This window comes from Juglans regia, chromosome 2 (genome assembly GCF_001411555.2).
Source record: "Juglans regia cultivar Chandler chromosome 2, Walnut 2.0, whole genome shotgun sequence".
Classification (NCBI taxonomy): domain Eukaryota; kingdom Viridiplantae; phylum Streptophyta; class Magnoliopsida; order Fagales; family Juglandaceae; genus Juglans; species Juglans regia.
Window position 1 is genome coordinate 16,879,999 of NC_049902.1, and position 72,089 is coordinate 16,952,087.

Below are 72,089 nucleotides of genomic sequence, written 5' to 3' on the forward strand. Positions count from 1 at the left end.
ACATCTCAACACATCAAACACATATCTCAAATGCTCAATATGTTCATTTAAGTTCTTGCTGTACACTAAGATATCATCAAAGTATACAACCACAAACTTGCCTATGAATGCACGTAGGACATGGTTCATTAATCTCATGAAAGTACTGGGCGCATTTGTAAGTCCAAATGGCATAACCAACCATTCATAAAGCCCATACTTAGTCTTAAAAGCAGTTTTCCATTCATCACCCTCTTTCATTCTAATTTGATGGTACCAACTTTTAAGATTAATTTTACTGAAAATATATGAGCCATGCAATTCATCAAGCATATTATCCAATCTAGGAATGGAAAGGTGATACTTTACCGTGATATTGTTGACCGCCCTGCAATCAATGCACATCCTCCACGTCCCATCCTTCTTTGGCACTAGTAGCACTGATACTGCACAAGGGCTCATGCTCTCCCTCACGTACCCCTTGCTCATCAAATCCTCAACTTGCCTCTAAGGCTCCTTTGTCTTCTCTGGATTACTCCTATAGGCTGGTCAGTTTGGAATAGTAGCCCCGGGCACAAAATCAATCTGGTGCTCAATGCCTCTAATGGGTGACAACTCATTTGGCATCTCCTCCGGGAATACATCCTCAAACTCCTGCAACAAAGAAACAACCAAACTAAGAAGAGATTGGTTAGTTTCATCAAGAGTAAGATAAGACTCTTTCTTTATAGACAAGAAAAATCATAGGGCGATCTGCGAAGAAAGCCCTCTTAACCTCACTCTCTCTTGCATAGAAACTCACTTTTGCCTTTCCTTTTCTCTCGGCAGACTCTCTTTATTTTTTCTCTCGTGGCTCAACTCTTTTTTCTTTACTCTCAGCCACCTCTCTACTTTCTTTTTCACTCTTTCTTTTATGCTCATTTTCACTCTCACTCTTTCTTTTTTGCTCAATCTCTTTTTCACTGTTTCTTTTCGATGTTTTGGTCTCATTCTCTTTTTTCCTCTCACTCTCTTTGTTCTTTTCACTCTCTGTTTTTCTTTCACTCTCATCTTTTTTTGAACTCTCAGCCTCACAATTGTTTTTCAACTCATTCTCTCTTTTTCTTGAGGTTTCAGCCTCACCCAAATCATTTCCCTTTGGTGGTTCTGTCTTCCCATTTGTTACAACTTGATCATTTTTGTCCCACTTTGGTTTCCAAGGAGTACTAGAAACCGAAGTATACCTTGATGTACCCTTTCCTTTTAGCCGCCTCTCCACCTTCATAGCCATGTGCACCATATCCTCTACCTCCACATAATGTTGCAACTCAACTACATTGGCTATCTCCCAATTCAACCCACTCAAAAATCTTGTCATCGTGGCCTCCTGATCCTCCACTACATTAGCTCGAATCATAGCCACCTCCATCTCTTTATGGTAATCCTCCTCTACACTCATAGACCCCTGTGTAAGATTTTGTAGTTTTTGGTAGATGTCTCTATAGACTGCTAGGAACAAATCTCCGCCTCATGAGAGCCTTCAACTCTTCCCATGTCTCTATAGGCCTCTCATAATTCCTCCTCCTATCGGTCACTAATTGATCCCAACAAATAATAGCATAATCAGTGAATTCAATTACCGCCAATTCACTTTCTTCTCCTCAGAGTAATTGTGGCAATCAAACACTAACTCTATTTTTTTCTCCCACTCTAGATAAACCTCAGGGTCAGTACTACCTTGGAAATGTGGTATTTTCATTTTGATGCTACCAAGGTCTCTATCTACACCATCTCGACCCCTTAGATTCCCCTCAAATCCTCTTTCTTGCCTAACTCCTTTATTTCTACCCGACCCAACGTCAGATGCTAAGTCTTCGTCATCCTTACCACCGCCTTCATTCTCATACTGATTTTCAACTCTATGCTCACGTCGCCTCCTGTCCCTCCCACCTTGTAGATTTCTAATCGCTGCTTCTTGATGATCCATCCTATCCCTCACTTCACCCAACACCAAGTTCAACCGCTCAAACTGTTGTTGCATGGCTTGCAACACAAAGGATGAGTTATCTGCTCTCCCCCTTGGTGATGTGCTACTCCGATGAGACATTATCAGGTGCTACACAAAAGAATGTTAGTGGCAAAAAAAAGTAAACCTCACACACTCTCTTACGTGTTTACACTCGAATAATGACACTCTACTCGTGTTTCACTTTTAATTGGCTTTTTCTCAATAATAGTCTCACACTCTCTTGCCTTTTACCTCAAGAGTTTTCCTACTCAAGTTGTTTAAGAACTAATTGACTCAATCAAGACAAAGCAACCTTGTTTTAATCCCAACTAGTAATTAGGTCCAAGAAACAAGAACAAGAGAAACACGGAAGGAATGAAAAAAAATGGCACGTGAATCAAGGAAATTACACGAATGAAACAGTAACTCTAAGACAGATACCAACTAGAATCACCCCCTTTGATGATAAAGCTCAAGAAAAAATCTCGGAATTTTTTTTTTTTTTTTCATGATTTTTTTTTCTTTTCCTTTCACCAACTGATTTGATCACAATCAAGAATAAGCAATTGAGAAAACCTTAACAATAATTGAAAATCCCTAGGGCAAGTGATATACGGCAGCCCCTAGAACAAGGGATTTCAGCCAACACAAACCCTAGAACAATGAATTTCAGCAACCCTAACAATAGTGAAGAAATCTGCTAGCCACCACTATGTTTTTTTTTTTTTTTTTTGTACTCAATCCTAGAACAATGAAGCCCTAGAATTAAATATGCAAGAAATAAAAGATAGAATCAGATCTGATTGGAAACTTTGTTCTAAATTACCAAATGATATGAACCCGTGGGAATGAATTCCCCAAGAAAGTCAAAATTAAGTCAAAGATGGAAAATCTGGACCCGATGACAACTCGTTTCAAGATCCTAGATTATATTAAAATCTAGACCCGTTGAAGAACCCGTCTCAAGAACCCAGATTACAAAGGAGGAACACCACAAATGTTGTGATTTACCTTTGATAAAGTTCAAGAGTTCAATCAAAAACAAGAGGAGAAAACTCAACTCACAAATAAAATTCAATATTGGCTAACTCCTCAAATGAGGCTACAAAAAGTTTTTAAACTCAAACCTAATCAAAACCCTAGCCAAAATAATGCCCCTTTTACCCAAAATTACCCTTGATGAACAGTACTGGCTACAGTACGCGCGGATACAGTAACCCCTACAATAAATTGATGAAACCCTAGTTCCTAAAAAGTAACTTTCCAAATAAGCCATTGGTCAAAATACAAGGCCTTCCCAAAAACATAGCTCAAAGGTATATGTATGTACGACCCCTCCTTGGCAGCCCCTTTTTACGCATCCAAAGTATTAATTGTACGCATGTGAATGGATGACTATACGCAGTATCTATTGTATGTATTTTCTAAGAAAAGAAGAGACACGTTGAGGCCTGTGCCTCGAGCTTTAAACTGATGCTTTAACTGACGTGAAGAAAGTGTTTTAAATGGTTCCAATGAACTGATGTTTTAAGGATGTCATGAACTAATGCTTTAAGCGATGCCATGAAAGATGATGTTTAAGCCCATGCTCTCAAATGACGTTTTTCCATGAATGAACTATTAAATGAAAAGGACTGAAGGAAAGGAAAGGATTGAAATGAAAGGACTGAACTAAATGAAATGACTGAATGTTTAATGTATGAAAATACGTAATGGCCATATGAATGAATTAAAAGGATACCAATGAATGGGCAGATTGTAATGCCGGATAAGTAGTACTAAAAGTGCACCTAGTGCTGCCCTACATGAAAGTGATAAGAAATAATGGATGAATGCATGAATGCACGAACTATTTAAGAAATGAAGGCACTGACAGGAGACACATTTATGAAAAGAAAGCCCATTTTTAAAGAAAAATCCCGTCCAGTAATATTTTCAAACGAACGCACACATGCATGTACGTATAGTATGTATGGTATGATGAATGCATGAATGAAAACCTATGTTGTTATATTTTAACTGTATGAAGTAATGCTTACGAGTCATCGACTAATTTTAGTTTTTATGCATGCCCCTCCCTCCCACAGGGACCGAATGAGAAGTATGCGTCAGGAAGAACACCGCCCATGGGAAGAGCACGAAAGTCTAGGTATGAGTGTTTAAATGTATGAGAGGCCTTTTTATTGTTAAAATTGATGTTTTCCGCTGTAAACTTCTTTTATTTCAAAAGCACATTTTATTTTATAACGTAGAGTCTTGCACCCTAGGTATGGAAGTAAAATGTTTTAAATCGAACAGTAATTCCGTCGTCATTTCTAAAAACATTTTATAAAAAGTCTGACAACAAGGACGGGCGTTACAGTAAGGTTTTAGCACTTATGGACCTATGGAATGTGTCCCACAAAATTTGAGATTTTTTATTTTGCATATTTTAAGGAAATGGTTTTTATGACATTTGAGATTTTAGTTCCGGTAGGCATAATTCTATGGAATGGTTAAATGGGGGGTTTAGTTAATTTCAGATATACGATCACATAAGATACAATGTGCTTAGGACTATAAATTGTCATAGTGCGTAGCGGAAGCATGATTTTTGGTAATATGATGGTTTGAGAGTTCATTTTTTTCCCCTTAGTATGAAGTAATTATATTATGTGGAGAATTCGAAATTTATTATTAGGTCTTTAATTACATTGTTAAGGTTTATATTTTAGACTTGATTTAGACCTTTTGAGGTGTACGATAAGCAATACAATAAGTGTAATACCCTAGTCCAGCCAAGCCCATTTTACAAAATTTTTGAGTTTATAGGTAGGAAAAGCCCATGCATAAATCCCATATAAGATTCGAGACATGGGTCAAATTCTTTTTTAAGCTAAAGAGCCCAAGCCCATGAAAATGATTATAGAAACCACGACATGCATAGTTTCACATTTCCCCTCTTCATGCACGTCTCTCTTTCCCTCTCTAGGGTTTATCAGTTTTTTTTCTTCTATATATATGTTCGTTACACAGTATCGCACCCATAACCCGTAGCCATCCTCCACCTAAAGCTAGAGCTGCCGCTTCAGTTTAACCCTTTTCTCTCAATTTATTTACTGCCGCTGCACCACACCTTCAAGTAGCCACAACCCAGCCGCTGCCACTAGCGTCCATCTCGTAGCAGCAACCCTACAGATCAAACTCACGCTACATTGTTGCCCCTGCAAGCCACCGTTCAAGCCACTGTAGGTCCCCTGTTTTGACCCCCGAAACAGGGGAAGCCACAACTTGAGTCGCCACCTCTACATCTTGGGAGAGCCACGACGCCACTACCAGCAGCAACAGAGTACGCTGGAGAAGAAGTCTCCACAGTCGGAAGCTGTCTAGTTGACGTCCAGCACCACCTTTCAAGGCCGCCACGTTGCATGATATGTAAATCCCGCCACTGTCTCTATCTTACCGTCTAGTGAAGAAATTTGGCAGCCACCTCTTCTTTTTTTTTTTTTTTTTTTGTAATCCTAGAATAAAGAAGCCCTAGAACTAAATATAAAAATGCAAGAATTAAAAGATAGAATCAGACCTGATTGAAAACCTTACTCTGAATAACAAATTATGTGAACCCGTAGGAATGAAATCCTTTGAACCCACAATCAATTTCAAAACTTACCAATAAAAAGTTAAAATCAAGTCAATGTATGGAGAATCTAGACCCTATAAGAACTCGTTTATGGAATCTAGATTATATTAAAATCTAGACCCGTTGAAGAACCCGTCTCAAAAGCCCAGATTACAAGGAGCAACAACACAAAGGTTGTGAATTACCTTTGAGATGAGGCTATAAAGAGCATTTAAACAAAAACCTAATTAAAACTGATATGAACCCGCGGGAACGGAGTCTCTTGAACCCACAATCAATTTGAAAACACCCCAAGAAAGTCAAAATCAAGTCAATAGATGGAGAACCTAGACCCGATGAGAACTCGTTTCAAGAACCTAGATTATATTAAAATCTAGACCCGTTGAAGAACCCGTCTCAAGAACCCAGATTACAAAAGAGAAATGCCACAAAGGTTGTAATTTACTTTTGATAAGTTCAAAAGTTCAATTAAGAACAATAGGAGTAAAACTCAACTCACAATGAATAAATTCATCAAATTTCATAAACTTCTGAAAATGAGGCTACAAAGAGTATTTAAACCAAAACCTAATTAAAACTCTAGCTAAAATAAAGTCCCTTTTATCGAAAACGCCCCTGGATGAATAGTGCCGCATCTACAGTAACCTCTGGAAACCCTAGTTCAATAAAATAATAACTTTCCCAACATGCCTTTGCATAGGCCCCCTTAAGTGCTTCCCATAATAAACGCAATTATTCTAAACTAATAAAATAAGTTCTTTAAATGAATTAAATAAATTGAAAGCCTACAAGTGCCCAAAGCCTTTAAGTCATTTTGTTGCCCTTTCCATAGCTTATCAAATGAATCAAAACTGAATCTTCATCATTTAAAAGCCCTTGAACTTGTAATTGACTCAACTGCAAGTTGCAACATATTTTTAAGACTAGGCCCACCTTGGTTCCCATAAAAAACCCTAGGTAAAATAAAACTCATTTTACCCAAAAATGCCCCTGGATGAACAGTGTTGCGGCTACAGTAACGTGGCTACAATAATGCTGCACTAACGTCTTGAAACCCTAATTTCTAAAAATGTATATTTCTGAATAAGCACTTGGCCAAAATACAAGGCATTCTCGAAAACTCTAGTTGATAAGAAGTAAGACGGCCAAGCATTCTCAACCCACTTATTATATACTAATAAAATAAATCCTTTAGCGAATTTGGAAGCCTGCAATAACAATAACCCCTATCTCTAAGTCATTTGTTCCACAGCTTGAATCAAGTGGATCAAAATTGGTTCTCCTTCTTTCATCTTGCTAGCTTCATCCCAAGTAAATTGCACCAATCCTTCATTGATTCCTTGATCTTCTTAGCTCTTGATCTTGTAATTAGCCCATCTGAAACTTGCAAAGGATCTTTAAGAGTAGTAGACCCACCTTGGTTCCCATAAAAAACCTAATTAAAACCTGATTATGCCCAAAGAATAATGAGGTAGTTGTAGCACAGATTTGGGGTGTCGATTCCATAAAGAGACAAATTAAAAGAATAGTAGAAAGAACAAATAAACTAAAGAAAAATATTAAATGATTAATAGAGAACAATGAATAATTTTATATAGAAATTAAAGTGAAGTAAAGTGAATAACGGAAAAAGTACTCAAATTTGACGAACAGTGGAGCATCGGGAATCCCTTGCATAAATCCGGTATTTTAATTATTCTTAATTCATGGAATAACTCAATTGGGAACTCAATTCCCAAAATTTCCAATCAGAAGGTATAGATTTATAAACCAAAATTAAACAAAATGTAACCCTTCAAAAAATCATTCACCACTTTTAAAATACGTAAATTGTTATCACTATTGAGAAAATCCAACGCCGACAATATACTCAGGAAGTGATATTGCAGCAAAGAATTAAATCAATATAAATAAATAATTGATCCATACATAATCAAAGACCTAATCCATTCAATAGAAAAAGCATGACTGAATCTATAAATATAATAAGTTCTATGATTATTCAAAGAAGAAAACATCAACAATGAATTGTGAATGATAAAGCAGAAGAGTTTTAATAATTGAAAATCAAATACATCAATTAAAAATTGCCATCTAATGTGCAAGTTCATCCCGAGTCCTACTTGAAAATTTAGTTACCCATAAATATAATGGACAACAAAAATCTCAGGAGAAAAATAAAGCAAACGGCGGCCATGGAAATTAATTTCGTCTCTTCGTTCTTCAGTACTGAGCCGTCTCCCTTCTCTGCCCACCCCTAATTTCGTGGTAATGAAATGCTTATATAGGGTGGTAGGAAAGAAATCCTAATATCTTCATATTCCTGTATACAAAATCAAGGTTCTCAATCCTCTCCAAAACTCACATGAATAATTAAGTAAAAGAGTTCTATAGTTACATGTGTCAAACCACCATCTTACCACAAAGTTTGGATGAGTGCATTTGTGGTTCTGTGAATGCTTGAACAAAAAATGATTATGGTAGGTTTGGTGAATTCATGAAGATGACTATGAATGAGAATGAGTACACATGTGAAAATGATTCACAGAGTTCCAACAAGCATTTTAAATACTGAATTTGAACCACCACCCCCCAACTTAAATGAAACATTGTAACTAAAAAGAGTAAAATACAACTGATGAGTGACGTGAGTAGCTCGCGAAGCACCAAAGATGGTAACCTGAAATGAAAAAATAAAACTAACTTGATATGAACCCGTGGAAATGAATTCCCTTGAATCCACAATCAATTTGAAAACTCCCCAAGAAAGCCAAAAATCAAGTCAAGGATGGAGAATTTAGACCCGATGAGAACCCGTTTCAAGAACCTAGATTATATTAAAATCTAGACCCGTTGAAGAACCCGTCTCAAGAACCCAGATTACAAAGGAGGAACGCCACAAAGGTTGTGATTTACCTTTGATAAGTTCAAGAGTTCAATCAAGAACAAGAGAAGAAAACTCAACTCACAATGAATAAATTCATCAAATTTCATAAGCTTCATAAACTTCTGAAAATGAGGCTACAAAGAGTATTTAAACCAAAACCTAATTAAAACCCTAGATAAAACAAAACCCCATCTTCCAAAAATACCCCTGACTGAACAGTGACGCGGCTAAAGTATAGCACTACAGTAACTCGGCTACAGTAACCCTAACCCTAATTCAATAAAATAATAATTTTCCCAACATGCCCTTGCATAGGCATAAACCCAATTGTTCTAAGCAAATAAAATAGGTCCTTGAAATTAATTAAATAAGTTGAAAGCCTTCAAGTGTCCAAAACCTATAAGTCATGTTGTTGCCCTTTCCATAGCTTATGAAATGAATCAAAGCATAATCTTCATCGTTTAAGCCCTTGAACTTGTATTTGGCTCATCTGGAACTTGCAACATATCTTTAAGACTAGGCCCACCTTGGTTCCCATCATTCCCCCGCTCCTCAAAAGGATTCGACCTCGAATCTCCACCTGGATCAAAGGGAAAAATGTTAGTAACATTATCATTGATTTCATATGCATTGTCATTAATTTGTTCAAGAATTTGAGAACATCCATCTAAGCTACTCCTGTTGTCAACAGATAAAGACATTAAATCTAAAGGAGTAAATAGATTAAGTCTATAAACAATTTCAAAAGGAGAATATAAAGTGGTAGTATGCATGGTCCTGTTATATGCAAACTCTATAAATCCATCCATAACCCCAAAAATAGAATTTCTACTCCTTTCTTTCCTAGGCAGCCCCAAAACAAAGTCCATAGATATGTCTACACATGACTCACTAGGAATAGGTAAGGGCGTATCCAACCCATGTGGCAAAAGATATGTCTACACATGACTCACAAATAGCAATATTCAATTGTGAAAATCAAGCAATTGAATTCAAGCACGACTTCATAGAAGAGAATCAACGGAACGGCACTCCAAGCAACAGATAAACTTAGAGATGCAGGAAACCCTAGAATTCTGAAACCCTAGGTGATGCAAATTTCAGCCAAACCCAAAACCCCAAGAATTTCGGCAGCCTACTTTTTGTTTCTATTTTTTTTTTTTGGCAACCCTAGAACAATGAAGCCCTAGAATTAAATTAAAGGATGCTAAAATGAAAAGATAGAATCAGACCTGATTAGAAACCTTGCTCTGAATACCAAATGATATGAACCCGTGGGAATGAATTCCCTTGAACCCACAATCAATTTGAAAACTCCCCAAGAAAGCCAAAAATCAAGTCAAGGATGGAGAATCTAGACCCGATGAGAACCCGTTTCAAGAACCTAAATTATATTAAAATCTAGACCCGTTGAAGAACCCGTCTCAAGAACCCAGATTACAAAGGAGGAACGCCACAAAGGTTGTGATTTACCTTTGATAAGTTCAAGAGTTCAATCAAGAACAAGAGGAGAAAACTCAACTCACAATGAATAAATTCATCAAATTTCATAAACTTCATAAACTTCTGAAAGTGAGGCTACAAAGAGTATTTAAACCAAAACCTAATTAAAACCCTAGATAAAACAAAACCCCATCTTCCAAAAATACCCCCGAGTGAACAGTGCCGCTGCTACAGTATGGCGCTACAGTAATTCGGCTACAGTAACCCTAACCCTAGTTCAATAAAATAATAACTTTCCCAACATGCCCTTGCATTGGCATAAACCCAATTGTTCTAAGCAAATAAAATAGGTCCTTGAAATTAATTAAATAAGTTGAAAGCCTTCAAGTGTCCAAAGCCTATAAGTCATGTTGTTGCCCTTTCCATAGCTTATGAAATGAATCAAAGCATTAATCTTCATCGTTTAAGCCATTGAACTTGTATTTGGCTCATCTGGAACTTGCAACATATCTTTAAGACTAGGCCCACCTTGGTTCCCATAATAACTTGCAAACAAAAAAAAAAAGAAAACAACAACAAACAAAAAGGAAAAGAAAGAAAATAAGAGAAAACAAAATTAAAATAAAATAAATAAAGAAAAACATACCTGCGTGGTGTGGTCAAGGTTCATAGACGGGATCCACAAGTGAAATGTCTTCCACTTCCAGAACTTGGCTATCAATTAATACTTTAAGGAATTAATCATTTACTTTAAAGATCCGACCATCTCTAGGATCATTTACTTCTATCGCTCCATTTGTAAAAACATTCTTCACTATAAACGGGTCGGTCCACCTAGACCGAAGTTTTCCTGGGTTCTTATGGACTCTAGAATCATATAAGAACACTTGATCATTAGGCTTAAATGTTTCCCTCAAAAATATTTTTATCATGAAACGCTTTCATTTTAGCCTTATAGATTCTAGAGTTCTCATAAGCACTATTTCTCAACTCTTCTAACTCGGTCAACTAAAATTTTCTAAACTTACCTTCTTCTCCCATGTCGAAATTGAAATTCTTGATGGCCCAATAAGCTCAGTGCTCGAGCTGCACAGTTAAGTAGCAAGGCTTTCCAAAAACAAGCCTAGAAGGTGACTTGCGTATGGGAGTTCTGCAATGATCTTGTCTTGATTATCGGGATCAAGTTTCATCTTCATAACACAGCTGTTGAAGCCTCTTACAACATTATTTTTATTTTTAAAATTGGGGCTATAGTAAATTCGAGGGTTAAGAAAACACCTGCCGCATGTAATAGACTGTGAAGCTGTCTATCCCATCTAGAATCAATGATCCTGGTGAATGGACTGAATAAACTAACTTTGTTATTGCATCTTACTTTTATGTTCTCTTTGACTTTTTCCATTGCATCATACAAGTATCCCATTGCAGGCTTTTCATCCCCATCAACAAGTTGTAGAACACGAACCAAAGGCTCACTAACTTTAAAAATAAATTGACATTAAGTCCAAAATTCTTTATCTTCTAAAACGATCTCAGCTATCTCCTTCCCTATATTGCTCTAAGAATGACTTGATGCAATCTATTTATCACAAGTAAATATTTGTCTGAGTTCTTTCTTAAAAAGAGCAAGCATTGGATACTTAATTTGTCACAAACCTTGTAATTGTAGGACGACATAAATCATGACCTTTGGTAAAGTCCTTTCTCATCAATGCGAAAACCCAACCATGGTTATAAATGAGCTTTGTTATATATATATATATATTTTTTTTTTTTATTTTTTATAATATCATCAATAAGGGAAAAATATCTTGGATCACAAAAATTCTCCAACATTAAGTCTATACAATGAGCTGCACATGGGGACCAGTAGAAAGAGCCATACTTTTGTTGTAACTTTTTTCCTGCAGCTTTATAAATTGCATCATTGTCCGTTATGAATTGCATAAGATTCTCAGCTCCAATTTCTTGAACAACCTCATCAAAGATATTAAATAATGTTTCAGCATCTTTTCTAAGGACAGATGTATCAACAAACTTCAAGAACAATTTACCTTTCGGATAATAAACTAGAAAGTTGATTATTGATTGTTACTTCTGGTTTGTCCAACCATCTGCCATTAGTGAACAACCTGTCTCATTCCAAATCTTCTTAATTTGTTGCAAATAATCTTGAACCTCATCCATAGCCATCTTTAACAAATTTCCTCTCAACTCATATAAAGATGGGCCCTTGAATCCTGGCCCGATGGCAGTCATGGCATCAATAGCTGGTTGATAAAACTTGGATTGAGCTGCATTGAAAGGTAGATTAGCATCATACCACCAGCGTGCTACAACCATCATTGCTTTTACAATCATCTCATTTGAACACAGAACTCTTAATTGAAGGTTGGACCCCAGGAGTTGTTCTTAGATCAAAAAATCTACTCAATCCCCCCACTGACTTTCGACTTCCCCTTACCTTTTGAAAGCTGAGACTATCCCTCCAAACTATTAGTATCATCAAAATCAGCAAATGTTAACTTTTGAAAGCTGAGACTATCCCTCCAAACTATTAGTATCATCAAAATCAGCAAATGTTAAATCTATAGCGCCTCCAATCTTTGACCTTATTTTTCTTTTCTTCTCTTTGTTTTTTTTTCATTTCATCAAGCAACTCCTTCATTTGCCATTTTACATATTCATAGACCTTTTTACATGCTTCTACATAATCTGGAATCTCAGCTAGATGATTCTTCAACCGAGTGATCCCGCCACCTCTAATTACTTTATTATAATATAAACATTCAGTATTATTTTTTGCCCCTGGCATTGCAAGTGCATGGGCCCATGCTAGATCTTCTGATCTTATAGGAGCAAGTGTTGGAGTTGAAGTCATACCACCGGTTGATTGACAACTAGACATTTTTAACTATTAAAGTATAAAAATTAACACTTATAAGTAACCAAAATTAAAAAAAGTCAAAAAAGAAGTAAGAAACTTAGAAACTTAGAATTAGAATCAGAAAGAACCCACCAAATAAGACTGCTTCAGTAGAAAATTAGGAGTACAAGAAAGCATACTGACCAGAGCGTTCTTCCATACACCAAACTTGAAATAAAGATATTGGGTCTATGAAAACTCGATCAAAACCCGTAAATTTAACTAGAATAATTAACTTTCTCAATTTTCATATGCAAACATGAGTGGCTTTCAATATTAAAAAAAAAAAAAACAATAAACATTCATTGATGGGAGTGTCTCCAACTCCGGACTTATTCTCTCAAAATAATTATTTCAAAAACCGTATGCTTATAATTCATGTCATATGGCACTATATAATCATTTGGCATATATATATATATATATAATAAATATATATATGAACATATATACCTATTTACTTGAAATTCTGGGTTGCCCAATGTGCACACAGTTTCGGTCAAACCTCGACCAACTTGCACCCAAGCCAACACCACTTCTTGTTTATCGAATCTCTCATACTCAACATACATCTCATGATGGAACTTATTATAACTAGAAACTACAAAGGTCTAAATTTCTAATTCCGTCAAAGAAAAATAAAAGATAAAAAAATATTTATTTTACCAAATATTTTTAAGAAAATAAAAAACTTTATCAAGCTCCAAAGTTGAGGGAAAAAATTATCAAGCTCCAAACTTTATCAAGCTCCAAAGTTGAATAAGAAATGAACGCCTAATCACATCAATTTTTAGAGAAGTTAAATACTTAAAACTAGTTAAAATATAATAATTATGGAGGCAAAAGAGATTACCTTTGTGAGATATAGTTTTAGACAAGCTGCTTGAAATCGATATGAATTGGAATTTGGAAATCGTTGGGCTTGAGAGAGTTAGACGGCCATGAAGGCTAAAATGAGAAATCGATTCGGGCAAAAAACAAAAGTCAAAAGACTCAAAACCCTAAGTTATGAGAAAGTCCAAATTCTGAAATAGCTCCCAAGTGCTTAATGAGATTTCGAAACTGCCATCCAAAGTTCCAGAATCCAAATGGCAAATTGGCTGCAGAATTTCGTACCTGCTGAAATATGTGTTTCGGCCAGAAAAGCAAATACCGACCGGTACACCCGGTATTTTGGGCGGTATGAAATGAAGATATAAACTGTACTGGTTGGTACGGTACGGTATCAAAAACACTGGTTTTGAGAACTGTACAGTAGGCCCAAAGCGCATCAACTAGTCTCAAAGACCAATCTTTGCGATCTAGGTTAACCGTTTTTTCTAAAATTTGCTTAATTTCCCTGTTTGCAAGTTCTACACGTCCACTTGTCTGGGGGTGGTGCAGTAGAGATGTTATGTACAACCTAATATTTTTTCATCAAAACCTAAAAAAAACGGTTGCAAAAATGTGTACCCCGGTCCCTAATGATAGCACGTGGTGTACCAAATTGAGATAACACATTCTCTTTGAGAAATTTAATTACCGTCCTATTATTATTGCTCCTGCAAGTTGCCGCCTCTACTCATTTTGACACATAATCTAGTGTCACAATAATATATTAATATCCAAAAGAAGGAGGAATGGTCCCATAAAATCAATGCCCCAACAATAAAAAATTTCAATCACTAAAATTGGGTTTAAGGGCATCGTATTACGACGGGACATAACTCATAACTTTTGACACTTTTTAGATGAGCGACAATAAATGTTTGTATCCTTAAACTAGGTGGGACAATAAAATCCACACTGCAGAATTTTTAAAGCGATTTTCTTCATGGAAAAGTGGCCCCCACAAGCTTGGGAGTGACAAAATTCTAACATGCTAGCAATGTCCTCATCAGGGATGCAACGCATTAAAATCTGGTCAAGGTATAGTATTTGAAAAGAAAAGGGTCATCCCAATAGAACTTACGTACCTCAGTCATGAACTTCCCTCTTGTCCTAAGCACTCCAATCCACCAGTATCCCACCTACAGCCAAGTAATTCACAATGTGAGTAAACCATGATAGAGAAGTAATAGAAAGTAAATGCTCATCGGACAAATCATCCCTGATTGGCAGGTAATCAAAGCTGTTCTCAAATGTGGGCCTCGAGAGATGGTCAGCCACTACGTTCTCCACTCCTTTCTTGTCTTTGATGGTGATGTCAAATTCCTACAAAAGTAAAATCCACCGTATTAGTCATGCCTTAGCATCGTTCTTTGTAAGAAGGTACTTAAGGGCATGATTTGTGAAAATAATAATAGGAACCAATCATGACATGAACCCGCGGGAAAGGAATCACTTGAACCCATAGTCAATTTGAAAACTCACCCAAGAAAGTAAAAAATCAACTCAATAGATGGAGAACCTAGACTCGATGAGAACTCGTTTCAAGAACCTAGATTATATTAAAATCTAGACCCGTTGAAGAACCCGTCTCAAAAACTCAGATTACAAAGGAGGAACGCCACAAAGGTTGTGATTTACCTTTGATAAGTTCAAAAGTTCAATTAAGAACAAGAGTAGTAAAACTCAACTCACAATGAATAAATCATCAAATTTCATAAACTGATTAAAATGAGGCTACATAGAGTATTTAAAGCAAAACCTAATGAAACCCAAGTCAAAATAAACCCCCATCTTCCAAAAGTGCACCTGGATGAACAATGCGCGGCTACAGTGAAGCACTACAGTAACTCAGCTACAGTAACCCTAGCCCTAGTTCAATAAAATAATAATTTTCTCAACATGCTCTTGCATAGGCCCCCTTAAGTGTTTCCCTTAATAAACTCAATTTTTCTAAACTAATAAAAATAAATTCTTTAAATGAATTAAATAAGTTGAAACCCTTCAAGAGCCCAAAACCTTTAAGTCTTGTCGTTGCCCTCTTCCATAGCTGATCAAATTAATCAAAACTGGATCTTCATCATTCAAGCTCCATCTTGAATGTTTGGCTCTTGCTAAACTCGTCCTAAATGGATTGCATCAATCCTTGCATTGTCTCCATGATCTTTAAGACTAGGCCCATCTTGGTTCCCATCAAATCAAGTAAGCACGAAACTTATCCAAAGCAAACACTACAACTAGAAACTATTTTTCAATGGTGGAGTAATTCATCTGAGCACTATTTAGAATTCTCCTAGCATAGTAAATGACAAAAGGCTTCGCCCCCCTTCACTGTCCAAGAACAGCACGGTAAAGTCACTAGCATCACACATGATCTAAAAATGTAAAGTCCAATCAAGTAGCTGCATTATGGGTGTTGAGGTAAGGTTTCCAATTAGCATTTTAAAAGCCTCCTGACAAGTTTGTGTCCACTCAAATGGGGCATCTTTAGCTATAAGGTCACATAGTGGTCTAGATATAGTGGAAAAACTTTGTACGAACCTCCTATAAAAGCCCGCATAATCAAGAAAGGATCTCACATCCTTTACTGTCCTAGGTGTAGGCAACTTAGAGATTAATTCATTCTTAGATTGATCAACCTCTATCCCCCTAGAGGAAATAATATGCCCTAAGACAATACCTGAAGGTACCATAAAGTGGCATTTCTCCCAATTCAAAACCAATTCCTTCTCCTCACAACGAATCTACACTCTCTCTAAATTCAATAAGCATGCATCAAAAGAAGATCCAAAAATAGTCAAGTCATCCATAAAAACTTCCATGCAATTTTCAACCATATCACTAAAAATGCTCATCCAGCACCGTTGAAAAGTAGCTGGTGCATTATACAATCCAAATGGCATTCTACAAAAAGCATAAGTACCAAACGGACAAGTGAAAGTAGTTTTATGCTGGTCTTCTAATGCAATTTTAATTTGATAATAACCAAATAACCATCCAATAAACAATAGAAAGGTTGACCAGACACACGCTCAAGACTTAGATCAATAAAAGGGAGAGGAAAATGGTCTTTCTGGGTGGCAGAATTCAATTTTCTGTAAACAATGTACATCCACCACCAAGTCACAAGTTTTGTAGTGACTAACTCTCCCAAGATCATTCTTTACCACAGTAACACCTAACTTTTTAGGAACAACATGTGTAGGACTTACCCATTTACTATCAGCAATAGAATATATGATTCCTACATCTAATAGTTTCAACACTTCACTTGATAGGAACCAAGGTGGGCCTACTCTTAAAGATCCTTTGCAAGTTCCAAATGGGCCAATTACAAGATCAAGGGCCAAGAAGATCAAGGAAGCAATGCAAGGATTCGTGCAATCCACTATAGAAACTCCCCTATCCATGAGTGAGTCAATCATGTATGTTCGGTGGCTCTTGTCATCATCTTGTGGTTGTTTTGCAATATGGAAGATATTCACCTTAGGAGTCATGTTTCCAAAAGACAGCTTCATTAGCCCATTCCTGCAATTAGTAAGAGCATTAGCAGTGGCAAGGAAAGGCCTACCTAAAATCAAAGGAATTTTAGAAGAAGTATCAACAACAGAGCTAGTGTCAAGGATTAGGAAATCAACAGGATAATAAAATTTGTTAATTTGAATTAGAACATCCTCTACCACACCCCAGGTTGGTCTGAATTCTCCCAACCCCAAGTGCAAATAAATAGAATATGGCATTAGATTCATGCTAGCTCCTAAATCTAGTAAAGCTTGCCCAAACTCATGATTTCTAATGCTGCATGAAATGGTTGAACAACCAGGATCCTTGCACTTGGGAGAAATCTGCTGCTCAATTAGAGAACTAACTTGCTCTGTCAGGAACACTGTCTTTTTAACATGGTGCTTCCTCTTAACTGTACACAAATCCTTGAGAACTTTTGCATAAATAGGAACTTTTTTACTCACATGCACAAGAAAAAGATTGATTTTTACCTGCCTTAGATTCTCTAGGATTTCATTGTTATGATCCAGAATTCGCTTGTTTGATTTTAAAGTTTGAGGGAATGGTACCTTAGCAGGTGATATGAACCCGTGGGAATGAATTCCCTTGAACCCACAATCAATTTGAAAACTCTCCAATAAAGCTAAAAATCAAGTCAAGGATGGAGAATCTAGACCCGATGAGAACTCGTTTCAAGAACCTAGATTATATTAAAATCTAGACCCGTTGAAGAATCCGTCTCAAGAACCCAGATCACAAAGCAGGAACGCCACAAAGGTTGTGATTTACCTTTGATAAGTTCAAGAGTTCAATCAAGAACAAGAGGAGAAAACTCAACTCACAAATAAAATTCAAAGAGTTCTAATGGGTTGATTTTTGTATTCACTCATTTCTTCGGGACTAGATAAATTGTCAAATAAAGGATTCAAAAGGTTTGATTCTAACTCTACCACAGGCCTACAAGCAAATCTACCCAATGTTTCTCTCTATATATTTTTTTTATAGAAGAGTCGGAGGCCATATGTCCAATAGTGACCTCATTCTCAATTTTATTAATTGCCCTCACTTATGGCGGAGGAATACCATGGTAATAAAACCGACACTAGGGATTTATAGATAAAGCACTAAAACCGTCCCTTGTATCCAACCAAAATAAAAACAGAACTAACACAACTACTAAGCAGAACTACTAAACAGAATAAAATGACCATCTAAACAAGCCTATAAGAATAAAACCAAAGACCCTAGACAGGCCTATAAAAGATAAAACAATAAATCTAAAGAAGCCTAGAAAAACCAACATGAAAAGAAAGCTAATTGTAACGCCCGTCCTTGTGGTGAGGACTTTTTATAAAATATTTTTAGAAATGATGATAGGAATTACCGTTCGATTTAAAATTTTTTACTTGCATACCCAGGGTGCAAGACTCTACGTTTATAAAATAAAACGTGCTTTAGAATAAAAGAGGTTTATTGCGAAAAACATTAATCTTACAACAAAAAGGTCTCTCATACAATTAAAACTCATGCCTAGACTTCTGTGCTCTTCGCCATTGGCGGTGTCCGTCCTGATCATTCAGTTCCTGTGGGGGGAGGGACATGCATAAAAACTAAAATGAGTCGATGACTTGTAAGCATTACTTCATACAGTTAAAATATAACAACATAAGTTTTCATTCGTGCATTCATCACTCAATACATACTATACGTACATGCATACATGCATACGGGCGTTCTTTTGAAAACATCACTGGACGAAGTTTTTCATTAAAAATGGGCTTTTTTTCTTAAAACGTGTCTTCCGTCAGTGCCTTCATTTCTTCAAGAATTCATGTTGTTCATGGATACGTGCATTCGTGCATACATACATTCTTTCTTATCACTTTCATAGGCCAGTATACACTGTTATGCCCCATGTGTTAGGGTTACTGATCTTCCTTTGGACCTAGATCCCTCCCGTGGCCACGAGTTGGGAATCCCTTTTCAGTTAGAGGGCAGTACTGGGTGCACTACCAGTACTACTTACCCGGCATTGCAATCTGCCCATTCATTGGTACCCTTTCCATTCATTCATGTGGCTGTTACGTGTCTTCATACATTTCATGCTTTCAAGTCTTTCTTGTGCTTTTCATTCATTCATTCTTGTAAGTTCTAAAGAGCTGGAGCTTTCATTCAGTTCTTTCTTTCTTTTTACAGTCAATTCATGAGAAAACATTCCATTTCATAAGAAAAACATCGTTTGGGGCGTAGGCCCGAAAATTGTCTTTCCTTTTTCAATTCATTTAAGCTATATCCTTCGTTAATAGTTCGTTCATGGAAAACGTCATTTAAAAACATACATGGGCTTAAACGTCGTCTTTCATGGCATCCATAAGCATCACCTTGAACATTGTCTTTCATGGCATCCATATGCATCACCTTGAGCGTCGTCATTCATGGCATCCATAAGCATCACCTTGAGCGTCGTCATTCATGGCATCCATAAGCATCACCTCATGGCGCACATAAAAGCATCGGTTCGTAGGATCCATAAAAGCTTCCGTTTTCATGCCTTTCGTGCATTTTCATCAGTTCGTGGATTTTCTTAGAAAATACATACAATAGATAGAGCGCATAGTCATCCATTCACATGCTTACAATTAATACTTTTGTTGCAAAAAAGGGGGCTGCCAAGGAGGGCCGTACATACGTATGTATACCTTTGAACAATTAGCATTTTCTTCTATAAAACGTCTTTTACGGCTTTTCGTAAAGCATCGTGAGGAAAAAGCATTTCGTTTTCGTTTCTTTATATTTTAGAAAACTCTAGAAGAGTATGAATGTAACACTTACCTAGACTCCATGCTACTTTCATATCATGCCGTCCATTCATGTGCGTGTCAGATAACAACCTGATCTACACCCGCGGGAATGGAATCTCTTGAACCCACAATCAATTTGAAAACTCCCCAAGAAAGCCAAAATCAAGTCAACGGATGAAGAACTGATGGGAACCAAGGTGGGCCTAGTCTTAAAGATATGTTGCAAGTACCAGATGGGCCAAATACAAGTTCAAGGGCTTAAACGATGAAGATTATGCTTTGATTCATTTCATAAGCTATGGAAAGGGCAACAACATGACTTATAGGCTTTGGACACTTGAAGACTTTCAACTTATTTAATTAATTTCAAGGACCTATTTTATTTGCTTAGAATAATTGGGTTTATGCCTATGCAAGGGCATATTGGGAAAGTTATTATTTTATTGAACTAGGGTTAGGGTTACTGTAGCGAGTTACTGTAGCTCCGTACTGTAGCCGCGGCACTGTTCATCCAGGGGCACTTTTGGAAGATGGGGGGTTTATTTTGGCTAGGGTTTCATTATGTTTTGCTTTAAATACTCTATGTGGCCACATTTTAATCAGATTATGAAGTTTATGAAATTTGATGAATTTATTCATTGTGAGTTGAGTTTTACTCATCTTGTTCTTAATTGAACTTTTGAACTTATCAAAGGTAAATCACAACCTTTGTGGCGTTCCTCCTTTGTAATCTGGGTTCTTGAGACGGGTTCTTCAACGGGTCTAGATTTTAATATAATCTAGGTTCTTGAAACGAGTTCTCATCAGGTCTAGGTTCTCCATCCATTGACTTGATTTTGGCTTTCTTGGGGAGTTTTCAAATTGATTGTGGGTTCAAGGGATTTCATTCCCGCGGGTTCATATCATTTGGTATTCAGAGCAAGGTTTCCAATTAGGCCTAATTCTATCTTTTAATTCTAGCATCCTTGAATTTAATTCTAGGGCTTCATTGTTCTAGGGTTGCTAAAAAAAAAAAATAGAAACAAAAAGTACGCTGCCAAAATTCTTAGGGTTTTGGGTTTGGCTGAAATTTGCATCACCTAGGGTTTCAAAATTCTAGGGTTTCCTGCATCTCTAAGTTTGTCAATTGCTTGGAGTGTCGTTCCATTGATTCTCTTGTACTTCATTGTCCATGCTTGTGTGTTTGAATTCAATTGGTTGGTTTTCACAACTGAATATTGCTGTTTGTGGATGAATTAGAGAAAAGAAAAGAAAAATTCATATAAGAAAAGAAAAGAAAAGAAAGGAAAGGAAAAGAAAAGAACAGAAAAAAAAAATCGTGAAAAAAAAAAAAAAAAAAATTCGAGATTTTTTTTCTTGAGCCTTATCTTCAAAGGGGGTGATTCTAGTTGGTATCTTGTCTTATTGTTACTCTTTCATTCGTATAACTTCATTGATTCTCATGTCATTTTTTATTCCTTCATGTTTCTCTTGTTCTTGTTTCCTGGATCTAATTACTAGTTGGGATAATACAAGGTTGTATTGTCTTGATTTAGTTCAACTAGTTCTTAAAGAACTTGAGTGGGAAAACTCTTGAGGTAAAAGGCAAGAGAGTGTGAGATTATTATCGAGTAAAAAGCCAATTCAGAGTTACACACGAGTGGAGTGTCATTATTTGAGTGTAAACGCGTAAGGGAGTGTGTGAGGTTTTTCACTAACATTTTTTTTGTGCAGCACATTATGATGTCTCATAGGAGTGACTCATCACCAAAGGAGATGGTAGATAACACATCCTTTGTGTTGCAAGTCATGCAACAACAGTTTGAGAAGTTGAACTTAGTGTTGGGTGAAGTGAGGGATAGGATGGATCATCAAGATGTGGTAATTAGAAATCTTCATGGCAGGAGAGATAGGAGGCGTCCCGAGTTTAGTGTTGAAAATGGGTATGAGAATGAAGAGTATGGTGATTCTCTTGTTACCAGGCATGCACTCAATACAAAAATTAAGATGGATGATATAGAGCAGAAGAGTGAGAATATTTTTCATACTAGATGCCACATCAACAACAAGGTATGTAGTATGATCATTGATTTGAGGAGTTGTATTAATTTGGCTAGCACTACTTTAGTTAAGAAATTGAATTTACGTACCTTGAAACACCCTAGACCATACATGTTGCACTGGTTGAGTGATTGTGGGGAGGTTAGGGTAAATAAGCAAGTGCTAGTTTCTTTTTCAATTGGAAAATACCAGGATATGGTGCTTTGTGATGTGGTGCCTATGCATGCTAGTCATATTTTGTTGGGAAAGCCATGGCAGTATGATAGGAAGGTGATCCATGATGGGTTAAGGAACATGTACAGTTTTGAAAAAGATGGAAAAACAATCAAACTTGCTCCTTTAACTCCAAAACAGGTCCATGGGGATCAATTGAAGCTGAAATGTAAGGTTGCTCAAAACAGAAAGAGTGAAAATGAGAGTGATAAAAAAAGAAAGAGTAAAAGTGAGAGTGATCAAAAAAGAAAAAGTGAAAAGGAGATTGAGCAAACAAGGAAGAGTGAAAGTGAGAATGAGCTGAAAAGCAAGAGTGAAGGTGAGAGTGAAAGTGAAAGTGAGATTGAGCTGAAAAGCAAGAGTGAATGTGAGATTGAGAAGAAAAGAAATAGTGAGACCGAAATGGAGAAAGAGAGAAAAATGAGAGAGAAAAAAGAAGAGGGTGAGACTAAGACCTCAAGCAAAAGAGAGAATGAGTTGAAAAATAATTATGAGGTCGAGAGTACAAAAAAAGATGAAGAAAAAGAGAGTGACAGAAAAAAAGAGAGTGAAAAGAAAAAAGAGTGTGAAAGGGAAAAAGAGAGTGAAAAAGAAAAAGAGAGTGGAAAGAAAAGAGAGTGAAAAAGAAAAAGAGAGTGGAAAGAAAAGAGAGTGTGAAGAAAGTGAGAGAAAAACAAAGAGAAAAGTGAGTTTTTATGCTAAGGCAAGTCTTAATCCTAACGAACTTGACGTATGTTTGCCTAGTATTGTTGTCTCTTTGTTGCAGGGATATGAGGTCGTGTTTCCAAGTGGTGTATTTAGTGGATTGCCACCCATTAGGGAGATAGAGCACTACATTGATTTTGTGCCAGGTGCAACAATTCCTAACCGACCTTTCTTGGAAGAACATGAGTCATTGACACACTTAAAGGGAGAAGGTAAGTTGTTGACCATAATGCGTGCTAAGCGGGAGGATTCTATTGAGACTTTTGCTCATGTATTCAAATACACACAAGGTATGGAAACTTTTGTGGTTGATGCTTTAGCAAGAAGGTATGTACTTATCTTCATTTTAGATGCAAAATTGTTGAAACTTGAATATGATAAGGAATTGCATGCTAATGATGATGACTTTGCTATTGTATATGGAACATGTGAGAAAGCATCGTTTGGTAAGTTCTATAAACTAGATTGGTACTTGTTTATAAAGAATAGATTTTATGTACCTACTAGTTTTATATGTAAGTTGCTTGTGTGCGATGGACATGGTGGTTTGTTGGGTAACCATGGTGTAAGGAAGACTTTTGTTGTGTTGCATGAACGTTTGTGGGAATATCATTTGCCTTTCAATGACGTGTTGCATGAACATTTGTGGAAGTATCAATTGCCATTCATTGATGTGTTGCATGAACGTTTGTGGGACTATCATTTGCCCTTCATTGAGTTTGCATATATTTGGAGTAGTCATTCTGGTGTCAAGAAAATATTAGACATTTTGTATGAACATTTATGTTGGTCTAAGATGAAGAGAGATGTCAATTGTATTTGTGGTAGGTGCATTACATGCAGAAAGGCCAAATTTATACTTTTGCCACATGGGTTGCATACGCCCTTACCTATTCCTAGTGAGTCATGTGTAGACATATCTATGGACTTTGTTTTGGGGCTGCCTAGGAAAGAAAGGAGTAGAAATTCTATTTTTGTGGTTATGGATGGATTTATAGAGTTTGCATATAACAGGACCATGCATACTACCACTTTATATTCTCTTTTTGAAATTGTTTATAGACTTAATCTATTTACTCCTTTAGATTTAATATCTTTATCTGTTGACAACAGGAGTAGCTTAGATGGATGTTCTCAAATTCTTGAACAAATTAATGACAATGCATATGAAATCAATGATAATGTTACTAACATTTTTCCCTTTGATCCAGGTGGAGATTCGAGGTCGAATCCTTTTGAGGAGAGGGAGAATGATGGGAACCAAGGTGGGCCTAGTCTTAAAGATATGTTGCAAGTACCAGATGGGCCAAATACAAGTTCAAGGGCTTAAACGATGAAGATTATGCTTTGATTCATTTCATAAGCTATGGAAAGGGCAACAACATGACTTATAGGCTTTGGACACTTGAAGACTTTCAACTTATTTAATTAATTTCAAGGACCTATTTTATTTGCTTAGAATAATTGGGTTTATGCCTATGCAAGGGCATATTGGGAAAGTTATTATTTTATTGAACTAGGGTTAGGGTTACTGTAGCGAGTTACTGTAGCTCATACTGTAGCCGCGGCACTGTTCATCCAGGGGCACTTTTGGAAGATGGGGGTTTATTTTGGCTAGGGTTTCATTATGTTTTGCTTTAAATACTCTATGTGGCCACATTTTAATCAGATTATGAAGTTTATGAAATTTGATGAATTTATTCATTGTGAGTTGAGTTTTACTCCTCTTGTTCTTAATTGAACTTTTGAACTTATCAAAGGTAAATCACAACCTTTGTGGCGTTCCTTCTTTGTAATCTGGGTTCTTGAGACGGGTTCTTCAACGGGTCTAGATTTTAATATAATCTAAGTTCTTGAAACGAGTTCTCATTGGGTCTAGGTTCTCCATCCATTGACTTGATTTTGGCTTTCTTGGGGAGTTTTCAAATTGATTGTGGGTTCAAGGGATTTCATTCCCGCGGGTTCATATCAAGAACCTAGACCCGATGAGAACTCGTTTCAAGAACCTAGATTATATTAAAATCTAGACCCGTTGAAGAACCCGTCTCAAGAACCCAAATTACAAAGGAGGAACGCCACAAAGGATCAATTAAGAACAAGAGGAGTAAAACTCAACTTACAATGAATAAATTCATCAAATTTCATGATCTTCATAAACTGATTAGAATGAGGCTACATAGAGTATTTAAAGCAAAACCTAATGAAACCCTAGCCAAAATAAACCCCCATATTCCAAAAGTGCCCTTGGATGAACAGTGCAGAAGCTACAGTACCGCACTACAGTAACTTGGCTACAGTAACCCTAACCCTAGTTCAATAAAATAATAACTTTCCCAACATACCCTTGCATAGGCCCCCTTAAGTGCGTCCCATAATAAACTCAATTATTCTAAACTAATAACATAAGTTCTTTAAATGAATTAAATTAGTTGAAACCCTTCAAGAGCTCAAAGTCTTTACGTCTTGTCGTTGCCCTCTTCCGTAGCTAATCAAATGAATTAAAACTGGATCTTCATCCTTCAAGCCCCATCTTGAATGTTGGGCTCTTGCTAAACTTGTCCCAAGTAGATTGCATCAATCCTTGCATTGTCTCCTTGATCTTCTTGGCCCATCTGGAAGTTACAAATGATCTTTAAGACTAGGCTCATCTTGGTTCCCATCATTCCCCCTCTCCTCAAAAGGATTCGACCTCGAATCTCTACCTGGATCAAACGGAAAATGGTTAGTAACATTAAAAATAGTAGAAACATGATACTTACCTGGAAGATCCATTACATATGCATTTTCATTAATTTGTTCAAGAATTTGGAATTGTCCATCCAACTACTCCCATCATCAACTAGTAAAGACTTTAAATCTGAAGGAGGAAGTGGATTAAGTGTACAAACAATTTCAATTGGGAAAAATTTAGTAGAAGCATAAACACTTCAATTATATGTAAACTCAATGAGTGGCAAACAATACTCCCATAAATGTTCATGAAGCATATCTAAAGTCTTCCTCGAACCAAAATGATCGCTCCAATATGCAAACTCAATGAATGGCAAATGATACTCCCGCAAACGTTAATGCAACAAGTCAATGAATGGCAAATGATACTCCCATAAACGTTCATGCAACATGTCTGAAATCTTATTTTCACCAGATTGACTACTCCAATTATATGCAAATGATACTCCCGCAAACGTTCATGCAACACGTCAATGTATGGCAAATGATACTCCCACAAATGTTCGTGCAATACAGCAATAAATGACAAATGATACTTCCACAAACGTTCGTGCAACACGTCTTTGAATGGCAAATGATATTCCCACAAACAGTCATGCAACACAACAAAAGTCTTCCTTACACCAAGGTTACCCAACAAACCAGCATGTCCATCACACACAAGCAACTTACGCGTAAAACTAGTAGGCACACAAAATCTATTCTTTCTAAACAAGTACGAATCTAGTTTATAGAACTTACCAAAAGATGTTTTCTCACATGTCCCATACACACTAGGAAAGTCATCCTCATTAGCATGCAATTCCTTATCATATTCAAGTCTCAACAATTTTGCATCTAAAATGAAGACAAGGACATACCTTCTTGCTAAAACATCAACCACAAAATTTTTCATACCTTGTGTGTATTTGAATACATGAGGAAAAGTCTCAATAAAATCCTCCCACTTAGCATGCAATCTATTCAACAACTTACTTTGTCCCTTCAAATGTGTTAAGGACTCATGTTCTTCAAAGAAATGTCGGGTTGGGATTGTTGCACCTGACACAAAATCACTGTAGTGCTCTATCTCCCTAATAGGTGGCAATCCACTAAACACACAGCTAGGAATCACGACCTCATATCCCTGCAACAAAGAAACAACAACACTAGGCAAAGAATCGTTAAATTCATTAGTATAAAAGCTTGCCTTAGCATGAAAACTCAATTTTCTGTTTCTGTTTCTCTCTGCAATCTCTCTTTCTTTTTCCTCTTGTGGCTCCACTCTTTTTTCCTGACTCTCAGCCACCTCTCTATTTTCTTTTTCACTCACACTTTCTTTATTCTTTTCACTCTCTGTTTTTCTTTCAGTCTCATCTTTTTTTGAACTCTCGGCCTCACAATTGTTTTTCAACTCATTCTCTCTTTTTCTTAAGGTTTCAGCCTCACCCAAATATTTTCCCTTTGGTGGTTCGGTCTTCCCCTTTGCTACAACTTGATCATTTTTTTCCCACTTTGGTTTACAAGGAGTACTAGAAACCGAAGTATATCTTGATGTGCCCTTTCATTTTAGCCGTCTCTCCACCTTCATAGCCTTGTGCACCAAGTCCTCTACCTCCTCATAATGTTTCAACTCAACTACATTGGCTATCTCCTCATTCAAACCCCTCAAAAATCTTGTCATCGTGGCCTTCCAATCCTCCACTACATTAGCCCGAATCATAGGCACCTCCATCTCCTTATGGTAGTCCTCTACACTCCTAGAACCCTGTATAAGATTTTGTAATTTTTGGTAGAGGTCTCTATAGTAGTGGCTAGGTACAAATCTCCGCCTGATGATAGCTTTCAACTCTCTCCATGTTTCTACAGGCCTCTCAAGATTCCTCCTCGTATTGGTCACTAATTGATCCCACCAAACAATCACATAATCAGTGAACTCAATTACAACCAACTTCACCTTCTTCTCCTCAGAGTAATTATGACAATCAAACACCAACTCTATTCTTTTCTCCCACTCTAAATAAATTTCAGGGTCAGTTCTACCTTGGAATGATGGTATTTTCATTGTGATGCTCCCAAGGTTCTTATCTACTCATCTCGACCCCCAGAGTTTGCCCTAAGGCCTCTTCCATGCCTAACTCCTCTATGTCCACCCAATCCAACTTCAGATGTTAAGCCTTCCTCATCCTCACCAAACTCTCCATTCTTATACCCATTCTCAATTCTAGGCTCACGTCGCCTCCTATCTCTCTCACCTTGCATATTTCTAATCACTGCTTCTTGATTATCCATACTATCCCTCACTTCACCCAACACCAAGTTCAACTGCTCAAACTGTTGTTGCATGGCTTGCAACACAATGGATGAGTTATCTTCTCTCCCCCTTAGTGATGAGCTACTCCGATGAGACATTATAATGTGCTGCACAAAAAGAAAGTTAGTGGAAAACCTCACACACTCCCTTACGTGTTTGCACTCGAATAATGGCACTCCACTCGTGTTTCACTCTTAATTGGCCTTTTCCCAATAATAGTCTCACACTCTCTTGCCTTTTACCTCAATAGCTTTCCCACTCAAGTTCTTTCAGAACTAAATGAACTCAATCAAGACAAGGCAACCTTGTTTTATCCCAACTAGTAATTAGATCCAGGAAACAAGAACAAGAGAAACATGAAGGAATAAAAATGACACGAGAATCAATGAAGTTATACGAATGAAATAGTGACAATAAGACAAGATACCAACTTTAGTGATGTATGCAGCAGCCCCTTTGATGATAAGGTTTAATCAACAAATTTCTTTCTTTCTCTTTGTTGTAACTATGTAGCAACTTTGAATATGCTACCTTCTCTTTTCTTCATCTTCCATTCTTTTTTTTTTTTTTTTGAATTTTCTTTTCTTTTCTTTTCTTTTCTTTTCTTTTCTCTAATTCATCCACAAACAGCAATATTCAATTGTGAAAACCAACCAATTGAATTCAAACACACAAGCATGGACAATGAAGTAGAAGAGAATCAATGGAACGACACTCCAAGCAATTGACAAACTTAGAGATGCAGGAAACCCTATGTGATGCAAATTTCAGCCAAACCCAAAACCCTAAGAATTTTGGCAGCCTACTTTTTGTTTCTTTTTTTTTTTTTTGGCAACCCTAGAACAATGAAGCCCTAGAATTAAATTTGAGGATGCTAAAATTAAAAGATAGAATCAGACCTGATTGGAAACCTTGCTCTGAATACCAAATCATATGAACCCGCGGGAATGGAATCCCTTGAACCCACAGTCAATTTGAAAACTCCTCAAGAAAGCCAAAATCAAGTCAACGGATGGAGAACCTAGACCCGATGAGAACTCGTTTTAAGAATCTAAATTATATTAAAATCTAGACCAGTTGAAAGAACCCGTCTCAAGAACCCAGATTACAAAGGAGGAACACCACAAAGGTTGTGATTTACCTTTGATAAGTTCAAAAGTTCAATTAAGAACAAGAGGAGTAAAACTCAACTCACAATGAATAAATTCATCAAATTTCATGATCTTCATAAACTGATTAGAATGAGGTTACATAGAGTATGTAAAGCAAAACCTAATGAAACACTAACCAAAATAAACCCCAATCTTCCAAAAGTGCCCCTGGATGAACAAGGCCGTGGCTACAGTGCCGCGCTACAGTAACTAGGCTACAGTAACCCTAACCCTAGTTCAATAAAATAATAAATTTTCCAACATGCCCTTGCATAGGCCCCCTTAAGTGCTTCCCATAATAAACTCAATTATTCTAAACTAATAACATAAATTCTTTAAATTAATTAAATAAGTTGAAACCCTTCAAGAGCTCAAAGCCTTTAAGTCTTGTCGTTGCCCTCTTGCGTAGCTAATCAAATGAATTAAAACTGGATCTTCATCCTTCAAGCCCCATCTTAAATGTTGGGCTCTTTAAGACTAAGCCCATCTTGGTTTCCATCACAACCTGCATGCATACACATAACCTTAACGTCATTCTCTATCTAATGCATAAGCAACTTAAACTAGAGCTACACATAACTTGGAACACTCTCCTTCTATCCCATGCTCTTGTTCCCATCCATACAAGCCACACGGCTCTAAGCCAACACTGACGCTTAAGCATCGTGTAATTATGCTTAGGAAAGATTACCCATTACATATGGTGAATCCGTCTAGAACATGTGTCTCACCAGTTAACACATGTACCTTACCCCTTTATCACCTGAGACCAACATGTAACATGTTGATCACCTGCTAGTAAGGACAAGGACTATACTCCGATACCAACCTTCTCTTAACCCGGCTAGCATGACTCTTCATGCTACCCGTCCCTTTTGACAATTCATCCCAACACTTTAGATGACAAGACTCCGTTCACTACTACGCCTTATGTCATGTCATATAGCTCAAGATTGCTCCCAAACTACACCTTGACCTTGTCACATCACCTGACCTCCCGCTATGCCATTCTTATGCCAACTCTTAACTCATCATGAGTACAGTTCCTCACGTACTTCTATCACATCGTGACATCTCATCACGTTCCTACTACACCATTTATACACTAACTTCTCACCTATCACACGCATGACTACTAGTGTTCATGTCACTTCATGACATTCCCCAGTCATGCTTCTGCTGCGTACTCTTACACTTGTTCTACTACTTCACAAATACTCCTAGCCATAAGTCCATCACGGTGACACTTGTCACCTCAAACTACAGGCTGCGCCATAACTACTTTGGGACCCTGTTCCAAAGCTCCCAACACTACTCATCACGTTCCACGCCCATCAATCACACAACCATCCTTATCTCTGTGACACGCCATACGGAGTGTCGCTGATATCAATCCATGGGAATGAATTCCCTTGAACCCACAATCAATTTAAAAACTCCCCAAGAAAGCCAAAATCAAGTCATCGGATAGAGAACCTAGACCCGATGAGAACTTATTTCAAGAACCTAGATTATATCAAAATCTAGACCCGCTGAAGAACCCGTCTCAAGAACCTAGATTACAAAGGAGGAACGGCACAAAGGTTGTGATTTACCTTTGATAAGTTCAAGAGCTCAATCAAGAACAAGAGGAGAAAACTCAACTCACAAATAAAATTCAATATTGTCTCCATTATCTTTAAGACTAGGCTCATCTTGGTTCCCATCAGTCGCTGCCTCTTGGAGTACACTCCACGTATACTCTCTTCACATACGACATATCACCACTATGGCGTACATGTTATATGGTGCATCAATCCACCACGTGGAGTACATTCCACGTGTATTCCCTTCACACACGTTACGTCACATCACCACTACGGCATACTCGCCGTATGGTGCATCACTCCACCACATCATCATTATGGCATACCCGTCATATGGTGCATCATTTCACCTTCACACAAACTACGCCACATCACCATTATGACATACTCGCCATATGGTGCATCACTCAGTACATGGAGTACACTCCACGTGTACTCCCTTCACACGCACTACGCCACATCACTACTATGGCGTACACACCATATGGTGCATCAATCTACCGCATGGAATACGCTCCCCATGTACTCCCCTCATACACACCATGCCACATCACCATTATGGCTTATCTGCCATATGATGCATCACTCTACCACATGGAGTACACTCCACGTGTACTCATCCCGTTCCACAATACGCCAAGAGGGTATCTTACATATACTCTCCTTATCCCATACTACGCCACACACAAAGTACACTCAGCGTGTATTGTTCCCATTCCACATTACGCCAGGAGGATATATTTTACATATACTCTCCTTATCCCACTCTACGCCGCACACAGAGTACACTCAGCGTGTACTGTTTCCATTTCACATTACGCAAGGAGGGTATATTTTACATATACTCTCCTTATCCCACTCTATGCCACACATAGAGGTACACTCAACGTGTACTGTTCCCATTCCACAAGCCACGTCACCAATACAACACGTACTCCACAACCACACTACACAGCACACAGTCCACAACACTTCACAGCGCACTTCCCAACTACGCCCAACACTTCACAGCGTACTATACAGATATGCTCAACACTTCACATACACAGCACAACACAATACAGCAAACTCCACAATACTAACAGTACAGTCCACAACCTAATCAACTAATCAACATCTAACATAATAACGAGAGATAAAGGGTTATACCATCAACGGGATAACCCGTGCGTTGCTTGCTGATCGTCACAGCCAATGATGTCAGAAGGGTCGTATATGGCGGCTAACCCAGGTACAGTGCCTGTTTGGGCATTTGGATAGCTAAGTGTGGTCTTGGAAGGGGTCGTGTAGGCCTTGTGATGGTGGCGAGGGGCGGTACACAGCGTATCCAGCCGTGTACAGTGGCGATTAGCCACGTAGAGTGGATGTCTTGGCCATTAAAGGTGGCTACAGGTGCGGGTCGTGGTCCTGGAGTGGTGGTCTCGTGGTGGTGCCTAGGTGGCACACATCGGAGACATTGGAGACATCGTAGGTCTCTCAACATGGGAAAACAAAGGGAGGGCTTGGCTGGTCGTGGGCTTGGCCATGGAGGGGCTTTGGGGTTGCTGGTGGAGCTCGTGGTGGCACTGGGGTGGAGCCACGGTTGCCTATGGCACTAGATCGAGCTTGGGAAGTGGAGAGAAGCCGTGGGAGAGGGAGAGGGCTGGAGAGTTTGGCTGCCTTGGAGGAGCTCGGGGAGGAGCAATGGTGGCTAAGGGAGGCGCTTGGTGGAGCTAGAACCGGCACACGGCGGCGCTAGGGCCATCGGTGGCCTTGAAGCTGTGCGAAACCCATAAATGGGTTTCGTGCGTGCGTGCATGCGACGGAGGGGGAAGAGGGGCTTCCTGTGGCTTGGGTTCCATGGGAGCTGTTCGCCGGTGATGGCTTTGCCGGTGGGGGTTCACCAGTGTGAGAGGAGGTCGATGGTGATGGAGGTGAGACTCACCGGTGCATGGCGGCGTCGCGCTGAGCAGTGGAGCAGTTTGGCTAGGGAGAGCTGCATACGACGTACACTTGAGGGAGAGGGAGGAGAGAGAGAGGGCTGGGGGAAAAGTGAGGAAGAAAGAGAGGGTCTGAATATTTAATTCAGTCCCTTCATCTGGGGATCCTCAAAATGATCTAATGATGGAGGATTAAAATACTGATTTGAAAATGCATAAACATTAACTTAATTAAAAGCACTTAGAGAAATTAAGGTAGAATATTATTTAAACTAACTTTAGTTTATAAAATAATATTCCTTCATCATTAATAAATGATGGAGTCTTATTTAATATATTTAAATGGACAAAACCATTTAATTAATTAATGCTTTTAACATAATTTAAATCCCATAATATTTTAAATAGTTGAAATCATTTTAATAGTAATATTAAAATGATTTCTGACAATTATAGTATTTTTGGAGCTCTTCAAGAATATTATAATTGTCGTATTAAAAATTTCCAGCACTTTTTAAAACACTGGGCGTGCTTTAGAAGTCACAAGATATCTTTTGAAACACGCCTTCGAGGTTCGGCACGCATGACGAGGCTCACAGTCGTTAGAGAGAAGGAGTGGACGGTTACATAATTTCCATCCTCAGAATTTGCTTACGTCAGAAAGAAGGAACGTACGTCAGAAAGAAGAAGCGTACGTAAGAAAGAAGGAGCAGGGTATTACACCAATACAAAAACCCATAACCTGTAATAAGTAAAACTACATCCAACCAAAAAACAAAACATGCAAACGTAACTTTTGCACCAAGGTAAACTTACTAAACTCTACTCAAAGTCCCACGGTCCACCTCCACTTTAACACCCAGCACCATACCTCAGGCACCTAATTGATGGAAGACCCCATTTTTCTACTCTAATCAAGCCCCATAGCAGGGGAGGGAGCTCACTCATGGTTTTCCATTCCACATCTCCTTCACTTGTAGCCAATTTAGCTAACCAATCCGCAGCGGCATTTCCTTCCCTTTGAATGTGCAAAAACTTGAGGTTCCTCCCAATTACAGTATCACCTTTGAGTCTAGTTCAATTTCTACTGCTACTAAATCCAACCTTTTACATTGTCTAACTCCCTCCAACAGTGCTCACAATTCCGCATGCAAGGTAACAAAATACTAAAAGATTAAAATTACTATAAAAAGATAGAAAAAGAAAAAATGCAGCAAGCTAAAAGAATGAACGAAATTACCGCCTTTACCAATTGCTAGAAAGAAAAATTATCTAACAATTCTTCTAGAGTCTTCCTGGCAACGGCTCCAAAATTTGATTATGCTCAAAGAATAATGTGGTAGTTGTAGTACAATTTTGGGGTGTCAATTCCTCAGAGAGACAAATTAAAAGAATAGTAGAAGGAACAAAGCCTATAAACCCAATTATTCTAAGCAAATAAAATCGGTCCTTGAAATTAATTAAATAAGTTGAAAGCCTTCAAGTGTCCAAAGCCTATAAGTTATGTTGTTGCCCTTTCCATAGCTTATGAAATGAATCAAAGCATAATCTTCATCGTTTAAGCCCTTGAACTTGTATTTGGCCCATCTGGAACTTGCAACATATCCTTAAGACTAGGCCCACCTTGGTTCCCATCATTCCCCCTCTCCTCAAAAGGATTCGACCTCGAATCTCCACCTGGATCAAAGGGAAAATGGTTAGTAACATTGAAAATAGTAAAAACAAGATAGTTACCTGAAAGATCCATTAGACTTGCATTTTCATTAATTTGTTCAAGAGTTTGGAAAAGACCATCCAAGCTACTCCTGTCATCAACAGGTAAAGGTGTTAAATCTAAAGGAGTAAATCGATCAAGTCTATAAACAATTTCAAATGGTGAAAATTTAGTAGTAGCATGAACACTCCAATTATATGTAAACTCAATGAATGGTAAACAATACTCCCACAAATGTTCATGAAGCACATCTAAAGTCTTCCTCGAACCAAAATGACCACTCCAATATGCAAACTCAATGAATGGCAAATGATACTCCCGGAAAAGTCCATGTAACAATTCAATGAATGGCAAATGATACTCCCACAAACGTTCAAGAAACAAACCTAAATCTTTCCTTACACCAAGGTCACCCAACAAACCAGCATGTCTATCACATCCAAGCAACTTACGCAAAAAACTAGTAGGCACACAAAATCTATTCCCTCTAAACAAGTACCAATCTAGTTTATTGAACTTACCGAACGATACTTTCTCACTTGTTCCATACACACTAGCAAAGTCATCATCATTAGCATGCAATTCCATATCATATTCAAGTCCCAACAATCTTGCATCTAAAATGAAAACAAGAACATACTTTCCTGCTAAAGCATCAATCACAAAATTTTCCTTACCTTGTGTGTATTTGAATACACGAGGAAAAGTCTCAATACAGTCCTGCCACTTAGCATGCATTCTACTCAACAACTTACCTTGTTCCTTTAAGTGTGTCAGGAACTCATGTTCTTCAAATAAAGGTCGGTTAGGAATTGTCGCACCTGGCACAAGATCAACGTAGTGCTCTATCTCCCTAATAGGTGACAATCCCCTAAACACACCTCTAGGAATCACGACCTCATATCCCTGCAACAAAGAAACAACAACACTAGGCAAATAGTCGTTAAATTCGTTAGCATAAAAGCTGGCCTTAGCATAAAAACTCACTTTTGTCTTTTTATTTCTCTCTACAATCTCTCTTTCTTTTTCCTCTTGTGTCTCCACTCTTTTTTCTTGACTCTCAACCACCTCTCTATTTTCTTTTTCTCTCTCTCTTTCTTTTGATGTTTCGGCCTCATTCTCTTTTTTCCTCTCACTCTCTTTGTTCTTTTCACTCTCTGTTTTTCTTTCACTCTCCTCTTTTTTTGAACTCTTGGCCTCACAATTGTTTTCAACTCATTCTCTCTTTTTCTTGAGGTTTCAGCCTCACCCAAATCTTTTCCCTTTGATGGTTCGGTCTTCCCCTTTGCTACAACTAGATCATTTTTGTCCCACTTTGGTTTCCAAGGAGTACTAGAAACCGAAGTATACCTTGATGTACCCTTTCCTTTTAGCCTTCTCTCCACCGTCATAGCCATGTGCACCATGTCCTCTACCTCCTCATAATGTTGCAACTCAACTACATTGGCTATCTTCCTATTAAACCCCCTCAAAAATCTTGTCATCGTGGCCTCCCGATCCTCCACTACATTAGCCCGAATAATAGCCACCTCCATCTCCTTATGGTAGTCCTCTACACTCCTAGACCCCTGTATAAGATTTTCTAATTTTTGGTAGAGGTCTCTATAGTAGTGGCTAGGTACAAATCTCCGCCTCATGATAGCTTTCAACTCTCTCCATGTTTCTACAGGTCTCTCAAGATTCCTCCTCCTATTGGTCACTAATTGATCCCACCAAATAGTCGCATAATCAGTGAACTCAATTACAGCCAACTTTACATTCTTCTCCTCAGAGTAATTATGACAATCAAACACCAACTCTATTCTTTTCTCCCACTCTAAATAAACTTCAGGGTCAGTTCTGCCTTGGAATGATGGTATTTTCATTTTGATGCTCCCAAGATTCTTATCTACTCTATCTCGACCCCCTGAGTTTGCCCTAAGGTCTCTTCCATGCCTAACTCCTCTATGTCCACCCAATCCAACTTCAGATGTTAAGCCTTCCTCATCCTCACCAAACTCTCCATTCTTATACCCATTCCCAATTCTAGACTCACGTCGTCTCCTATCTCTCTCACCTTGCAAATTTCTAATAATTGCTTCTTGATTATCCATACTATCCCTCACTTCACCCAACACCAAGTTCAACCGCTCAAACTGTTGTTGCATGGCTTGCAACACAAAGGATGAGTTATCTGCTCTCCCCCTTGATGATGCGCTACTCCGATGAGACATTATCAGGCGCTACACAAGAGAATGTTAGTGGCAAAAAAAAAAGTAAACCTCACACACTCCCTCACGTGTTTACACTCAAGAATAATGACACTCCACTCGTGTTTCACTCTTAATTGGCTTTTTTCGATAATAGTCTCACACTCTCTTTGCCTTTTACCTCAAGAGTTTTCCCACTCAAGTTCTTTAAGAACTAATTGACTCAATCAAGACAAAGCAACCTTGTTTTATCCCAACTAGTAATTAGGTCCAAGAAACAAGAACAAGAGAAACACGGAATGAATGAAAAACAAATGGCACGTGAATCAAGAAAATTACACGAATGAAACAGTAACAATAAGACAAGATACCAACTAGAATCACCCCCTTTGATGATAAGGCTCAAGAGATTTTTTCTTTTTTTTTCTTTTCACGATTTTTTTTTTTCACGATTTTTTTTTTTCCTTTTCCTTTCTTTTCTTTTCTTTTTCTTCTCTTTTCTTTTCCTTTCTTTTCTTTTCCTTTCCTTTCTTTTCTTTTCTTTTCTTTTCAACAACTGATTTGATCACAACCAAGAATAAGCAGTAGAGAAAACCCTAACAATAACTCAAAAATCCTAGGGCAAGTGATATACGACAACCCTTAGAACAAGAGATTTCAGCCAACACAAACCCTAGAACAATGAATTTCAGCAACCCCAACATAGTAAAGAAATCTGCTAGCCACCACTTTTTTTTTTTTTTTTGTAATCAATCCTAGAACAATGAAGCCCTAGAATTAAATATGCTAGAAATAAAAGATAGAATCAGACCTGATTGGAAACCTTGCTCTGAATACCAAATGATATGAACCCGCGGGAAAGGAATTCCCTTGAACCCACAATCAATTTGAAAACACCCCAGGAAAGCCAAAATCAAGTCAATAGATGGAGAATCTAGACCCGATGAGAACTCGTTTCAAGAACCTAGATTATATTAAAATCTAGACCCGTTGAAGAACCCGTCTCAATAACCCAGATTACAAAGGAGGAACGCCACAAAGGTTGTGATTTACCTTTGATAAGTTCAAAAGTTCAATTAAGAACAAGAGGAGTAAAACTCAACTCACAATTAATAAATTCATTAAATTTCATAAACTTCATAAACTAATTATAATGAGGCTACATAGAGTATTTAAAGCAAAACCTATTGAAACCCTAGCCAAAATAAACCCCCATCTTCCAAAAGTGCCCCTGGATGAATAGTGCCGCGGCTACAGTGCCGCGCTACAGTGACTTGGCTACAGTAACACTAACCCTAGTTCAATAAAATAACAACTTTCCCAACATGCCCTTACATAGGTATAAACCCAATTATTCTAAGCAAATAAAATCGGTCCTTGAAATTAATTAAATAAGTTGAAAGCCTTCAAGTGTCCAAAGCCTATAAGTTATGTTGTTGCCCTTTCCACAGCTTATGAAATGAATCAAAGCATAATCTTCATCGTTTAAGCCCTTGAACTTGTATTTGGCCCATCTGGAACTTGCAACATATCCTTAAGACTAGGCCCACCTTGGGTCCCATCATTCAATTCTCAAAATTCACAATCGGAAGGTATAGATTTATAAAGCAAAATTAAACAAAATGTAACCATTCGAAAAATCATTCACCACTTTTAAAATACGTAAATTATTATTACTATTGAGAAAATTCAATGATGACAATATACTCAGGGATCGATATTGCGGCAAACAATTAAATCAATATAGATAAATAATTAATCCAAACATAATCAAACACCTAATCCATTCAATCTAAAAAGCATGACTGAATCCGTAAACAGAATAAATTCTATGATTATTCAGAGAAGAAAAAATCAACAATGAATTGAGAATGATAAAACAAAAGAGTTTTAATAATTGAAAATCAAATACATAAATTAAAAAATTCCATCTAATGTGCAAGTTCATCCTTAGCTGATGGGAACCAAGGTGGAGATTCGAGGTTGAATCCTTTTGAGGAGAGGGGGAATGATGGGAACCATGATGGGCCTAGTCTTAAAGATCACGGAGACAATGCAAGGATTGATGCAATCCACTTGGGACGAGTTTAGCAAGAGCCCAACATTCAAGATGAGGCTTGAAGGATGAAGATCCAATTTTGATTCATTTGATCAGCTATGGAAGATGGCAAGAACAAGACTTAAAGGCTTTGGGCTCTTGAAGGTTACAACTTATTTAATTCATTTAAAAAACTTATTTTATTAGTTTAGAATAATTGAGTTTATTATGGGAAGCACTTAAGGGGGCCTATGCAAGGGTATGTTGGGAAAGTTATTATTTTATTGAACTAGGGTTAGGGTTACTGTAGCCGAGTTACTGTAGCACCATACTGTAGCCGCGGCACTGTTCACTCAGGGGTATTTTTGGAAGATGGGGTTTTATTTTATCTAGGGTTTTAATTAGGTTTTGCTTTAAATACTCTATGTAGCCTCATTCTAATCAGTTTATGAAGTTTATTAAATTTGATGAATTTATTCATTGTGAGTTGAGTTTTACTCCTCTTGTTCTTAATTGAACTTTTGAACTTATCAAAGGTAAATCACAACTTTTGTGGCGTTCCTCCTTTGTAATCTGGGTTCTTGAGACGGGTTCTTCAACAGGTCTAGATTTTAATATAATCTAGGTTCTTGAAACGAGTTCTCATCGGGTCTAGATTCTCCATCCATAGACTTGATTTTGGCTTTCTTGGGAAGTTTTCAAATTGACTGTGGTTTCAAGGGATTCCTTTCCCGCGGGTTCATATCATTTGGTATTCAGAGCAAGGTTTCCAATCAGGTCTGATTCTATCTTTTAATTCTAGCATCCTCGAATTTAATTCTAGGGCTTCATTGTTCTAGGCTTGCCAAAAAAAAAAAAAAAATAGAAACAAAAAGTAGGCTGCCGAAATTCTTAGGATTTTGGGTTTGGCTGAAATTTGCATCACCTAGGGTTTCAATATTCTAGGGTTTCCTATATCTCTTAGTCTGTCAATTGCTTGGAGTGTCGTTCCATTGATTCTCTTCTACTTCATTGTCCATGCTTGTGTGTTTGAATTCAATTGGTTGGTTTTCACAACTGACTATTGCTGTTTGTGGATGAATTAGAGAAAAGAAAAGAAAGGAAAAGAAAAGAAAAGAAAAGAAAGGAAAGGAAAAGAAAATTTGAAAAAAAAGAAAAGAAAATTCGAAAAAAAAAATGAAAAAAAAGAAGAAGGGGATGAAGAAAAGAGAAGGTAGCATATTCAAAGTTGCTACATAGTTACAACAAAGAGAAAGAAAGAAATTTGTTGATTAAACCTTATGATCAAAGGGGCTGCTGCATACATCACTCAAGTTGGTATATTGTCTTATTGTTAGTCTTTCATTCGTATAACTTCATTGATTCTCGTGTCATTTTTATTCCTTCATGTTTCTCTTGTTCTTGTTTCCTGGATCTAATTACTAGTTGGGATAATACAAGGTTGTATTGTCTTGATTTAGTTCAACTAGTTCTTAATGAACTTGAGTGGGAAAACTCTTGAGGTAAAAGGCAAGAGAGTGTGAGATTATTATCGAGTAAAAAGCCAATTCAGAGTTACACACGAGTGGAGTGTCATTATTTGAGTGTAAACACGTAAGGGAGTGTGTGAGGTTTTTCACTAACATTCTTTTTGTGCAGCACATTATGATGTCTCATAGGAGTGACTCATCACCAAAGGAGATGGTAGATAACACATCCTTTGTGTTGCAAGTCATGCAACAACAGTTTGAGAAGTTGAACTTAGTGTTGGGTGAAGTGAGGGATAGGATGGATCATCAAGATGTGGTAATTAGAAATCTTCATGGCAGGAGAGATAGGAGGCGTCCCGAGTTTAGTGTTGAAAATGGGTATGAGAATGAAGAGTATGGTGATTCTCTTGTTACTAGGCATGCACTCAATACAAAAATTAAGATGGATGATATAGAGCAGAAGAGTGAGAATATTTTTCATACTAGATGCCACATCAACAACAAGGTATGTAGTATGATCATTGATTTGAGGAGTTGTATTAATTTAGCTAGCACTACTTTAGTTGAGAAATTGAATTTACGTACCTTGAAACACCCTAGACTATACATGTTGCACTGGTTGAGTGATTGTGGGGAGGTTAGGGTAAATAAGCAAATGCTAGTTTCTTTTTCAATTGGGAAATACCAGGATATGGTGCTTTGTGAAGTAGTGCCTATGCATGCTAGTCATATTTTGTTGGGGAAGCCATGGCAGTATGATAGGAACGTGATCCATGATGGGTTAAGGAACATGTACAGTTTTGAAAAAGATAGAAAAACAATCAAACTTGCTCCTTTAACTCCAACACAGGTCCATGGGGATCAATTGAAGCTGAAATGTGAGGTTGCTCAAAACAGAAAGAGTGAAAATGAGAGTGATAAAAAAAGAAAGAGTAAAAGTGAGAGTGATCAAAAAAGAAAAAGTGAAAAGGAGATTGAGCAAACAAGGAAGAGTGAAAGTGAGAATGAGCTGAAAAGCAAGAGTGAAGGTGAGAGTGAAAGTGAAAGTGAGATTGAGCTGAAAAGCAAGAGTGAATGTGAGATTGAGAAGAAAAGAAATAGTGAGACCGAAATGGAGAAAGAGAGAAAAATGAGAGAGAAAAAAGAAGAGGGTGAGACTAAGACCTCAAGCAAAAGAGAGAATGAGTTGAAAAATAATTATGAGGTCGAGAGTACAAAAAAAGATCAAGAAAAGGAGAGTGACAGAAAAAAAGAGAGTGAAAATAAAAAAGAGTGTGAAAGGGAAAAAGAGAGTGAAAATAAAAAAGATAGTGGAAAGAAAAGAGAGTGTGAAGAAAGTGAGAGAAAAACAAAGAGAAAAGCGAGTTTTTATGCTAAGGCGAGTCTTAATCCTAACGTACTTGACGTATGTTTGCCTAGTATTGTTGTCTCTTTGTTGCAGGGATATGAGGTCGTGTTTCCAAGTGGTGTATTTAGTGGATTGCCACCTAATAGGGAGATAGAGCACTACATCTATTTTGTGCCAAGTGCGACAATTCCAAACCGACCTTTCTTGGAAAAACATGAGTCATTGACACATTTAAAGGGACAAGGTAAGTTGTTGACTAGAATGCATGCTAAGCGGGAGGATTGTGTTCAGACTTTTCCTCATGTATTCAAATACACACAAGGTATGAAAAATTTTGTGGTTGATACTTTAGCAATAAGGTATGTCCTTGTCTTCATTTTAGATGCAAAATTGTTGAGATTTGAATATGATAAGGGATTGCATGCTAATGATGATGACTTTGCTAGTGTGTATGGGACATGTGAGAAATCATCTTTTGGTAAGTTCTATAAACTAGATTGGTACTTGTTTAGAAATATTAGATTTTGTGTACCTACTAGTTTTATGCATAAGTTGTTTGTGTGTGATAGACATGCTGGTTTGTTGGGTAACCTTGGTTTAAGGAAGACTTTTGTTGTGTTGCATGAACATTTGTGGGAATATCATTTGCCTTTCAATGACGTGTTGCATGAACATTTGTGGGAATATCATTTGCCTTTCAATGGCATGTTGCATGAACGTTTGTGGAAGTATCAATTGTCATTCATCGATGTGTTACATGAATGTTTGTGGGAGTATCATTTGCCTTTCATTGACGTGTTACATGAACGTTTGTGGAAGTATCATTTGTCATTCATTAACATGTTGCATGAACGTTTGTGGGAGTATCATTTGCCATACATTGACTTGTTGCATGAACGTTTACAGGAGTATCATTTGCGTTTCAATGAGTTTGCATATATGGACTCTGTTTTGGGGCTGCCTAGGAAAGAAAGAAGTAGAGCTTCTATTTATATGGTTGTGGATAGATTTATAGAGTTTGCATATAATAGGACCATGCATACTACCACTTTATATTTTCCTTTCGCAATTGTTTATAGCCCTAATCCATTTACTCCTTTTGATTTAATGCCTTTACCTGTTGACGACATGAGTAGCTTGGATGGATATTTTCAAATTCTTGAACAAATTAATGATATTGCATATGAAATTAATGATAATATTACTAACGTTTTTCCCTTTGATCCAGGTGGAGATTCAAGGTTGAATCCTTTTGAGGAAAGGGGGATTGATGGGAACCAAGGTGGAGATTCGAGGTCGAATCCTTTTGAGGAGAGGGGGAATGATGGGAACCATGATGGGCCTAGTCTTAAAGATCACGGAGACAATGCAAGGATTGATGCAATCCACTTGGGACGAGTTTAGCAAGAGCCCAACATTCAAGATGGGGCTTGAAGGATGAAGATCCAGTTTTAATTCATTTGATCAGCTATGGAAGATGGCAACGACAAGACTTAAAGGCTTGGGCTCTTGAAGGGTTTCAACTTATTTAATTCATTTAAAGAACTTATTTTATTAGTTTAGAATAATTGAGCTTATTATGGGAAGCACTTAAGGGGGCCTATGCAAGGGCATGTTGGGAAAGTTATTATTTTATTGAACTAGGGTTAGGGTTACTGTAGCCGAGTTACTGTAGCGCCATACTGTAGCCGCGGCATTGTTCACTCAGGGGTATTTTTGGAAGATGGGGTTTTTATTTTATCTAGGGTTTTAATTAGGTTTTGCTTTAAATACTCTTTGTAGCCTCATTTTCAGAAGTTTATGAAGTTTATGAAATTTGATGAATTTATTCATTGTGAGTTGAGTTTTACTCCTCTTGTTCTTAATTGAACATTTGAACTTATCAAAGGTAAATCACAACCTTTGTGGCGCTCCTCCTTTGTAATCTGGGTTCTTGAGACGGGTTCTTCAACGGGTCTAGATTTTAATATAATCTAGGTTCTTGAAACGAGTTCTCATCGGGTCTAGATTCTCCATCCATAGACTTGATTTTGGCTTTCTTGGGAAGTTTTCAAATTGACTGTGGGTTCAAGGGATTCCTTTCCCGCGGGTTCATATCACTTGCTCCTTTAACTCCAAGTGATATGAACCCGCGGGAATGAAATCCCTTGAACCTACAGTCAATTTGAAAACTTCCCAAGAAAGCCAAAATCAAGTCTATGGATGGAGAATCTAGACCCGATGAGAACTCGTTTCAAGAACCTAGATTATATTAAAATCTAGACCCATTGAAGAACCCGTCTCAAGAACCCAAATTACAAAGGAGGAACGCCACAAAGGTTGTGATTTACCTTTGATAAGTTCAAAAGTTCAATTAAGAACAAGATGAGTAAAACTCAACTCACAATGAATAAATTCATCAAATTTCATAAATTGATTAAACTGATTAAAATGAGGCTACATAGAGTATTTAAAGCAAAACCTAATGAAACCCTAGCCAAAATAAAACCCCATCTTCCAAAAGTGCCCCTGGATGAACAGTGTCGTGGCTACAGTGCACGTTACAGTAACTCGGCTACAGTAACCCTAACCCTAGTTCAATAAAATAATAATTTTCCCAACATGCCCTTGCATAGGCCCCCTTAAGTGCTTCCCATAATAAACTCAATTATTCTAAACTAATAAAATAAGTTCTTTAAATGAATTAAATAAGTTGTAACCCTTCAAGAGCCCAAAGCCTTTAAGTCTTGTTGTTGCCATCTTCCATAACTGATCAAATGAATCAAAATTGGATCTTCATCCTTCAAGCCCCATCTTGAATGTTGGGCTCTTGCTAAACTCGTCCCAAGTGGATTGCATCAATCCTTGCATTGTCTTCGTGATCTTTAAGACTAGGCCCATCATGGTTCCCATCATTCCCCCCTCTCCTCAAAAGGATTCGACCTCGAATCTCCATCTTGGTTCCCATCATTCCCACTCTCTTCAAAAGGATTCAACCTCGAATCTCCACCTGGATCAAAGGGAAAAAGGTTAGGAACATTATCATTAATTTCATATGCAATATCATTAATTTGTTCAAGTAACACTTCATGCAACATGTTAATGAATGACAAATGATACTTCCACAAACGTTCATGTAACACTTCAATGAAAGGCAAATGATACTCCGGCAATTGTTCATGCAACACGTCAATGTATGGCAAATGATACTCCCACAAATGTTCATGCAATACATCAATGAATGACAAATGATAGTTCCACAAACGTTCGTGCAACAAGTCTTTGAATGGCAAATGATATTCCCACAAACATTCATGTAACACAACAAAAGTCTTCCTTACACCAAGGTTACCCAACAAATCACCATATCCATCATACACAAGCAACTTACGCATAAAACTAGTAGGCACACAAAATCTATTCTTTCTAAACAAGTACCAATCTGGTTTATAAAACTTACCAAAAGATGCTTTCTCACATGTTCTATACACACTAGCAAAGTCATCATCATTAGCATGCAATCCTTATCATATTCAAGTCTCAACAATTTTGCATCTAAAATGAAGACAATGACATACCTTCTTGCTAAAGCATCAACCAGAAAATTTTTCATACCTTGTGTGTATTTGAATACATGAAGAAAAGTCTCAATACAATCATCCCGCTTAGCATGCATTCTACTCAACAACGTACCTTGTCCCCTTAAGTGTGTCAAGGACTCATGTTCTTCAAATAAAGGTCGATTAAGAATTGTCGCACCTGGCACAAGATCAATGTAGTGCTCTATCTCCCAAATAGGTGATAATCCACTAAACACACCGCTAGGAATCACGACCTCGTATCCCTGCAAGAAAGAAACAACAACACTAGGCAAAGAGTCGTTAAATTCGTTAGCATAAAAGCTTGCCTTAGCATAAAAAATCACTTTTGTCTTTTTATTTCTCTTCACAATCTCTCTTTCTTTTTCCTCTTGTGGCTCCACTCTTTTTTCTTGACTGTCAACCACCTCTTTATTTTCATTTTCTCTCACTCTTTCTTTTGATGTTTCGGCCTCATTCTCTTTTTTCCTCTCACTCTCTGTTTTTCTTTCAGTCTCCTCTTTTTTTGAACTCTCGGCCTCACAATTGTTTTTCAACTCATTCTCTCTTTTTCTTGAGATTTCAGCCTCACCCAAATCTTTTCCCTTTGGTGGTTCGGTCTTCCCCTTTGCTACAACTTGATCATTTTTGTCCCACTTAGATTTCCAAGGAGTACTAGAAACCGAAGTATACCTTGATGTACCCTTTCCTTTTAGCCGTCGCTCCACCTTCATAGCCATGTGCACTATGTCCTCTACCTCCTCATAATGCTGCAATTCAATTACATTGGCTATGTCCCTATTCAACCCACGCAAAAATCAAGCCATGGTGGCCTCTCGGTCCTCCTCTACAGGCCTCTCAAGATTCCTCCTCGTATTGGTCACTAATTGATCCCACCAAACAATCGCATAATCAGTGAACTCAATTACAACCAACTTCACCTTCTTCTCCTCAGAGTAATTATGACAATCAAACACCAGCTCTATTCTTTTCTCCCACTCTAAATAAATTTCAGGGTCAGTTCTACCTTGGAATGATGGTATTTTCACTTTGATACTCCCAAGGTTCTTATCTACTCCATCTCGACCCCCTGAGTTTGCCCTAAGGCCTCTTCCATGCCTAACTCCTCTATGTCCACCCAATCCAACTTCAGATGTTAAGCCTTCCTCATCCTCACCAAACTGTCCATTCTTATACCCATTCTCAATTTTAGGCTCACGTCACCTCCTATCTCGCTCACCTTGTAGATTTCTAATCATTGCTTCTTGATTATCCATATTATCCCTCACTTCACCTAAGACCAAGTTCAACCGCTCAAACTGTTGTTGCATGGCTTGCAACATAAAGGATGAGTTATCTGCTCTCCCCCTTGGTGATGAGCTACTCCGATGAGACATTATAAAGTTCAGCACAAAAGAATGTTAGTTGTAAAAAAGAAAACCTTACACACTCTCTTACGTGTTTACACTCGAATAATGGCACTCCACTCGTGTTTCACTCTTAATGGCTTTTTCCCGATAATAGTCTCACACCCTCTTGCCTTTTACCTCAATAGTTTTCCCGCTCAAGTTCTTTAAGAACTAGTTGAATTAAATCAAGATAATACAACCTTGTATTATTCCAACCAGTAATATAGATCAAAGAAACAAGGAATGAAGCAAATGACACGAGACTCAAGGAATTTATACGAGGGAAAGAGTAATTATAAAACAAGATACCAACTAGAAAGATGTATTCAGCTCTTATGATGATAAAAACTCAATCGACAAATACTTTCTTTCTCTTTGTTGTAACTATGTAGCAACGTTGAATACGTCACCTTCTCTTTTCTTCTTCTTCTTCTTTCTGGTTTTTTTTTTTTCGAATTTTCTTTTCCTTTCCTTTCTTTTCTTTTCTTTTCACCAACTGATTTGATCACAACCAAGAATAAGCAGTAGAGAAAAACCCTAACAATAAGTCAAAAACCCTAGGGCAAGTGATATACGACAACCCCTAGAATAAGAGATTTCAGCCAACACAAACCCTAGAACAATGAATTTCAGCAACCCCAACATAGTAAAGAAATCTGCTAGCCACCACTTTTTTTTTTGTAATCAATCCTAGAACAATGAAGCCCTAGAATTAAATATGCTAGAAATAAAAGATAGAATCAGACCTGATTGGAAACCTTGCTCTGAATACCAAATGATATGAACCCGCGGGAATGAAATCCCTTGAACCCACAGTCAATTTGAAAACTTCCCAAGAAAGCCAAAATCAAGTCTATGGATGGAGAATCTAGACCCGATGAGAACTCGTTTCAAGAATCTAGATTATATTAAAATCTAGACCCATTGAAGAACCCATCTCAAGAATCCAAATTACAAAGGAGGAACGCCACAAAGGTTGTGATTTACCTTTGATAAGTTCAAAAGTTCAATTAAGAACAAGAGAAGTAAAACTCAACTCACAATGAATAAATTCATCAAATTTCATAAACTTCATAAACTGATTAAAATGAGGCTACATATAGTATTTAAAGCAAAACCTAATGAAACCCTAGCCAAAATAAACCCCCATCTTCCAAAAGTGCCCCTGGATGAACAGTGCCTCGGCTACAGTTCCGCGCTACAGTAACTCGGATACAGTAACCCTAACCCTAGTTCAATAAAATAATAACTTTCCCAATGTGCCCTTGCATAGGCCCCCTTAAGTGCTTCCCATAATAAACTCAATTATTCTAAACTAATAAAATAAGTTCTTTAAATGAATTAAATAAGTTGTAACCCTTCAAGAGCCCAAAGCCTTTAAGTCTTGTTGTTGCCATCTTCCATAACTGATCAAATGAATCAAAATTGGATCTTCATCCTTCAAGCCCCATCTTGAATGTTGGGCTCTTGCTAAACTCGTCCCAAGTGGATTGCATCAATCCTTGCATTGTCTTCGTGATCTTTAAGACTAGGCCCATCATGGTTCCCATCACCAAGCCTATGAGGACCAACTGAAATTGAAAATTGAGGTTGCTCAAAAAAGAAAGAGTGAAAATGAGAGTGATCAAAATAGAAAGAGTGAAAATGAGAGTGATCAAAAAAGAAATTGTGAAAAAGTGATTGAGCCAAAAAGAAAGAGTGTGAGTGAAAATGAGCATGAAAGAAAGAGTGAAAAAGAAAGTAGAGGGTGGCTGAGAGTAAAGAAAAAAGAGTGGAGCCACGAGAGAAAAAAGAAAGAGAGTCTGCCGAGAGAAAAGGAAAGGCAAAAGTGAGTTTCTATGCAAGAGAGAGTGAGGTTAAGAGGGCTTTTTTCGCAGATCGCCCTATGATTTTTCTTGTCCATAAAGAGTCTTATCTTACTCTTGATGAAACTAACCAGTCTCTTGCTAGTTTGGCTGTTTCTTTGTTGTAGGAGTTTGAGGATGTATTCCTGGAGGAGATTCCGAATGAGTTGTGATATGAACCCATGGGAATGAATTCCCTAGAACCCACAATCAATTTGAAAACTCCCCAAGAAAGCCAAAAATTAAGTCAAGGATGGAGAATCTAGACCCGATTAGAACCCGTTTCAAGAACCTAGATTATATTAAAATCTAGACCCGTTGAAGAACCCGTCTCAAGAACCCAGATTACAAAGGAGGAACGCCACAAAGGTTGTGATTTACCTTTGATAAGTTCAAGAGTTCAATCAAGAACAAGAAGAGAAGACTCAACTCACAAATAAAATTCAATATTGTCTAACTCTCAAATGAGGCCACAAAGAGTTTTTAAAGCCAAACCTAATCAAAACCCTAGCCAAAATAATGCTCCTTTTACCCAAAATTAGCCATGATGAACAGTATCAGCTACAGTACGCGCGGCTACAGTAACACCTACAATAAATTGATGAAACCCTAGTTCCTAAAATGTAACTTTCCAAATAAGCCCTTGGCCAAAATACAAGGCCTTCCCAAAAACATAGTTCAAAAGAAATAAGACATGTGAGCCAAGCATCTTCAAGCCCACTTATTCTAAACTAAAAAATAAATCATGTAACCAAATTAGAAGCCTCCAATAACAATAGGCCGTATCTCTAAGTCATGTCTTCCACAGCTTGAATAAAGTGGATCAAAGCTGGTTCTTCTTCTTTCAGACCCATCTTCAGTGTTGGGCTCTTGCTGGCTTCATCCCAAGTGGATTGCACCAATCCTTGCATTGCTTCCTTGATCTTCTTGGCCCTTGATCTTGTAATTGGCCCATCTGGAACTTGCAAAGGATCTTTAAGAGTAGGCCCACCTTGGTTCCTATCAAGTTGCCACCCATTAGAGGCATTGAGCACCAGATTGATTTTGTGCCCGGGGCTGCTATTCCAAACCAACCAGCCTATAGGAGTAATCCAGAGGAGACAAAGGAGCTTCAGAGGCAAGTTGAGGATTTGATGAGCAAGGGGTATGTGAGGGAGAGCATGAGCCCTTGTGCAGTACCAGTGCTACTAGTGCCAAAAAAGGATGGGATGTGGAGGATGTGTGTTGATTGCAGGGTGGTCAATAATATCACGGTAAAGTATCGCCATCCCATTCCTAGATTGGATGATATGCTTGATGAATTGCATGGCTCATGCATTTTCAGTAAAATTGATCTTAAAAGTGGGTACCATCAAATTAGAATGAAAGAGGGTGATGAATGGAAAACTGCTTTTAAGACTAAGTATGGGCTTTATGAATGGTTGGTTATGCCATTTGGACTTACAAATACGCCCAGTACTTTCATGAGATTTATGAACCATGTCTTACGTGCATTCATTTGTGATTGTGTACTTTGATGATATCTTAGTGTACAACAAGAACTTAAATGAACATATTGAGCATTTGAGATATGTGTTTGATGTGTTGAGATGTGAAAAGTTGTATGCTAATTTCAAGAAATGTGCCTTTTGCATGGAAAAAGTTGTTTTTCTTGGTTATGTTGTTAGTACAAAGGGTATTGAGGTGGATGAAGAAAAAGTCAAGGCCATCAAGGAGTGGCCAACGCCAAAAAGCATCACTGAGGTAAGAAGCATTCATGGCTTAGCTAGCTTTTATCGACGTTTTGTTAAAGACTTCAACACCATTGCTGCACCACTCACTGAGGTAATTAAAAAGAATGTTGGGTTTCATTGGGGGGCTAATCAAGAGAATGCTTTTGCCACTATTAAAGAACGGTTGTGCTCTGCACCTGTGTTAGCATTACCTGATTTTAACAAAACTTTTGAGATCGAATGTGATGTCTCAGGAATAGGAATTGAAGCCGTTTTGATGCAGGATAGGCGGCCCATAGCCTTCTTCAGTGAAAAGTTAAGTGGGGCATCCCTGAAGTACCCTACTTATGACAAAGAGCTTTATGCTCTTGTTTGTGCATTAGAGACTTGGCAGCACTACCTATGGCCAAGGGAATTTGTCATCCACACCGATCATGAATCATTGAAGCATCTCAAGGGTCAAGGTAAGTTGAATAAAAGGCATGCTAGATGGATGGAGTACATTGAAACCTTTCCCTATGTCATCCGTTGACTTGATTTTGGCTTTCTTGGGAAATTTTCAAATTGATTGTGGGTTCAAGAGAATTCATTCCTGCGGGTTCATATCACACGGTCATGGTAGTACCATAGAATGCCCGTGAGCTAAAAAAGCCGACCTCTTAACTTGGCCACTTTGCCATCAATTGGTTTTCTACCAAGGAAGGTTAAGTTGTAAAAATAAGAGGTGCTCCGATTGGCTCAGGGGTGGGGCATACAAACCATAAGGTCATGGAAGTACCATTGGAAGCTCGCGAGCTAAGAACTCCGACCTCTTAACTTTGCCACTTTGCCATCAATTGGTTTTCTACTAAGGAAGGGCAAAGTGGTAAAAATAAGATGTGCTCCGATTGGCCCGGGGTTGGGGCATACATACTATAAGGTCATGGTAGTACCATTGGAAGCCTGCTGATGGGAAGCAAATGCTTAAAGATATGTTGCAAGTTCCAGATAGGGCAAATACAAGTTCAAGGGCTTAAATGATGAAAATTCAGTTTTGATACATTTGATAAGCTATGGAAAGGGACAACCTGACTTAAAGGCTTCGGGCACTTGATATGAACCCGTGGGAATGAATTCCCTTGTACCCACAATCAATTTGAAAACTCTCCAAGAAAGCCAAAATCATGTCAACGGATGGAGAATCTAGACTCGATGAGAACTTGTTTCAAGAACCTAGATTATATAAAAATCTCGACCCGTTGAAGAACCCGTCTCAAGAACCCAGATTACACAGGAGGAACGCCACAAAAATTGTGATTTACCTTTGATAAATTCAACAGTTCAATCAAGAACAAGAGGAGAAAACTCAACTCACAAATAAAATTCAAATATTGTCTAATCTCTCAAATGAGGCTACAAAGAGTTTTTAAACCCAAACCTAATAAAAACCCTAGCCAAAATAAAGCCCATTTTACCCAAAATTAGCCAGGATGAACAGTACCGGCTACAGTACGCGCGGCTACAGTAACCCCAACAATAGATTGATGAAACCTTAGTTCCTAAAAAGTAACTTTCCAAATAAGCCCTTGGCCAAAATACAAGGCCTTCCCAAAAACATAATTCATAAGAAATAAGACATGTGAGCCAAGAATCTTCAAGCCCACTTATTTTAAACTAATAAAATAAATCATTTAACCAAATTGGAAGCCTCCAATAACAATAGGCCGTATTTATAAGTCATGTCTTCCACAGCTTGAATCAAGTGGATCAAAGCTGGTTCTTCTTCTTTCAGACTCATCTTCAGTGTTGGGCTCTTGCTAGCTTCATCCCAAGTGGACTGCACCAATCCTTGCATTGCTTTCTTGATCTTCTTGGCCCTTGATCTTGTAATTGGCCTATTTGGAACTTGCAAATGATCTTTAAGAGTAGGCCCACCTTGGTTCCTATCAGCACTTGAAGGCTTTCAATTTATATAATTCATTTAAAAGACTTATTTTATTAATTTAGAATAATTTGGTTTATTATATGGGAAGCACTTAAGGGGGCCTATGCAAGGGCATGTTGGGGAAAGTTATTATTTTATTGAACTAAGGTTAGGGTTACTGTAGCCGAGTTACTGTAGAATCATATTGTAGCTGCGACACTGTTCACTAAGGGGTATTTTGGAAGATAGGGTATTATTTTGGCTAGGGATTTAATTAGGTTTTGGTTTAAATACTCTTGTTCTTAATTGATCTTTTGAACTTATCAAAGGTAAATCACAACCTTTGTGGAATTCATCATTTGTAATCTGGGTTCTTGGGACGGGTTCTTCAACGGGTCTAGATTTTAATATAATCTAGGTTGCTGAAACGAGTTCTCATCGGGTCTAGATTTCAAATTGATTGTTGGTTTAAGGGGATTCCATTCTCGCGGGTTCATATCATTTGGTATTCAGAGCAAGGTTTCTAATCAGGTCTTGATAGGAACCAAGGTGGGCCTACTCTTAAAGATCCTTTGCAAGTTCCAGATGGGCCAATTACAAGATCAAGGGTGAAGAAGATCAAGGAAGCAATGCAAGGATTGGTGCAATCCACTTGGGATGAAGCCAGCAAGAGCCCAACACTGAAGATGGGTCTGAAAGAAGAAGAACCAGCTTTGATCCACTTTATTCAAGCTGTGGAAGACAGGATTTAGAGATACGGCCTATTGTTATTGGAGGCTTCCAATTTGGTTAAATGATTTATTTTATTAGTTTAGAATAAGTGGGCTTGAAGATGCTTGGCTCACATGTCTTATTTCTTTTAAACTATGTTTTTGGGAAGGCCTTGTATTTTGGCCAAGGGCTTATTTGGAAAGTTACATTTTAGGAACTAGGGTTTCATCAATTTATTGTAGGGGGTTACTGTAGCCGCGTGTACTGTAACACCCAGTTCCTTCTTCTTACGTACGCTTCTCTCTTTCTAATGTATGTTTCATCTTGATGACGTAAGCAAACCCTAAAGGCAGAGATTATGTGATCATCTGCCTTTCTCACTACCGACTGCGAGTCACGTTATGCGTGTCGAACCATGATAGCGTGTCTCGAAAGATATCGTGTGACTTCTAGGGCACGTCCAGTGTTTTAAATATGCTGGAAATATTTATAAGGAGTATTTCCATCATTTTTGAATTAATATTTGATCTTAAATACGACAATCATAATATTATTGAAGAGCTCCAAAAATATTATAATTGCCGGAAATCATTTTAATATTATTATTAAAATGATTTCAATTATTTAAGATATTATGGGATTTAAATTATGTTGAGAACTTTTATTAATTAAATGGTTTAACCCTTTTAAATATGTTAAGTGAGACTTCATCATTTATTAATGATGAAGAATATTATTTTACAAACTAAAGTTAGTTTAAAATAATATCTACCCTAATTCCTCTAAGTGCTTTTAATTAAGTTAATGTTTTACGCATCTTCAAAGCAGTATTTCAATTCCTCGTCGTTAGATCATCATGTAGACCCCCAGACGAAAGGACTGGGTTAAATACCCAGACCCCTCTCTTTTCCCTCTCATTTCCCCGTAACCCTCTCTCTCCTCCCTCTCTCCTTCGGCGTACGCAGTACGCAGATCACCTCACGCCGAACGGCTTAAGGCCTCAGCCCGGCGACGCACGCCACACCGCCGACACCATCGGCTGCTCCTCACGCCGGCGAGTCCATCCATGCCGACTTCTCCCCCTCACGCTCTCCCTTTCTCCATTTCGGAAGTACACAGCCCGAACGGGCTTAGCGCGCGTGCGCCGCCCAATGGCTCCACCGCTCCCACGGCGAGCTCCTCTCCCACCGGCCATCATCCTCCACCGAAGCCAGCCCCTATGAAGCAGTCCTCCCCCTCCTTCCACGGCAAGTACCCGAAATGGGTCTCTAGCCCATTTCCCACCGTGCGCCGCCGTACGCGGCCACCCACGACCACCCATGGCCACCATGGACCTCCTCTCCCTTTCCCCGAGCTCCTCCATGTGACCCATGGCCAGAAGCTCTCCCTCCACCTCACGGCTCCTCACTCACGCACGCACGGGTTGCACGCCGTGCACCACCGTGCACCGCCACCCATGGCTGATGACCGCCATGTCCAGCCTCCTCAGGCCGCCACCAAGCCAACCCGACCTCCATTGGCCCCGATCTGCCACCCACGAGAGCACACTCTCTCTCACTCTCCCACGGCTTCTCCTCCATGGAATGGCCAGATCTGCCACCGTGAGCCACCGTGGCGCCACCTCGACGCCACCACGAGATTCACCACACCTCCTTTAGCCAAGCCCTAGGTCTAAACCATCACTTTATGTGATGGGTAATCACTGCACGTGATGGACAGTCACTGCGTGTGATTGACCGCCACTGTACATGGCTAGATCCGCCATGTTATGCTCTTTACCATCATCACAAGGCCATCACGAGCCTTTCCAAGACCACACCTAGCTATCCAAACACCTAAACAGTCACCGTACGTGAGTTAGCCGCCACGTACGACTCTTCCGTCGATGGTATAACCCTCTATCTCTTATTAATTATGTTGGATATTGATTAGTTAACTAGGTTGTGGACTGTGCTGTTAATAGTTGTGGAGTTGAGGCATTGTGATGAAGTGTTGGGCATTTTGTGTAGTGAAGAGTTGGGCCTATCTGTATTGGATGGAGGTGCATTGTGCCGTGTAGTGTACTGTGATGTGTTGGGCGTAATTGGGAAGTGTGCTGTGTAGTGTGATTGGGAATATGTGCTGTAATGGTGACATGGTGTATGTGGAATGGATACAGTGCACACTGAGTGTACTCTGTGTGCCTGTGGCGTGTTGTATATGTAGGGAGTACATGTGGGATGTACTCCATGTGATGGTGAGATGCACCATATGGCGGGTACGCCATAGTGGTGACATGCCGTAATATGTATGAAGGGAGTGTACGATGGGTGTACTCTGTGTGGGGTATAGTATATGTGAGGAGTACACGTGGAGTGTACTCTATGTGGTGGAGTAATGCACCATGTGGCGAATATGCCATAATGGTGATGTGGCATATGGGATGGGAATAGTACACGCTGTGTGTACTTTATGTGTGGTGTAATGCGAGACAAGGAGAGTATATGTAAAATATACCCTCTTGGCGTGTCGTGGAACGGGATGAGTACAAGTGGAGTGTACTTGGTGGCGTAATGCGTGTAGGAGGAGTACATGTAGAACGTACTCTATATGGTGGACGATGCACCATATGGCGTGTGTGCCATATTGGTGATATGGTATGATTGTGGAAAGTACATGTGGGATGTACTCCATGAGATGGTGAGATACACCATATGGCGTGTATGCCATAGTGGTGATATGGTGTGTATGAATGGAGTGCAGGTGAAATGTACTCCATATGATGGGTGATACACCACATGGCAAGGATGCCATAATGGTGATGTGTCGTAGTGTACGAAGGGAGTACACGGGGAGTGTACTCCATGTGATGTAATAATGTACCATATGGCGGATATGCCATAGTGGTGATATGGTGAGTACGGATGGAGTGCATGTGGAATGTACTCCATATGATTGGGGATGCACCATATGGCATGTAGGCCATAATGGTGATGGAGCGTATGTAAAGGGAGTACGAGTGGAACGTACTCCATGTGACGAAGTGATGTACCATATGGTAGGTATGCCATAATGGTGATGTGGTGTGTATGAAGGGAGTATACGTGGAGTGTACTCCACGTAGCAGCGACACTCCGTGTGGCGTGCCGTAGAGATAAGGATGATTATGTGATTGATGGGCGTGGAACGTGATGGATAGTGTCGGGAACTGTGAAACAGTGTCCCGAAGTAGCTATGGCGTAGCCTGTAGTCTGAGGTGACAAGTGTCACTATGATGGACTTATGGCCAGAAGTATGCGCAAAGTAGCGGAACAAGTATAAGAGTGCGCAGCGGAAGCATGACTGGGCAACGTCACGAAGTGACGTGGTTATTGGAAGTCATGCTTATGATGGGTGAAGTGTTAAAGTGTAGAAATGGCATAATGGGAACGTGACGAGATGTCACGATGTGACGGGAGTACGTGAGGAACCGTACTCGTGATGAGTCAGGAGTGATGTAGTAGAATGTTAGGTAACACGACAAGGTCACGGTGTAGCACTGGAACAATCTCGGGCTATATAACGTGACATGAAACTTAGTTATAGATGGAGTCTTGTCGTGTTAAGTGTTGGGATGAACTGTCAAAAGGGACGGGTAGCGTGAAGTGTCATGCTAGCCGGGTCAAGAGAAGATTGGTATCGGAATATGGCCCTTGTCCCTACGAACAGGTGATCGTTGATCTTAGGTGATAAAGGAGTAAGGTACCTGTGTAACATGGTGAGAGACACGTGCCGGACGGATTCACCATATGTAATGGGTAATCTGTCATGAGCATAGTTGCACGGTACTAAGCCTCAGAGTTGGCTTAGAGCCATGTGTCTTGCTGGATGGGAATGAGGATTTAGTGTGGGCCAAGATGCATGAAGATAGTGACGGATGCATCGTTAGGATTGAGATGTGTGATTCTATCGGTCGGAATCATGCGTCGAATGTGGTTGTAAGAAGAGTAAGACGAATGTCCTAGTGTCTTAATCCTAAGGTGAATAAGGGGTTCACTTTAGTGGATGAGCACTCGAGGCAAGACTTTGAGTTGGAAGTTGTGGTGACCATAAGTGGTCCCCGAAGGGTCTAACATAGTGAAGGGCACGTAAGTGCATGGGATAGAAGGAGAGTGTTCTAAGTATAGCGTAGTTCTATTTATAGTTTAAGTTACTTATGCATTAGATAGAGAATGATGCTAAGGTTATGTGTATGCATGTAGGTTGCCATCTGACAAGCACGTGAATGGACTGAATGACATGCAAGTAGCATGGAGTCCAGGTAAGTGTTACGTTCATACTCTTCTAGAGTTATCAAAGATACAAGAAACGCTTTTCCCTTAAAATGCTCACGAAAAGACTAAAGACGTTTTAAGAAAGAAAATGCTAAATGTTCAAAAGCATAAGTATGTACGGCCCCTCATTGGCAGCCCCTTTTTACGCATCCCAAAGTATTAATTGTACGCATGTGAATGGATGACTATACGCTGTATCTATTGTATGTATTTTCTAAGAAAAATCCATAAACTGATGAAGATGCATGAAAGGCATGAAAGCAGATGCTTTTGTGAATCCTACGAACCGACGCTCTCATGTGCACCACGAGGTGATACTCGCGGATGCCATGATTGACGACGTTCAAGGTGACACTTATAGGATGCCACGGAAGCTGACGCTTAAGCCCATGTATGTTCCTTGTTAAAGAGAAGATAGAACTGAAATGAAATTGAAAAAGAAAACGGAAAGACCACTTTCGGACTTACGCCCCAAACGATATTTTCTCACGAAAAGCAATGTTTTCTCATAAAAAGAAATGACTGTTAAATGAAAGAACGAACTGAATGAAAGCTCCAGCTCCTTCGAGCTGACATGAACGAACGAATGAAAAGAAAGAAAGAAAGAAACGAAAGCATGAATGTATGAAGACACGTAACGGCCACATGAATACATGAACGAAAGGGTACCGACGAATGGGCAGATTGCAATGCCGGGTAAGTAGTGCTGGAAGTGCACCCAGTGCTGCCCCCTATGAAAAGGGGTTCCCAACCCGTGGCCACGGGCGGAATCCGGGTCCAAAGGAAGACCGCTAACCCCAAACACACGGGGCGTAATTGTGTGTACTGGCCTATGAAAGTGATAAGAAAGAATGGATGTAAGCACGCACGCACGAACGCACGAACGCACGAATGCATATGTATGCACAAGAGCACAAGAGCACGGGCTCTTTAAGAAATGAAGGCACTGACGGGGGAAACGTTTTACAGCGAGAAAGCCCTTTTTAAAGTAAAACCCCGTACACCGACTCTTGAAGAAATGAAGGCAGTGACGGGGGACACGTTTTAAATGGAGGAAAGCCTTTTAAAAGAAAAGCCCCGTCCAGTGACGTTTTCAAACGAACGCACACAAGACACGTAGGCACGCACGTAATAGTATGTACGATTGATGAATGCATGAATGAAAACCTATGTTGTTATATTTTAACCGTATGAAGTAATGCTTACGAGTCTTCGACTCATTTTAGTTTTTATGCATGTCCCTCCCCCTCACAGGAACTGCACGATCAGGACGGACACTGCCCATGGGAGAGAGCACGGAAGTCTAGGCACGAGTTTTAAACGTACGAGGCCTTTTTATTATGAAATTTATGTTTTCCGCTGTAACCCTCTTTTATGATCAAAGCACATTTTATTTATAAACGTAGAGTCTCGCACCCTGGGAATGCAAGTGAAAAAGTTTTAAACAGGTCGGTAATTCCCGTCGTCCTTTTTTATAAAAAAAAAAATATTTTAAAAGAAAAAAAGCACGGGCGTGACATGTACTGTAGCCGGTACTGTTCATCAAGGGTAATTTTGGGTAAAAGGGGCATTATTTTGGCTAGGGTTTTGATTAGATTTGGCTTTAAAAACTCTTTGTAGCCTCATTTGAGAGTTAGACAATATTGAATTTTATTTGTGAGTTGAGTTTTCTCCTCTTGTTCTTGATTGAACTCTTGAACTTATCAAAGGTAAATCACAACCTTTGTGGCATTCCTCCCTTGTAATCTGGGTTCTTGAGACGGGTTCTTCAACGGGTCTAGATTTTAATATAATCTGGGTTCTTGAAACGGGTTCTCATCGGGTCTACATTCTCCATCCTTGACTTGATTTTTGGCTTTCTTGGGGAGTTTTCAAATTGATTGTGGGTTCAAGGGAATTCATTCCCACGGGTTCATATCATTTGGTATCAGAGCAAGGTTTCCAATCAGGTCTTATTCTATCTTTTATTTCTTGCATATTTAATTCTAGGGCGTCATTGATCTAGGATTGATTACAAAAAAAAAAAAATAATAGTGGTGGTTAGCAGATTTCTTCACTATTGTTAGGGTTGCTAAAATTCATTGTTCTAGGGTTTGTGTTGGCTGAAATCTCTTGTTCTAGGGGCTGCTGTATATCACTTGCCCAAGGGTTTTTGAGTTATTGTTAGGGTTTTTCTCAACTACTTATTCTTGATTGTGATCAAATCAGTTGGTGAAAGGAAAAGAAAAGAAAAGAAAAGAAAGGAAAAGGAAAAAAAAAATCGCGAAAAAAAAAAATCATGAAAAAAAAAAAAAATTCGAGATTTTTTTTCTTGATCCTTATCATCAAAGAGGGTGATTCTAGTTGGTATCTTGTCTTATTGTTACTGTTTCATTCGTATAATTTCCTTGATTCTCGTTCCATTTTTTTTTCATTCCTTCCGTGTTTCTCTTGTTCTTGTTTCTTGGACCTAATTACTAGTTGGGATAAAACAAGGTTGCTTTGTCTTGATTGAGTCAATTAGTTCTTAAAGAACTTGAGTGGGAAAACTCTTGAGGTAAAAGGCAAAGAGAGTATAAGACTATTATCGGAAAAAGCCAATTAAGAGTGAAACACGAGTGGAGTGTCATTATTCGAGTGTAAACACGTGAGGGAGTGTGTAAGGTTTACTTTTTTTTTGCCACTAACATTCTCTTGTGTAGCGCCTGATAATGTCTCATCGGAGTAGCGCAGCACCAAGGGGGAGAGCAGATAACTCATCCTTTGTGTTGCAAGCCATGCAACAACAGTTTGAGCGGTTGAACTTGGTGTTGGGTGAAGTAAGGGATAGGATGGATCATCAAGAAGCAGCGATTAGAAATCTACAAAGTAGGAGGGATAGGAGGCGACGTGAGCATAGGTTGAAAATCAGTATGAGAATGAAGGAGATAGTGAGGAAGAGGAAGATTTAGCATCTGACGTTGGGTCAGGTAGAAATAGAGGAGTTAGGCATGAAAGAGGACTTGTGGGGAATCTAAGGGGTCGGGATGGTGTAGATAGAGACCTTGGTAGCATCAAAATGAAAATACCATCTTTCCAAGGTAGAACTGACCCTGAGGTTTATCTAGAGTGGGAGAAAAAAATAGAGTTGGTGTTTGATTGCCATAATTACTCTGAGGAGAAGAAAGTGAAGTTGGCGGTAATTGAGTTCACTGATTATGCTATTATTTGGTGGGATCAATTAGTGACCAATAGGAGAAGGAATTATGAGAGGCCTATAGAGACATGGGGAGAGTTGAAAGCTCTCATGAGGCGGAGATTTGTTCCTAGCCATTACTATAGAGACCTTTTCCAGAAATTACAAAATCTTACACAGGGGTCTAGGAGTGTGGAGGATTACCATAAGGAGATGGAGGTGGCGATGATTCGGGCTAATGTAGAGGAGGACCGAGAGGCCACCATGGCTAGATTTTTGAGTGGGTTGAATAGGGACATAGCCAATGTAATTGAATTGCAGCATTATGTGGAGATAGAGGACATGGTGCACATGGCTATGAAGGTGGAGAGGCAATTAAAGAGAAAAGGGACAGCAAGGTACACTACGGTTTCTAGCACTACTTGGAAATCAAAATGGGATAGGAATGATCCAGCTGAAGCAAAGAGAAAGACCGAACCACCTAAGGGAAAAGATGAGGGAACTAGCAACAAACCCAAGGTAGAATCCCAACCTTCACGGAATAGAGATATCAAATGTTTTAAGTGTTTGGGTTCAGGGCACATTGCTTCTCAATGTCCAAATAGGAGGGTGATGATTATGCGTGACAATGGGGAGGTGATGACTGAGAGTGAGGATGATAGTGATGAGGTGCCCGAGTTGGATGATGCTAGTGATGATGATGGAGTGGTATACCCTGTGACAGGTGAGTCTCTTGTTGCCAGGCGTGCTCTTAATGCACACATTAAGGTGGATGATGCAGAGCAACAGAGAGAGAACATTTTCCATACTAGATGCCATGTCAACAATAAGGTATGTAGTATGATCATTGATGGAGGGAGTTGTACTAATGTGGCTAGCACTACTTTGGTTGAGAAATTGAATTTACCAACCTTTAAACACTCTAGACCATACAAATTGCAGTGGTTGAATGATTGTGGAGAGGTTAGGGTGGATAAACAAGTGTTAGTTACTTTTTCTATTGGGAAGTATCAAGATGAGGTGCTTTGTGATGTTGTGCCTATGCATGCGGGCCATATTTTGTTGGGGAGGCCGTGGCAGTATGATAGGAGAGTGACACATGATGGGTTCAAGAACATGTACAGCTTTGAAAAGGAGGGCAAAACAATTAAACTTGCTCCTTTAACTCCAAGCCAGGTCTATGAGGACCAACTGAAATTGAAAAGTGAGGTTGCTCAAAAAAGAAAGAGTGAAAATGAGAGTGATCAGAAGAGAAAGAGTGAAAATGAGAGTGATCAAAAAAGGAAGAGTGAAAAAGAGATTGAGCAAAAAAGAAAGAGTGAGAGTGAATATGAGCATAAAAGAAAGAGTGAAAAAGAAAGTAGAGAGGTGGCTGAGAGTAAAGAAAAAAGAATGGAGCCACGAGAGAAAAAAGAAAGAGAGTCTTCTGAGAGAAAAGGAAAGGCAAAAGTGAGTTTCTATGCAAGAGAGAGTGAGGTTAAGAGGGCTTTCTTCGCAGATCGCCCTATGATTTTTCTTGTCTATCAAGAGTCTGATCTTACTCTTGATGAAACTAATCAGTCTCTTCCTAGTTTGGCTGTTTCTTTGTTGCAGGAGTTTGAGGATGTATTCCCGGAGGAGATGCCAAATGAGTTGCCACCCATTCGAGGCATTGAGCACCAAATTGATTTTGTACCCGGGGCTGCTATTCCAAACCGACCAGCCTATAGGAGTAATCCAGAGGAGACAAAGGAGCTTCAGAGGCAAGTTGAGGATTTGATTAGCAAGGGGTACGTGAGGGAGAGCATGAGCCCTTGTGCAGTACCAGTGCTACTAGTGCCAAAGAAGGATGGGACGTGGAGGATGTGCATTGATTGCAGGGCAGTCAATAATATCACGGTAAAGTATCACCATCCCATTCCTAGATTGGATGATATGCTTGATGAATTGAATGGCTCATATATTTTCCGTAAAATTGATCTTAAAAGTGGGTACCATCAAATTAGAATGAAAGAGGGTGATGAATGGAAAACTGCTTTTAAGACTAAGTATGGGCTTTATGAATGGTTGGTTATGCCATTTGGACTTACAAATGCACCCAGTACTTTCATGAGATTAATGAACCGTGTCCTACGTGCATTCATAGGCAAGTTTGTGGTTGTGTACTTTGATGATATCTTAGTGTACAACAAGAACTTAAATGAACATATTGAGCATTTGAGATATGTGTTTGATGTGTTGAGATGTGAAAAGTTGTATGCTAATTTCAAGAAATGTGCCTTTTGCATGGAAAAAGTTATTTTTCTTGGTTACGTTGTTAGTACAAAGGGTATTGAGGTGGATGAAGAGAAAGTCAAGGCCATCAAGGAGTGGCCAACTCCAAAAAGCATCACTGAGGTAAAAAGCTTTCATGGGTTAGCTAGCTTTTATCGATGTTTTTTTAAAGACTTCAGCACCATTGCTGCACCACTCACTGAGGTAATTAAAAAGAATGTTGGGTTTCATTGGGGGGCTAATCAAGAGAATGCTTTTGCCACTATTAAAGAAAGGTTGTGCTCTGCACCTGTGTTAGCATTACCTGATTTTAACAAAGCTTTTGAGATTGAATGTGATGCCTCAGGAATAGGGATTGGAGCCGTTTTGATGCAGGATAGGCGGCCCATAGCCTTCTTCAGTGAAAAGTTAAGTGGGGCATCCCTGAAGTACCCTACTTATGACAAAGAGCTTTATGCTCTTGTTCGTGCATTAGAGACTTGGCAGCACTACCTATGGCCAAGAGAATTTGTGATCCATACCGATCATGAATCATTGAAGCATCTCAAGGGTCAAGGTAAGTTGAATAAAAGGCATGCTAGATGGATGGAATACATTGAGACCTTTCCCTATGTCATCCGTTACAAGCAAGGTAAGGAGAACATTGTTGCTGATGCTCTATCCCGGAGGTATGTACTTCTTACTTCTATGAGTGCCAAAATGCTTGGGTTTGAATACGTGAAAGACATGTATGCCGATGATGCTGATTTTTCAAATGTGTATGTGGCATGTGATAAGGCAGCATTTGGTAAGTTTTGCAAGCATGATGGTTATTTGTTTAAATAAAGCAAACTTTGTCTGCCAAATTCTATGCGTGAGTTATTGGTGCGTGAGGCACATGGTGGGGGATTAATGGGACACTTTGGTGTCAAGAAAACTTTAGACATTTTGCATGAACATTTCTTTTGGCCTAAGATGAAGAGAGATGTTAACCGTATTTGTGGAATGTGCATTACATGTAGAAAGGCCAAATCTAAGGTTTTGCCACATAGGTTGTATACACCCTTACCCGTTCCTAGTGAGCCATGGGTAGACATATCTATGGACTTTGTTTTGGGGCTGCCTAGGACCAAAAGGGGTAGAGATTCTATTTTTGTTGTTGTGGATAGATTCAGTAAGATGGCACATTTCATTCCATGCCATAAAACAGATGATGCAACAAACATAGCTGACTTGTTTTTCCGAGAGATAGTGCGACTCCGTGGTGTACCTAGGAGTATTGTTTCTGATAGGGATGTTAAATTCCTTAGCTACTTTTGGAAGGTGTTGTGGGGGAAATTGGGTACTAAACTCTTATTTTCCACTACTTGTCATCCACAGACTGATGGTCAGACTGAAGTAGTTAATAGGACTTTAACTCCAGCTTTTACGCATTGTTGTTCATAAGAATTTAAAAACTTGAGAGGATTGTTTGCCATTTATAGAGTTTGCATATAATAGGACGATGCATACTACTACTTCATACTCTCCTTTTGAAATTGTTTATGGATTTAATCCACTTACTCCTTTGGATTTGATGCCTTTACCTGTTGATGACAGGAGTAGTTTGGATGGACAAAAGAAGGCGGAGTTGGTGAAGTCACTTCATGAGAGGGTACGGCTTCAAATTGCCCAAAAGAATGAAAGGGTTGCTTCCCAAGCCAATAAAGGACGAAGGCGTGTCATCTTTGAACCAGGAGATTGGGTTTGGGTTCACATGCGCAAAGAAAGATTCCCAGCCCATAGAAGGACTAAGTTGCATCCTCGAGGAGATGGACCTTTCCAAATTCTTGAGAAAATTAATGACAATGCATATAAAGTGGATCTTCCAGGTGAGTATAAAGTTTCTGCAACTTTCAATGTTTCTGATCTTTCTCCTTTTGATGTAGGTGAAGATTCGAGGTCGAATCCTTTTGAGGAGAGGGGGAATGATAGGAACCAAGGTGGGCCTACTCTTAAAGATCCTTTGCAAGTTCCAGATGGGCCAATTACAAGGGATCAAGGGCGAAGAAGATCAAGGAAGCAATGCAAGGATTGGTGCAATCCACTTGGGATGAAGCCAGCAAGAGCCCAACACTGAAGATGGGTCTGAAAGAAGAAGAACCAGCTTTGATCCACTTTATTCAAGCTGTGGAAGTCATGACTTAGAGATACGGCCTATTGTTATTGGAGGCTTCCAATTTGATTAAATGATTTATTTTATTACTTTAGAATAAGTGGGTTTGAAGATGCTTGGCTCACATGTCTTATTTCTTTTAAATTATGTTTTTGGGAAGGCCTTGTATTTTGGCCAAGGGCTTATTTGGAAAGTTACATTTTAGGAACTAGGGTTTCATCAATTTATTGTAGGGTGTTACTGTAGCCGCGTGTACTGTAGCCGGTACTGTTCATCAAGGGTAATTTTGGGTAAAAGGGGCATTATTTTGGCTAGGGTTTTGATTAGATTTGGCTTTAAAAACTCTTTGTAGCCTCATTTGAGAGTTAGACAATATTGAATTTTATTTGTGAGTTTAGTTTTCTCCTCTTGTTCTTGATTGAACTCTTGAACTTATCAAAGGTAAATCACAACCTTTGTGGTGTTCCTCCCTTGTAATCTGGGTTCTTGAGATGGGTTCTTCAACGGGTCTAGATTTTAATATAATCTGGATTCTTGAAACGGGTTCTCATCGGGTCTAGATTCTCCATCCTTGACTTGATTTTTGGCTTTCTTGGGGAGTTTTCAAATTGATTGTGGGTTCACGGGAATTCATTCCCACGGGTTCATATCAGGTCTGATTCTATCTTTTAGTTCTAGCATCCTTAAATTTAATTCTAGGTCTTCATTGTTCTAGGGTTGCCAAAAAAATAGAAACAAAAATTGGGCTGCTGAAATTCTTAGGGTTTTGGGTTTGGCTGAAATTTGCATCACCTAGGGTTTCAAAATTCTAGGGTTTCTTGCATCTCTAAGTTTATCAATTACTTGTAGTGCCATTCCATTGATTATCTTCTACTTCATTGTCAATTCTTCTGTGCTTGAATTCAATTCCTTGATTTGACAATTGAATATTGCTATTTGTGATTGAATTAGAGAAAATAAGAGAAAAAAAAAGAAAAAAAAAGACAGAAAAGGAAAAGATAAGAAAGGAAAAAGAAAAGAAAAGAAAAAAAAAATAAGAGGAAAAGAAAAGGTAGCATATTCAACGGTTGTTACATAGTTACAAAAAAAAGAAAGAAAGAAATTTGTTGATTGAACCTTATCATCAAAGGGGCTGCTGCAAACATCATTAAAGTTGGTATCTTGTCTTATTATTACTCTTTCATTCGTATAACTTATTTGATTCTCGTGTCATTTTTATTCATTCCGTGTTTCTCTTGTTCTTGTTTTTTAGATCTAATTACTAGTTGGGATAAAACATGGTTGCTTTCTCTTGATTGTGTTCTATTAGTTCTTAAAGAATTTGAGTGGGAAAACTCTTGAGGTAAAAGGCAAGAGAGTGTAAAACTATTATTGGGAAAAAGCCAATTAAGAATGAAACACAAGTGAAGTGCCATTATTCGAGTGTAAACATGTAAGGGAGTGTGTGAGGTTTTTTTTTTTTACCACTAACATTCTTTTGTGCAACACCTTATAATGTCTCATCGGAGTAGCTCATGACCAAGGGTGAGAGCAGATAACTCATCCTTTGTGTTGCAAGCTATGCAACAACAGTTTGAGCGGTTGAACTTTGTGTTGGGTGAAGTGAGGGATAGGATGGATCATCAAGAAGCAGCGATTAGAAATCTACAAGGTGTGAGAGATAGGGGGCGACGTGAGTCTAGTGTTGAAAATGATTATGAGAAAGAAAAGTATAGTGATTCTTTTGATACTAGGCGTGCACTCAATACACAAATTAAGATGGATGATACAGAGCAGCAGAGAGAACATTTTTCATACTAGATGCCACATCAACAACAAGGTATGTAGTATGATCATTGATTTGAGTTGTATTAATTTGGCTAGCATTACTTTAGTTGAGAAATTGAATTTACGTACTTTGAAACACCCTAGACCATACATGTTGCAGTGGTTGAGTGATTTTGGGGAGGTTAGGATAAATAAGCAAGTGCTAGTTTCTTTTTCAATTGAAAAATACCAGGATATGGTCATTTGTGATGTTGTGCCTACTATGCATGCTGGTCATATTTTGTTGGGGAAGCCATGACAGTATAATAGGAAGGTGATCCATGATGGGTTAAGGAACATGTACAATTTTGAAAAGGATGGAAAAACAATCAAACTTGCTCCTTTAACTCCAACACAGGTCCATGGGGACCAATTGAAATTGAAAAGTGAGATTGCTCAAAAAAGAAAGAGTGAGAATGAGGGTGATCAAAAATTAAAGAGTAAAAGAGAGAGTGATAAAAAAAACAAAAAGTGAAAGGGAGATTGAGCTAAAAAAGAAGAGTGAATGTGAGAGTGAAAGTGAAATTGAGCTGAAAAATAAGAGTGTATGTGAGATTGAGAAAAAAAAAATAGTGAGTCCGAAATGGAGAAAGAGAGAAAACGAGAGAGAAAAAAGAAGAGGGTGAGACTAAGACCACAAGAAAAAGAGGGTATGTGTTGAAAAATAATTGTGAGGTCAAGAGTACAAGAAAAGATGAAGAAAAAGAGAGTGACAAAAAAAAGAGAGTGAAAAGGAAAAAGAGTGTGAAATGAAAAAAGAGAGTGAAAAAGAAAAAGAGAGTGGAAAGAAAAGAGAGAGTGAAGAAAATGAGAGAAAAACAAAGAGAAAATTGAGTTTTTATACTAAGGCGAGTCTTAATACTAACGAACTTGACGTATATTTATCTAGTATTGTTGTCTCTTTGTTGCAGGGATACAAGATCCTGATTCATAGCGGTGTGTTTAGTGGATTGCCACCTATTAGGGAGATAGAGCACTACATTGATTTTGTGCTAGGTGCGACAATTCCTACCCGACCTTTCTTTGAAGAACATGAGTCATTGACGCACTTAAGGGAACAAGGTAAGTTGTTGACTAGAATGCATGCTAAATGAGAGGACTGTATTGAGACTTTTCCTCATGTATTCAAAACACACACAAGGTATGGAAAATTTTGTGGTTGACACTTTAGCAAGAAGCTATGTCCTTGTCTTCATTTTAAATGCAAAATTGTTGAGACTTAAATATGATAATGAATTGCATGCTAATGATGATGACTTTGCTAGTGTGTATGGAACATGTGAGAAAGCATCTTTTGGTAAGTTCTATAAACTAGATTGGTATTTGTTTAGAAAGAATAGATTTTGTGTGCCTACTAGTTTTATACGTATGTTGCTTGTGTGTGATGGACATGCTGGTTTGTTGGGTAACCTTAGTGTAAGGAAGACTTTTGTTGTGTTGCATGAATGTTTTTGGGAATATCATTTACCATTCAATAACGTGTTGCAGGGACATATGTGGAAGTATAATTTTTCATTCATTGATGTGTTGCATGAATATTTGTGGGAGTATCATTTGCCTTTCATTGAAGTGTTACATGAACGTTTGTGGAAGTATTATTTGTCATTCATTAACATGTTGCATGAACGTTTATGGGAGTATTGCATGCCATTCATTGAGTTTTCATATAATTGGAGTGGTCATTTTGGTGTAAGAAAAGCTTTAGGTGTATTTCAGGAACGTTTGTGAGAGTATCATTTGCCATACATTGACTTGTTGCATGAATGTTTGCGAGAGTATCATTTCCGTTTCATTGAGTTTGCATATAATTGAAGTTGTTATTTTGGTATAAAGAATATTTTAAACATGTTGCATGAACGTTTGTGGGAGTATCCTTTATCATACTTTGACTTGTTACATGAACGTTTGCGGGATTATCATTTGCCTTTCATTGAGTTTGCATATAATTGGAGTAGTCATTCTGGTGTTAAGAAAACTTTAGACATTTTGCATGAACATTTATGTTGGTCTAAGATGAAGATAGATGTCAATCATATTTGTGGCAAGTGCATTACATGCAAAAAGGCCAAATTTAAGCTTTTGCCATATGGGTTGTATACACCCTTACCTGTTCTTAGTGAGTCATGTGTAGACATATCTATGGACTTTGTTTTGGAGCTGCCTAGGATAGAAAAGAGTAGAGATTCTATTTTTGTGGTTATGGATGTATTTATAGAATTTGCATATAACAGGACCATGCATACTACCACTTTGTATTCTCCTTTCGAAATTGTTTATAGATATAATCTATTTACTCCTTTAGATTTAATGCCTTTATCTGTTGACAACAGGAGTAGTTTGGATGGATTTCTTCAAATTCTTGAACAAATTAATGATAATGCATATGAAATTAATGATAATATTACTAACATTTTTTCCCTTTGATTCAAGTGGAGATTCGAGGTCGAACCTTTTTTTGGAGAGGGGGAATGATGGGAATTGTGACGCCAGCAGATTCCGCTTGGGATCGGACGGACATCTGAAGCGTCGGGACATGCAACACAAGGTTACCTGTCCCCGTTCATGACATATAAGATGCAATGTTCCTAACATGCATCTAGCATTATGCAATATTCGCAGCGGATAATTTTTTTATTATTTTTTTTAAAAGCAATACTATGCACCAAACTTATGATATCCCAAATACTTACAACATACTTCATACATAAAAACATATTAAACAACTAAGATCACAACACTAGTCCAAAATGGTTGTGAACAAAAGAGTGCTGGAGATTGAACTCCACAAAATACAATTAGTAACCTAAGGCAACTACGCCTAAGTCACACCGTCGCTTAGTCGACTGTTTCCAGTTGGTTGTTTTCTGGTTCTCCTTCCGATCCTGTAACAAAATCTACCATTCGGGGGGAATGGTAGTTGGGACTACCATAGTGAGATTTGATTACAAATCTCAGCAAGTTAACAAAAACTTCACACAGGTTAATGATGCATGCATGACAATAAATGCATGAATGCACAATCAAAGTCAATAGTAAACATAACATAACTTGACATAACATGGCATGAGATAATAGGCATAACATGACTTGACATAACATGGCATGGTATAATAAGCATAACGTGACTTGACATAACATGGCATGAGCTGACATAACTTGAACTGGAACTGAAACTTAGCTTGACGTGACATAAACGTGAAACTTGACATGAACGTAAACTTGAACGTAACATAACGTGAAACATGACATGAACGTGAAATACATGAACTTGGAATCTTTCTCAGTAGACTTAATTAAGTGACCATATGGGTGCTACACAGGTCCCCTTGAGCCGTGTGTCCCTGCCGATTACCGCATCACAACACAGGTGTCTATACCAGCTGTGAGTGCGTTAATACGTACTCCACAGTTGTTGTGGCCCCACGTATCCTACGTGTCACAATTGCTGTGTCTCACGTAGTGTATGCTCCACAGTTGTTGTGGCCCCATACTTCATGCTCCACAGTTGTTGTGGCCCCATGAATTGTTTGTGCCACACTTGCTGTGGACACACGTAACATAATGTGTGGCACCATCGACGTTAGTGCCTGGCGCGCTCCGGTGACCAGCTAATTAGGCCCCATTCGCAACCTGTTGACCGTACTTCGTCAACCCAGGGAATTTCACACCTATTTAGACACTCCAGCGTGAACAAAGGAGTTTCACTAGGATATTACCCCATCCTAGCGCTTAGGGTCGTGATTGACATGAATAGCTTAACAAGATTATTCTCGAGATACACAAACTGTATTCGAGACGGGATGACATGGATACGAAAAGACAGAAGTCCTGACGTAGCGTAACGTGACGTGAACGTAAGATGACAGACATGACATAGTTGGGACATAAATGTAACAGAGTACATTTCATAACATGGCATACATGTAATACGTAACATTTCATAACATGGCATATCATATAATAAACAATATTTCTTAACATGGTGTAACATGTGACTGTGAATATTACGTGACATGAAATACATGTAACAGATGGCATACTTAACTTAACATGACATACTTACAATGTATAGGAATACGTGACAGAATATCTTGTGTAACAGATGAATAATTCATGACAGAATAAATTCTGTGTAACAGATAAATATGTAATGACTTGGCATGGCACATATGATATAACATGCATACATACAATTTAGTTCCCTTACTCATCACTCATACACATTAAACTGATAGTAAGTTAAAAGTTAACTTACCTCGATCGACGCGTTCTACTATAATAAAGCGCGAAACACGAGGAACTGTAAAATGTTATTCTAAAAGTTAGAAATTAATTACTAACAATTAGAAATGTGAAAAGAGACAACTTAGAGTAAAATTACCATTTTACCCTCTACATGTGGACAAATGACCATTTTACCCCTAACTTAAGGATTTAATATCCTAATTCCAAAAATTACCAAAATTTACATTCCTCATGTAAATTTTGTCCCAAACTCAAATATCAACCCAGAAAAATTTAAAACCAATCACAACTATGAAAAACTCACTATGGCCGAAACCTACATAGGCCATTTGTCTTATTTTGGTTGCAATTCTTTCAAGTTCCAAAACTCATGAATAAACCAAAATCTTGTAACAAAGATTTTCCTATCCTAAGTTTAAAAACACCCTTAAAAATATCCATTAAGAAAAACTAATTATCAACACCAAACTTTTTGTAAAAAGACCCAAACTTTTTAACAAAAAGTAAACCTTAAATCACAAGTTTTGACCTTAATAAAAACATCTCCAAGAATTCCAAAAAAATCAAATCTTACTTCTAACATATTCATAACATCATCCTAAGATCAAACATGCTTTAAATCATCAAACAAAACTCACCAAAAATCACAAAACAACACTTGGAGTTTTTGGTTTTAAACTTAGTCCAAAACAGAAACTGATTTTCCCAACTAACTATGATCAATCTCTTGATCCATGGCTTAAAGACATGTGATCTTCAAACTAACACATCACATGGTTTAAAAATGTGTCCTAAAGAAGATCCAACCATCAAACTTAAAATCACATGGCTAAAATTTAATAAAACATGGATCTAACTCAAAAACATCAAAGTTTAGGCCTAACCGAAATCCTCTTGCATAGAAAATCATATCTTTAAAAAAATAATACTAGATATCTTCGAAATAACATCCTAACATGTATATAAGAGGCTTAGGATTATCATATAAAAATATCAAAGCCTTTGGAATAAGATTAAACCACGAAATATTCAGACTTTCACAAAACAGAAACTGTTTTTCCACTTCCAGTTTTCAAGTTTCTAACTCTAAGAAAATCTATCATCAAAAGCTTTATTCAAGTAACAAAACCTCAATGAACATTCATAAACACATGTTAAAAACACTCCATAAAATTTTCGGACCAAGATATGTCCATTAGCTTGGTCAAAACTTCCAAAACATAACATACTCTCCAGTTTCACGCCCAGAATGACCTTTCCAAGGTTAAAAATACTTTTGACCAATCAAATGAGCATGGAATGAGACTAATAATATATCCACGGAAACTAGACTCAAAGACGAACAACTTATATGAAGGAGTAAACGTGAGATAATACTTACAGGGGATCACAAATAGCCACGCAAAAATACCCAGAAATCTGCCCGAGAGAGCTCTTTTGGGTTTCTCTCTAAGAACGGGGGAAATAAGTGATAAAATGGAGAGAAGTGTGTCTTGCACGACTTTAGAGTTCTGGAGGGGGAAGTTATGGGCTTGAATGACCCCTGATTGGAGGTGGCTATGTGACATAAAGTGGAGAATAGAGAGGGGCAGAGACTGCCTGCAGCAGCTGTGAAAGATGGAAGTTGATGGAGTGGATTTCTCCTTCACATCAAGGCACTA